The sequence below is a fragment of the Peromyscus eremicus genome, unplaced genomic scaffold, assembly GCF_949786415.1.
Source record: "Peromyscus eremicus unplaced genomic scaffold, PerEre_H2_v1 PerEre#2#unplaced_46, whole genome shotgun sequence".
In the NCBI taxonomy this organism is placed as follows: domain Eukaryota; kingdom Metazoa; phylum Chordata; class Mammalia; order Rodentia; family Cricetidae; genus Peromyscus; species Peromyscus eremicus.
Genome location: NW_026734297.1, coordinates 1,068,850 through 1,140,938, shown reverse-complemented (window position 1 = coordinate 1,140,938; position 72,089 = coordinate 1,068,850). Strand labels below are relative to the sequence as shown.

At 43.6% G+C, this 72,089-nt stretch overlaps 1 protein-coding gene and 2 long non-coding RNA genes across 3 annotated transcripts; 1 reads left to right on the top strand and 2 right to left on the bottom strand.

Annotated features, from left to right (window-relative positions):
* Nucleotides 1-14,739: 14,739 nt before the first annotated feature.
* On the bottom strand, nt 14,740-26,209 carry LOC131901189 (uncharacterized). Its single transcript, XR_009376427.1, has 3 exons — nt 26,106-26,209; nt 22,553-22,716; nt 14,740-14,989 (listed from the first exon to the last, which is right to left on the bottom strand). It is a non-coding gene; the product is annotated as an uncharacterized LOC131901189 (long non-coding RNA).
* A 22,840-nt stretch (nt 26,210-49,049) lies between these two features.
* On the top strand, nt 49,050-50,688 carry LOC131901181 (transmembrane anterior posterior transformation protein 1-like; the record flags this gene model as incomplete). The annotated part of the gene is given in 3 exon segments (XM_059252418.1): nt 49,050-49,844; nt 49,847-50,530; nt 50,662-50,688. Coding segments are annotated over 3 exon segments (1,506 nt in total), but the record flags the coding sequence as incomplete, so codon positions are not given.
* A 3,178-nt stretch (nt 50,689-53,866) lies between these two features.
* On the bottom strand, nt 53,867-59,353 carry LOC131901187 (uncharacterized). Its single transcript, XR_009376426.1, has 3 exons — nt 59,155-59,353; nt 54,361-54,465; nt 53,867-53,975 (listed from the first exon to the last, which is right to left on the bottom strand). It is a non-coding gene; the product is annotated as an uncharacterized LOC131901187 (long non-coding RNA).
* Nucleotides 59,354-72,089: the final 12,736 nt, after the last annotated feature.

Sequence of the window (72,089 nt, the reverse complement as noted above, 5' to 3'; positions counted from 1 at the left end):
GGCTTTTTAACAAATGTTTTTTGTAACCTTTAGAAATAGCACACCTCCCAGCACGTGGCTACATCTTTACATTCACGTTTTAATCATTTCTGCTCTTATCTGCCTGGTTGCTCGGGTTTCTGAGTTTGTCATGAATGTTCTCTTGGCATGATAAAATTTGATCTTACACTCGGCGCGCAGAAGGGACACACAATATATCTGCAATGACAAGTTCATCTTGGTTTCCAATTACTGGAAAATCGTTTGTTTTCTTTTTGGTTTTTTGTTTGTTTGTTTGTTTGTTTTTTTGTTTTTGGTTTTACGAGACAGGGTTTCTCTGTGTAGCTTTTTTGCGCCTTTCCTGGATCTCGCTCTGTAGCCCAGGCTGACCTTGAACTCACAGAGATCCGCCTGCCTCTGCCTCCCGAGTGCTGGGATTAAAGGCGTGCGCCACCACCGCCCGGCTGGAAAATTGGATTTTGGAACAGGTTTTCTTTCGCGTGTATTTAGCATAGAGCTATTTATGTGGACCAAGATATTCTACTCCTTAATATCTGCCTACCTCTGCCATCCTCCTGGAGCTCGCCGCCGGCTGATAGTGGGAACCACCACGGCAGGCAGTTTCTTCTTGGTGTCCTACAACCACAAACAATTGAGTTCCTATTAGCGCATTATAATATATACCATTTGTTTGTGGGGTTCAGGATAATGACTAGATTTCTACCACACCTGACACGGCTTCTAGAGTATGAACTTTTAGCTGGGTATTTGGAGAAGAGTGTCCCATTGGACTAGAGAGAAAACACTGGCCTAAATTATCCAATGACATTCAGTAACCTGGGTTCCCTAGCATTTTCATTGGTCTAAAAGACCTTTGGACTTTTGCCAGGTGGAGGGGTGATCATGAATCTCGCCAAAGAACAAGTGTACCTTTCCGTTATGACTAAGGTTGGGTTTCTTTTTGAGAGAGGAAACGTGCTTGCGGACCAAGAACTATGAGAGAAGACACTACTCAGGTGCACTAGATTCTCCCTTCCACAAGGTGGCACTCCAACACCTGGTATTCACATCTTCATTTATTAAGGACAAGCACATGACTATCTTTGGCCACAAGAGGGCGCAACAGCACCACCTTTCTGTTTTCTTATCTCTATTTTTGATCATATACTTCCCCTCTATCAACCAATAGCCTAGGAACCTATTGGAAAACAAGTAATACTGGTCTAAAAGATAAATAAGAAACATATTGAAAAAATGACTCCTCATGAAATTTAGATTTAATCATAAATCAATTCCTTGGACAATCATGATCAGAGAAGCTTTCTCCTGCAGCAGATAGAAACAAATACAAAGACCAAAAGACAGACATTGCACAGAGTGAGAGCCCTTGGAACTCTTAGCCGTAAAAATGAGATGTCTCCATGAAATCCTTGACCTCAGACCTCAGGGAATACCATGGAAGAGGAGTTGGAAAATAGTTTATGAGCCTGAGGGAATGGTGGACAATAAAAAAACAAGGCCCTCTAAATAAACACGAGTAAAGCTTTTATGGACTCATAGAGACCGAAGCAGCACAGACAGGGCCTGCGCGAGTCTGCACTAGGTCCTCCAAGTACATATTTTGGGTTCCAGATTAGTGTTTCTATGTGTAAATAAAATAGAGTTTAGGGATGATGATACTTCCTTTCCAGAGATAAAATTAATTAATCACCCAGATTTAATGAATAAATTGAGACATAAAATATTTAATAGCTTAATTTCTCTACCAGCCCCTTGAACATCTGACCATGGGAAGCAGGATAATCAGTGGGATGACTGTCTTCTGAGACTTCCACTCACATGTTCCATGAGAAGTCTCATTCTCTGGACTATGGGGGCAATGAAGGCAGCGTTCAGCCTTTCCCTCCCTCCTGAGGAGATTTCCTGAAACCAGGAATGCATGACACACTGAACACAGTTCAGAATCTGAAGAGAATAACATATGTATTTGCAAGAAGATTGTTAAACACTGTTTTCAGTAATATTCTATTTAGCATGTTAACCATAAATATTTCTAAAAGTAATGATAACACTTTGCTTGCTAAATAGAAAAATATTAGGAACACTTGGATATATTTAAAAAGTTTAAAAGCAACATATTTCACTTTACAAGGCCCAAAGAGAAACACACGGCACCACAAGATTTTGATTGTATATGTCTATGTAAATCATTCTTCTTGGGTACACCTGCCCTGGATGTTCCCTATGGGTCTCTCCAGCATGTCTTAAGATAAATGCAGCTGTGCAAAATGCTGAAAATATGGAGAAATCGTGCTATTTTCACTTTCAGCAAATGGTTTTGTGTAAAATTAAAAATATGGAAAATCTGATATTCTGCATCTATATTTTATTTATGATTTATATTCAGAGGATATCCAATGGGGTTAGTAAACTGTATGTCCTTCAGAATTTGCTGCACCTGAAAGAGAAACATCATGAGTAAGAATGCAAAATTAACATAAGAGAATTGATATGAGAAATGACCAATTTTTATTATCTCGCTAAAACTGAAAATTTCTTGATGGTAAAAAAAGAAAAGGAGCTACACTGACGGAAGCAGATGCCAAGATCCACAGCCAAGCACCAGGCAGAGTTCCAGGAGTACAGATGGAGAGAGGGAAGAGAAATTATATGAGTTAGGGGCATCAAGATCATGATTGGGAAACCTACAGAGACAACCAAACCAAGCTAGTGGGAACTCCAACAGCTGTGAAGCCTTCATGGGACTGGACTGAACAAATAAACACATATATAGAATGTCAGCTTTCAGAATGTAAACATGACTTTTGTCGATGTAGATATCAGACATAGTCCCTGGCAGTTGTGATTGCCCATCCAATGTAGATTAGTGAGACCGCTGCCATTAGCTACATGGACTTCATGACTAAAGTGAGAGGGAGCCACTCTTCTGGGGTACCAGGCCCTGATAATAGAGAAGAATCCTGTGGAAAAATAATTTTCTCTGGCAATGGTTCTACTGGAAACATGACAGAGGAATCATTCTTCTTGATGAACTCAGAAATGTTTTAAAATTTTGGTTTATATCCAGTAAACACCTGCCCATTTGGAGCCCAGTGTTTCTTCTTTGTGAGTGGGTAAGCAACAAAAAAGCAGCACAATGAATTTCTTGGTTTTCCTGAGGATGATTTTCTGCATTGTAGAATTAGTACAGAAACATTTCATACTGTGGAAACTTTATCTAAGAAAGGTTAAAAGAGGCTGGAAAGATGGCTCAGTGCCTAAGAGCATAGACTTCTCTTCCAGATGACCCAAATTTGGTTCCCAGCACCCACATCAATTGGCTCACAACTGCTTGGAACTCTAATTCCAGGAACTCTATGCCGCTTCTGGCTTCTAAGGGCAACTGTACTCGAAGCACATTCTCATACACATGCACAGATATATGCATATAATTAAGAGATGAAAAAAATCTTTGTTTTTATTTAAAAAAAGAATCCTAACACCAAGTTGTAGTTTATTTCCGGTGAGACTCTGATTTAGAATAGTCTTTCATTGCAGACTCTGTAGACTTAAATACATAGAAATATTTTATTTTATTATTATCCTATAGAAAGACTGTTTTCGAATGACCAACAGAGAGGGAGTATATTTGGAAGGGAGGAGAGGTGGGAAGAAGTTGAGAGTAGTAGAGGAAGGGAAAAACTTGAACAGAATATATTATGTGAAGAAAACCTATTTTGAATAAAAGGGAAAAAGAGAAATTAGAAAAAATTATTAGAATGACATAAAATACTAAGAATACTACAAAACAGGGGACACTAAAATCCTAAGACAATAACATGGGTCACAGTGTTACTTCTCTGTTTCAAAAGAAACAGAACTGTTAGTTGAGAAACAACTGTTCCATTTTTTAAAAGCAAATGATTCTAAAAGTATTTAGGTCCCTTTCCATAAGTAAAATAGCACCTTATTAGTGGCAGCATGAAAATGAGCAGCTTCTAGCGTACAGAGTATATGATCATACTGCTATTCAGTTACTTCAACATTAATGTCTATGTAACAGCTACTAGAGTGAAATAAGTTATAAAATGCAAAAAGAGGCTGAAACTAAGAAAATGCTTCAATCAAGTATACTGTTCAATATTTACAGCCATCATTAAAATCAAGGAATGAAAATGGAGTCCCACAGCTTGGAAAGGGATGAATTATTATTAGAAATCCCATTAATCTATTCAGTATAGCTACCTTTACAGTGTGTTTGTAGATACATATATGTATATATGTTCTGATTTAAATTGTCAGTTTTCATACACACATATTTAGCTAATTTACTATGCTACATTCCTCAAGAAAGACTCCTGTAAATATAATACAGTTCCTGAGTAATGACTAAATATCAACTGACATCCACTGAAGCAAAAGGGACAAGTAAAAAATAAAACAGTAGTTTTCCCTCAAAATGTGAAAAATTTGGGAAGTTATGTGGAAAAGTAGTTCCAATTCAATTACATAGTAGCATAAAAAACTGTATTAGGATTCTTGGAAAGTCATTCCTGGCATAATCATTGTTCAAATTTTGGGAAATGGGTGATGAGGAATGGCAAATAAGTTTGGAAACATCAAAACATCCCTAAAAACAAGAGACTATGTAGATGGATGAAATGTGACCACTCTTCTGCAGTTTAAACGAGATTGAGTGAACATAAAACCTCCTCATAACTCCAACAGCCATTTTGAGAGACTCACAGACGTTTTCTTACCATGTACTTCAGAACACCCCTCCCCTGACAGTATAAAGTCTCCTTTTTGTTTTGTTTTGTTTTGGAGACAGGGTTTCTCTGTGTAGCTTTGCGCCTTTCCTGGATCTCACTCTGTAGACCAGGCTAGCCTCGAACTCACAGAGATCCGCCTGTCTCTGCCTCCGGAGTGCTGGGATTAAAGGCGTGCACCACCACCACCCAGCAAGTCTCCTTTTTTTAGGCAACAGCATTTAGCATTATTAACATGAGCAGCTTTTGATAAAGCTAGAGTTGAAGTACAAGAATTAGTTTGCATGATCTGGAGTAATCAATATAGAACATCTCCTGAGCCTACCAGTCTGGCATAAGGATCAAAAATGGTTATTAGGGGCTGGAGAGATGGCTCAGAGGTTAAGAACACTGACTGCTCTTCCAGAGGTCCTGAGTTCAATTCCCAGCACCCACATGGTGGCTCACAACCATCTGTAATGCGATCTGGCACCCTCTCCTATTTACATAATAAATAAATAAATCTTTAAAAAAATGGTTATTAGAAGAATACCTTTTCAGCAAAGCCTGGAATGGAGAGCCTTTTAATGGACTTGAAACTCTCTTTTTCCTCCTTGGCACTGAACACCAAAGATAGCTACAGCAGTTGGCAGACCAACTACTGAAGTCTGAGGAGTCTGCAGTAGTCAAGGTGACTGACCACGGTGATGTCACAGTTCTGAGATTCACTACATAACTGACATGTGCCTTCTCTCATCTGTTTTTTTAAATATTTATTTATTATGTATAAAGTGTTCTGCTTTTTATATACATAAAGTGTATAAAGATTTTTGACAAAAAATATAGTCTTTTAATAGTCTTTGAAAAGGTTTTTTGATAAAATAAGAGGCAATGACAACTGTTCATGCTATCATATTACTGCTGTGATCCTTCCTTGGAGTCACCCAATTGGATGTTTTGGTCAGGTTTTTTTAAGTGACTGCATCTGGTGGGAACTATACAAAACACCCGGAGGTGATAAAAGGTGTATGCAGCTATCAAGCAGGTACAGGAACCATTGTCCCCTAAAATCAGCTGTCTCATTCACCATATGTAAAGTTGAAAATGACAGAGTAACATTAAGCCTATCCTACTGAGCAATCTCTGCATTTTTGGGCAGTTTTGAATTTAGAAGGAGGAATCACTTTACGAATGTGAAGTTTTCTAAGAACCATCACAGGCCAAGTTCTTATTGATTATAAACACCTTAGTGTGCACAGTAGGGAGACATTTGTGTCCTCTGGGGCCATGGGTCCTTAATGCAACACCAGTCATTGACTCAGTTTCACCCAGAGACAAGCTGTGAGATTTCCAATCATGTATCAGGAGAAGCCTTGTTTGACACCTCTGGGCTTGTTGTGTGGAAACATCAGCGTTGAGACTGCCCAGGGCTGCATTCCTGTCCATGTTTAGCTCCCAAAGGTTGATGACTATCAACCACAAGGAAGGAACGGACTATGGTAAAAGAAGGCGAGTGCCACATCTGTACCCCCATATCCATGCCATTTGTCTCTTCTCAGCACGACCACACAGAAATGGAACTTGTCCTTTCAGTCATTGACTTCACGTTGATATTCTATAACACAGGAGGGAAGATTCTGTCTTCTTGTTGTTGCTGTTATTTTTATTTTCTTTTTTTTGCTTTTTATTTATTAAAACTATGGAGAGAATATGTCATCAAGTTACTATACAAAGGTGGGGACACAAGACTAGAGAACTGACTTGGTTGTTAAACTAGACATTTATATAGAGTAAGATCCTTATGACCAAACAGAAATGCTGACATTCTAGTCCAGGGAAGGAGTAAGCATGAGCAGACAACATTCATTTTCCCACATTGGACAATAGATCCCTTCCATTTCTGGTGGGAAAATAAGGCTGATCTTTAAATACTTCAAGTGAGAGCAGCAAGTGAGGCCCCGTTAAATTCCTGGGCATCTGATTGACATGCTTCACACAGCTGAAACTGAGGCACATGGGGACCCATTCAGCTGTGAAAGTATGCATGTGTTATTTGGACCAATAATGTACAAGTTAGGGCCTCTGGGTCAGAATAAAATGCCCATGCTTTCCTGCCTCTGTAGCCACTGTGACAGTCTCCAAGCCTTTGGGAAATCATGTTTCTGTAGAGCCATTTCCCCCTCAGATCTCATGCTGTCTATGATTCGAGGTGTTCCTATTTTTCCACAAAAACAAAATACACTTGTGTCTTTTTGACTACTGCTTAAGCAATGACAGAAAGAAAGAAAGAAACAGAAGGTCTCTCTCTCTCTCTCTCTCTCTCTCTCTCTCTCTCTCTCTCTCTCTCTCTCTCTGTGTGTGTGTGTGTGTCTGTGTGTGTGTGTGCTTGCATGTAGCATGGGCATGTGTGCGCATGCAGCGGTGTATACTGGTACCTTCAGATGTCATTCCTCTGGAGCCATCTACACCCTCTCCTAGTATTTTTCTCTTTTAGATAGAATCTCTCATTGGCCAGGGCTCACTGATCCTGCTAGACTGGCTGGTCGGTGAGCACCAGGGATATGCTAGCCAACACCCACCTCCCCAGCTCTGGGTGACAAGTGGATGACAGCACGACAAGTCTTATGTTTTGTTTTTGTGGAGCTTTTGTTTCTTTAGACTCTAGATATCAGACACGTGTTTCTATGCAGCAAGGATCTCACTGGCTCAGCTGTCTTCCCAAACCCTCAACTACTTTTCTTTTCCTGAAATGTCACAGTTTGTGGTTTTTTGTCTCAACCTAGACATTTTTTCCATCCTTAAAACATTCATGACCCCTACTTGGGTCTTTTTTTTTTTTGGTTTTTCGAGACAAGGTTTCTCTGTGTAGCTTTGCGCCTTTCCTGGGACTCACTTGGTAGCCCAGGCTGGCCTCAAACTCACAGAGATCTGCCTGGCTCTGCCTCCCGAGTGCTGGGATTAAAGGCGTGCGCCACCACCGCCCGGCTCCTACTTGGGTCTTTTGATTCCTTCATGAGTGCATACTCCATGTTCAACCTAGCGACTCCCACTTTATCATGGTAGACGTTGGTGAAGTTCCATTGTTGGTTTAAAGTGGTTTATTCAGCTGGTGGTTACTTAGCATCTCATGGGGACAGTTTTTGTTGTAATCATTTAAAATTTTATAGGCCATTTTCTCTAGGATTCTCTTAATGTTTAATTGAAATACTCAACTTTAAAGATAGTCTTTTTTAATCCTTATTTTGTTTTTTGAGATAGGACCTCATGTCGCAAGGCTGGCCTCAAACGAGCTTCTTCAGAAGATTGTTAGCCTTATTTTGTTTTAACAGTGCTGCTATCTTCTTGTTACCTGTTCAAACTGTGGTGGGGACTGGGAGTAAGTACATTTTCACACTGATTTTTCTCACAGTTTATGAATGTAATGCTGTAAGATATTTGATTACACTGTGTAAAAACTTGTCCTCTGATTCGTTTAATAAAAGCTGACCAATCAATAGCTAGGCAGGACTTCCAGGCACAGAGGACACTGAGAAGAAGAAGGGAGGAGATGTCATGAGACACAGAGTGATAGGATGGGCAGTTCCTGATGAGGTATATGAGCCTTGGGGCAGCACATAGACTAATAAAAATGGGTTAGTTTATGTTATAAGAGCTATTTAGAAACAGGAGTATCAACCGAGCTTTCGTAATTAATAATAAGTCTCCATATGGTTATTTAGGAGGTGGGGAGTCGGGACAGAAAAATCTGCCTACAATGTAACCTTTTGCTTTTAAAGATTACATTATAGGATAAAATAATTTCATTAAGGTAATTAAAAGCTGTATATTTTTGTTTCACAATAAGACCTCATATTGCTTAAGTAGATAACATTTAATTATACAGTATTAATTGAAAACTGGAGAAGACCCATAGGAGAATACCAGGAGGTTTTTGCTTTTGTTTGTAACTAGTTCTTAATGCATTTCATTACTTTTAGAAGATATTTTGCATCTTCTGTTTTAGTTTGTTTCTTTGTTTTTGCCTCTTAGGGTAGAATCAGCTTCACTCATTGTGATCATGTGTTGAGAAACATTGGCCTCTACATAGTTAGTGGATAAATGGTCAGAAGATTGCTTTGGGATAGAGTGATTGAATGGGAAGAAGATGTGCTGAATATAGATTTCGCTTTGTGCTACTTATGCAGATTAACTACATGCTTGTTAGAGTAGCAGATAGATTATTCAAGTATTAGAAAATCTTGCTCTATGTGCAGGTCCTTCTCTGTCCTCTGACCTGGGTGCTGAATTCAGTACTTTAAATATTCATGTCTTCTCACATGTGACTTCAAAGCTGTGTCTTTTCTGAGTGTCCTGCCACCATATGGAAGATTTCCAGTATGGTTCAAATTTCTCCATAGTATGTCTTTTCAAAGTTGAAAACTGTTTTATCTCCAAACTTATTTACAATGTTTAAGTTTCCAGCTGAGAGCTAGAGAGAGCTTAGCTGTTAAGAGTGTATACTGTTCTTGCAGAAGACTCAAGTTCAGTTTCTAGCACCCAAGTTAGGAGGCTCACAACTGCTTGTAACTTCAGCTCCCGGGGATCTTGCACCCTTCTGCCTCTGTGGGTATTGCATTCATACATGTACACACACACACACACACACACACACACACACACACACACACACGCACATGCACACACACACACATGCACACACACACACACATGCACGCACACACACACACACTTAAAAATAAATGTGTATGTACACATGTATGTACTATGTATACAGTGTTCACCTGCACACCAGGAGAGGGCACGAGATCTCATGATAGATGGTTGTGAGCCACCATGTGGTTGCTGAAATTGAACTCAGGACCTCTGGAAGAACAACCAGTGCTCTTAACCTCTGAGCTATTTATCTAGCCCTAAAATAAATCTCAACATTAATCTGATAGTCATGTATGGTGGTTCATGCCTTTAACCCCAGCATTCAGGAGGCAGAGGCAATCAGATCTCTGAGTTCAAGGTCAGCCTGGTATACACAGTGAGCCAGAGGTAAATAGTGAAAGACTCTGTCTCAAAAACAAACAAAAACAAAATATTAAGCTGAGTTATAAGTATGAATGCATTGGTATGTGGCTATCATTTGATAATAATTTATTTTTTAACAAAACATATTTATTGTTTGTGTGTGAGGAGTTGACTTTCTCCCTCCACTTTGTGGGTTCTAGTCTTGGTGACAAGGACAAGCTTCATTAGCCCCTGAGCCATCTAACTTGCTTTCACATGTTTAACTTAATAGCATTGTGAACAGGTATACAGTTTCTATAACTTCTACTCTGGAAAATACATGGAAATTTTCTTTTGCTGTGTTTATAGTTGGTTACCATGCATATTCTTAAAGTGTCCAACAGGAATGTATCCCTTATTTGTTCAGTGTAGGGTTCTATAGTTTTGTTTTGAGAGAGGGTCTCACTGTGTAGCTATAGCTGTTCTGGAACTGCTATGTAGATCAGGCTGTTCTGGAACTCACAGAAATCTGAGTGACTCTGCCTGGTGGAATTAAAGGCTGGAGTTCCACATTTCTATGACTTAAACTTATGCCAGTTATCTTTATAGCAGTGGCCCACAGGGATTTTCCCTGCTTCTTCCTCAGAGTTTGGGTGGTGATGGGAACAATCTGGCTGGCTGTGGCACAGTGGAATCTGTTGCAGGACAACAGTTCACAGACAAGAGAGCTGAGGCCAGAATGAGGCCAGCACTGCCCCTCACTGTCACTGCTGTGTCCTCTTCTGAGTGACAGGAAGGAGAAGATGCCTGACCCAACCCTGGAACAGTGGGATATGGATGCAGGAAAAGAGGCTGGGCTTTGAGTTGACCTCCTGAATCAGACGGCTGGGCCATCACATAGAGTAGAAGGCTAGACTCTTTGCAAGGACCAGCACCTCATCCAAAGTGTCACAGTCTGTCAGGGTGTAGTGAAGTAGTATTTCCAGTGCTTGGCTCCAGAATAAGGTCCTGGCATGCCACCATTAGCCTGTTCTCATCCTTCCCTGCAGAATGGACAATGGGCCATACAGGAGCCAAGCTGAAGCTTAGTTGGACTGCTGTGCCTTCACTTGGATGCATTGCCGCACAGGGCCCACAGGACCACCACACTGGCCTTTTGGCCTCCTGCTAGCTGCAGCCATAGCAAAGGCAAGAGCAGCTTTCTTTCTTGTCCTTCGGTTTCAACCTCAGGGTTCTGTGTTTAATTGATAATGGATGGATTCTGGAGCAGGTATGCATGCTTGTGTGTGTGTGTGTGTGTGTGTGTGTGTGTGTGTGTGTGTGTGTGTTTAAGAACCCACTTTTGCCACACACTGTTATAGGTGCTAGAAGTATCACTGAGAACAAACAGGAACCTCTTCAGAGAAGGTAACGTTCTAGGCATGAGGTATGATACTTTTTTTTTAAATATTTATTTATTATGTATACACTGTTCTGCCTGCATGTATACCTGCACGCCAGAAGACGGCACCATATCTCATTATAGATGGTTGTGAGCCACCATGTGGTTGCTGGGAATTGAACTCAGGACCTCTGCAAGAGCAGCCAGTGCTCTTAACCTCTGAGTCATCTCTCCAGCCCCGAGGTATGATACTTCTTGAGTGGGGCAAACTTGTACTGCAGCCACAATGGCTCAGAGGTTAAGAGCACTTGCTAGCATTTGCAGAGAGCCGAGGTTCCATTCTCAACACCACAACATGGTTGCTCACAGCTGCTTCTACCTCCAGTTGCAGGATGCCTGATGCCATTTTCTATCCTCCTCTGGCACTACAGATATTTGAACATATATGTGTTTTAGGGGAATATCAAGAGTAGACACACAAAGGAAGGAAAGTAGACACTCAGGCATGTGTCTGCATACCTCATTCACAGTGGCATTTCACTACAGCTAAGACGTGGGTCAATCAAAGGGTGAGAGGATATGATGGGGCTGTCCAAGCAAGGGTGGTAACTAAGTTTTAAGAAGTAAGGCAAAACTGACACATGATAATGTATGTGCATCATGCTGAGAAAAATAAGCCAGTCCATGACAGTGTGGTGACCCACAAGTCTGAAGTCTCCAGAACCAGGAGTCCACATAGAGACAGAGCAACATGGTGGGCACCGACAGTTGTAGGGGAGGTTTAGTGCTGGATTGGGGCCAACTTTTGTTGGAGAAGATGGGAATGTTTTGAAAATTTGTATTATTTTAGATGGGAGCTCATGTAGCCCTGCATGGCCTTGGAATTCCTGATCCTCCTGTCTCTATGTTCTGAGTGCTAGGTGTGCATAGCACACCTGTCTGGGACGTTCTGGACCCAGCTGGTAGGGGCAGCTTTGGGGCACTGTAAATGAGCTTTACATCACTTTGCTGCACTCACAATGACTCCCATGGGAAGAATCTTCCCTGAATGTTAACAAAAAGTAACATCTATCGGATGGGAATTTGCCATCTATCTCTCTAATGTTCCATAATGTGGTTAAATAACTTCAACAGTAGAAAGATTAATGTTAGAAATTAATGCTTAAAATGTTTACAGAATGGGAGACAAGTTTGCAAGATATGTAAAGATCCAGAATACAAAAATAGAATGAGAATTATAGGGCCAGATGTGGCGGCACATGCCTTTAAACCCAGCACTCAGAAGGCAGAGACAGGCAGATCTCTGTGCATTTGACGCCAACCTGGTTTACACAGTGAGTTGCAGACTAACCAAGGCTACACAGTGTGACTGGTCTCTAAGAAAACAACTCAGCCACCTTCAAAACAAGAACAGGAAGGAGGGTGCTCAGATGTCAACCCACAGACAGACAAGTGCAGGCAGGAAGCAGTCTTTTTTTTTTTTAAATTTATTTATTTAAGCCATCTCCTCTTAAGAGCAAAGGGATGGAAGATTGGTGTAATGGTCACCATTTGATACAAGGAAAGATGTGCTTTCATGGTCCACACACAGAGTAATGGTCCACACCAGTTCTGTGGTCCCTTGCTGTCTGGGGGAAGGTCCAGGTTCTCTTTACTCATCTTCATAGCCAGTCAAAAGTGGGTTCACATGAGGGTTGTGGAACAGGGGGTATGGTTACCATCTCCCCAGGTTAAGGGCTTGGTCCTGATGCAGAGATGGGGGTAGGCGACGAACTCAGCTCTCTTGTGCTCTCCTTGCTGCAACTTCAGGAAGGCATTGAGCATGCTCACTGCAACCCTGGGCAGCGCCACGAAGTAGGTGAGGGCCTTCTACATGCGAGCTGAACCCTCCTTGCCATGGGCGCCACTTGACGTGGGCCGCCCCACCCGTGGGAGGGCCCAGCCCGCAGCCCAGACACCCAAGACACACACACAACCACCACCATCTTCGGAAGCAGTCTTATAGGTTTAAAAGCTCGGTGATGTCTGTGAGACCCTCGCCCCCGCAACCTTAGCGCTGGTGCCCGAGAGTTCACTGACGGGACATGTAGAAACTGAGACCCCTGCATGACTAACCATCCATCCCTGGAAATGACCAGAATCCGAATATTCCCTGGTCTTGCCAACATGTGTGGAAGTGCTACAACTCAGGAAACAATGTCTATTGCTCTGTATACAGCTGTGGCAATTGTTCTGTTCATTTCTGGAGGTAAGCTCAAACCATGGCATATTCTGGGGAAGGTACTCTATCCATTATCCCTGAACTACATATCCCAGATATTCTTATTTTACTTTTTGAAACAAGACTTACCCTCAGCCAGCTCTATAGAGCAAAATTTAAGCCAGCCTGAAACCAAATCTCAAAGAAGCCAAAAACCACCTGTGCATACACTGTTAATTACATGAGCCATTTCAATCTTTACATCTGAGCCAAAATGTAAAGTACAAAATAAAAATATTTGCACTGGACTCACCCTGGAGTGCTTACCTACCACTCCTGAGTCCAACCCTCTGTTGTACAACAGTTTCCTCTGAGACTGAAATATTCCATCCCGCAGGGAAGCTCCTAAAGCAGGAAGGTAAACACCTCAAATGTATCCAGAAAGGCCCCAAACTCACCAGATTCACTAGGTCTTTCCTGCCAGAGTAAACAATAAAAGCTGAGAGTGTCTCTGAGGGGCAGAACCAAGCTGGGAAGAAGAGGCTGAGACCAGACCAGCTAATGAAAGAAACAGAACCCTGAAGAGCTGCCTGGAAGAGACTTTGTTGAGGAAACGCTGAAGGAAGACCCCAGACTCAAATAGTGTGTATTACAATACCAGCATACACCTGGGCATTCACCTGGACAACATGGCCAAGATCTGATAGGAGCATGCAGGTTAAGCATAGCTAGGGGGATTTGAGGGATGGTTAGGTCATCTCAAACATTATTGGTTAGGCAAGCAGCAGTGACATTAGTATACTTTTAACTGGCTGAGGTTTTCTCTCTGACAACCTTGGGTGAGATTCAAGGGGGTTGCAGGAACTGTCCTTGAGACATTGTGGGGCTGACTCAGGCTTATTTGTGCTCTCTCCCTCATCCCTGAATGTCATTTGTTGATAAATGGAGCTTTGTTGGAAGAGACATCTGTTGGCTTCTTTCAGAGAACTGAAACCTAAATTCAGTTATTAAAGTGGGAACGTTTAAACCTTTCAGTTTAGGCCACCTGAGGCACCCAGAAAGGACAGTGTCCAACCTGCTGAGCTGCCTGCAGGCTGTGCAGTGTGCTCCAGGTTCCCAGCTCTGTGAGCTGTCACCCATGCTGGGGTGGGCTTGGGTGACGCAGCCATCTTTGAGTCACTTCTGCTCCTGTAAGTGACTCCTCATCCATATTCCTGTAATAACCCCAATAAAACTCACTGGTTTTCAAGGTTGGATTTCGGTGGTATCTGTACTTCAGTCTGTCATGGACTCCCTATCTGGGTTAAGTAGATGTGTGTGTGGAGTCTCCACATGAAAGTTTTGTCACATAACACTCTCAGCATCACACACACACACACACACACACACACACACACACACACACAAATAAAAGTAGAACAACATAGCCAAGCAGATTTGGTCTCTTGGTGATCTTTAGGGATTCCAGAATTTGGGCACAACAACAGGTATATGACAGGTCTATGAGAGAGCTGACAGCAGCCATGGCCCATCCCCTGGTTAAACGGGGCCTTCTCTTTGAGCTTCAGTAAGTTCCGGGCATTCATGAAGGCCTTCCTGTTCTCTGATATCCTGGGCCAGGGTGGGGCAACCTGCATCATTTTCTTTTCTCGCTCTTCTTGTGTGTCGATCCAGTCTTCATTAGACCTGCAAACAATAAAAATAGTGAATATTCAGTCTCAAACCCTAGACAAATGGCCAAGGTGCACACTTAACATATCAAAGGAGATGCTGCCACCAGGTTCTCCCTCAGTCCCTACCTGTTACAGCGTATGGCTGTCATACCCTCCAGCCCACCCTAAACTTTTCTAGTCCAGGGGCTGGGTTGCCACTCCCAAGGCTGCCCTTCCCTATGTAATCCAGTCATTTTTGGTTACTCCTCTTTTGGGCCTCCTGGCTCTGCATCTGGTTCCCTGCTCTCACTGTCTCTTCCCCTCCCCTCTCCTCACATGGCCAGGATCAGGGTCATGTCCACCCTGGACTCTCTCAGATGTCCCTGCCTCTGGCTATGCTCTCCCTTTTAGCTACAATAAACTTGCTCCTCTACCACACCTAGGAGCAGTCATTGAAATGATAAATGGCATGGTCACAACAGAACACAGTATTAGTTTCAGAGTTTTATTAGGAGGAAGGAGGTAGGGGAGCAGGTGCGGAGAGCAGAGGGAAAGATAATGGGGTGGGAGAAGAGACAGCAGAGGAGAGAGAGAGAGAGGGTGGGGTCTGAGTCACGGTTCTTTAAAGCACAGATGGATTTACAGAGACACGCCATATATATGCAGACTGTGTGACCACACTGCGTGTACATGATCACCAGCACACATGGATGACTTAAGATGCAAGACCCTTAGCTTAACTCCTGAACTGTGCATGTGCAGTCACGCAGCTGGAGTGAGGGCAGAATTCTAACATTCCAGACTTTTTGCTTTGTAGCAGGGTCCTGTGCTGTTGTTCTCTCTGGGGAAGGGGGCCAAGTAGGCACAGAGTCAATGACACAGACTCCAGGAGAATGTCAAAACAACAAGCTCAGTTTATTCATCTCAATCTCAGCATCAGTAAAAAAATATGAATAAGTCTTTAAATAAATGATAACTTATAATTTAAAAGAACAAGCACATATATTTTTGTGCTTTTGATGTTTCCACCAACATAAAAAATAAACTTTTATAATAAATTTCTTTTTATCATTTCAGACATTATCAAAACATAGACAATGTTAACTTCTAAACTATCTACCTTCAAAGTAACTCTGGTAAAGAACATAAAAAAGTCATTTTGAAATTTTTCAGCCATGGTGCAAATTGAAAATCATCTTTTCTACACTATCATAATTATTCTTCAATTAAAACAAATGATTTAAATTTAACCATCTTTTAAAGTTACTGCTTATGAACAGGTTTATAAAATAAGAGATTAAATTTTATCTTCCTAAATATCACAAGTAGCCAGGAGTGTTGGCATATGCCTTTAATCCCAGCACTCAGGAGGCAGAGACAGAGGCAGGTAGATTTCTGAGTTCCAGACCAGCCTGGAACCAGTCTACAGAGAAAGTTCCAAGAAAGTCAGGGATACACAGAGAAACCCTGTCTCAAAAACCAAAATAAATAAATAATAAAGTACTACAAGTGTTATGGCTATTTTTGGTTGTCAACTTGACTACATCTGGAGTCAACTAAAAGTCGACCAAAAATAGAGGGCACATCTGTGAGGGATTTTTGCTTGATTTGACATAGGAAGATCTATTTCTAATCTGAATCTTTCTTGAGTTGGAAAGACACACCTTTAATCCAGATTGTCTGAGCTGGAAAAGCCCACCAAAAACTCTAATTTGGACCATGCCTTCAACTGGAAGCCTATATAAGGACCTGGACAAAGGAGGCTTCTGCTTTTTGCTTGCCCATGCTTTGCTAACAAGACAATTCCTTCACTGGCATTAGAGCCTACTTCTTTGGGATTCCATTGTATAATGAAGATCAGCTGAGACATCCATCCTCACCTCAAAGACTGAACAACTACTGGATTCTTGGACTTTCTGCCTACAGCCAGCCATTGCTGAATTAGTTGGACAGCACCTTGTAAGTCATTCTAGTAAATCCCCTTTCAATATAGATAGATAGACTCGTTCTGTAAGTTCTGCTACTACAGAGAACCCTGACTAATACAACAATTAATCTCCAAACGATTTGACAGTGTTGATGGCATCTTGAGATGCTATTATACAACAGCTGTCTGCACACTGCCAGAATCTGACTAGCCCAAGAGATCTAAATACCGTTATCCCTGCTTTTATGGGGATAAAAGTACCTATCATGTTGAATATTATATATTACATCATCAATTTCAAAAGCTCTATTTTAACAATATAGCATCTAATTAATCCAATAATAAAAAGTAATATATTTGTGCATCATAGAAATGTGACTGACTCATCAGTGTATGAGAGAAACAAGTTGAATAAGATCCTAGTTGATTTGCATTGGCTTTTAAAATTGTGTGTGCATGGTGTGTGTATGTGTTTATGTGTATGTGCACTTCTGCGCGTGTACATACATCAATGCCAGATATCTTTCTCAATCACTTTTCACATTATTTTGGGAGGTTCAAGGCTCTTTCTGGACCTAGAGCTCACGGATTTGGCTAGACTGCCTGGCAAGTTATCTCCATGAATCCTCTCTTCTCTGCCTCCCTAGTACTGGTATTACAGATGTACAATATGGCACCCAACTTTTCACATGTGTTCTGGGGAACATACTCGACTCTGTACTCTCATGAGAAGCATTTTACTAATTAAATCATCTACTCAGTCCTGCAGTTTTTTATTTCATGCATGTTAAGAAAAAAAATGTCCATGTGGTCTAAGTTGTCTAGCATATATGAGACCCTTAGTTGATCCCAGGCAGTGAAAACTAACTAACTAACTAACTAAAGACCACAACTATTTATATTCTAGGAAAACAACCTCAGTTCAGGAAAACGATCATTTATATTCTTGTGGTATACTTTAAATTAATGTGAACTAACTTGGGTACAACTTAATCCCTTCTTAAAAGTTCCTACATTTTCAGCATTCACACAAAATAAATGTTATAAACATATGTACATTGTTTCTTGAAGTATTAATAGAAACAGAACCATGGAAATAGCCATAAATCTCTTATTGCTATTCTTATTTTGGAAGAACAGAATAGTAATTTAATTACTAGAAATATTGTAGCTAAAAATTTGGACAGTTATTTCCAACAATATTTTTAATTAGTTTTACTACTTTAAAACTTTACTTTTATGTGTACGGGTGTTGTGCCTGCATGTATATCTGTGCATCACATGCATTTCTGGTTCATATGGAATTAGAAGAGAGCATCAGATGCCCAGGAATTGGATCTACAGATGGGAGCCTTCATTTAGATCCTGGGAATCAAACTTTGAAGAGTACCCAGCACTCTGAACTGCTGAACCATCTCTCCAGGCCCTTATTCCAATAAATTTTTTTAGTCAGGGTCTCACTGTGTAGCTCAGGCTATTCTAGAACTTGCTGTGCAGACTAGGCTACTCTGGCTCTCTTTCTCAAGATCTGGGATTTAAGGTGTACACCACCAATGCCAAGCTTTTTCCAAGAATTTTATAATCTACAAGATCCCAGAAGTCAAGTCAATGACTAAAAATGTCCCCAACAATTCAGTAGCATCACATTAAATTTTAAATTTTTTTCAACTTAGCTTCTGTACCTCAAACTGTAGTATTCTTTTAATTCTGTTTTTCTTTGCTCTACTTGTGATAACACTTCTGTAATTTTGGAGAGTTCTTTGTGTACTCCATCATCCTTAGTTTCTGTTACAATTTCTTTTGTAAGTACATCACCACAACTATCTTTAACTTGTAGAAGTCCTATGTATATAATTCATCCCATATGACATCCCATATGATAACATGGAGCATATTTTTCAGATACAATGTGAGATCCTGCTCATGTTCACAAGCAAAATGACTTTATAAAATCAGATGAATGCTGTAAGAAAACAGGGACAAAGTAAGGGAGTTGGATCTGCAGTGGGCCCAAGGAAGACTGTCCTAAGGAACAAATGGCTACACTAAGAAATCAAGTCAGGCGGTTGTGGCACATGCCCTTAAGGCAGTGGCAGGCGGATCTCTGTGAGTTTGAGGCCATCTGGAATACAGAGCGAGTTCCAGGACTGGCTCTAAAGTTACACAGAGAGATCCTGTCTCAAAACAAAACAAAACAAAAAACAAATCAATAAGGAGTCAAGCAGAAGGTGAAGAGTTGTAGGCAGCAGTAAGTTTGCTGCCTTAATTTTAAATGCCCATTTTTTGTCCTGTCTCAGTTAAGTTGTTTGTGTAAAAAATGAGCAGTTGGATTCCAGAGGGTGCTGGGGATCAGTTCCCCTGTGGTTTTCCTGTTTGGAAAACAGTGTCCAGCTTGCCTCTGGATACAGAGTAACCATTCCTCGACCCCTGCTGTTAGAGGGGTGTATAAGCCCATGTTGGTACTAATAAAGAGAGCTGCTTCCCTGACAAACTGAAACTAGGTGTCTAGAGTGCTGTTTAACCTCTGCGTTCCTCACCAGTTTTTGTGCTCCAGCTACACGGGCCGTGGCAAAGAGTAGTCTAGAAAATCTACGCCATTTGGTTAGACTCCATTGCAGTTTGCTTTCATCCAAGATGGAGTAAGAGGAATGGACTTAAATTTTCATTTCACACCACCACGGCCAAAACAGATGAGATTATTATGTCAACAATATATAAGATAAAGAACCATCAGCAATGATGGTCATGATCCCAAACCTTGCAAAGCGAAGGAACTGGATTGGAACTAGGGAGACTGTCTGGGCAACCTACGACACTCTCTCAAAAACTAAAAGGTAGAGGTGTAAGTCAGGGGTAGAGTATTTGCTTAGCAGTATAAGGACAAAGGTTTAATCCCTATAACTTAAAGAAATAGAAAAGTAATAAAGCATTTTCAGGATATCAACAAAAGTGATAAACATCCAAGTAGCCTCTGTGAAAATTTTAATTTTGCAGAGGTAGACCAAGTAATAGTGTTTATGAGATCTCAGAGGAAAATAAAAAGGAATCATTGGAATATGTGCAACTGGATAGGAGGAATCACTCCTAATACCCTATATCACATAAAACAATTAAGATCACCATGAATGACAACAGGTGACTGATGAGTTCAAAACATGGAGTGGATTGATGATGCTGTGACAACAAAATGGCACATATATGAAGTGAGAGATGTGACAACCATTTGCATTTGATCATTCCATTTTGATCATCCATGTTGGACGCATGCATGGAGATGTCCTATTGGACCACATGATACATACAACCATATATCATTTGAACATAAAAAAAATAAACAGAATTTAAAAATATACTTAATCAGATATCCTTAATACAGATAAATGTGTTAAGCAGATAAAGATATATATCTATATCTCTCTCTATATATATAAAACTACAGATATTACTGAGAAATCCATGAATGATATGTAAGTAAATAGTCATATGCATTGTTCTAGGGTCAAATGATTAATTATTTAAATGTTAATTTTCAACATTCTAATTCCCTAAAGGACATAAGACATTTTTATATTTCTGGTTTAAATTTATTTATTGAATGTATGTGTTTATATGTGTATAGGTACATGGATGTCATGGGGCATGTGTAGAGGTCTGAGAACAACAGGTGGAATTTGATTCTCTCCTTCCACCTCTGAGTTTTAGGAATCAGACTCAGGACATCAAGCTTGGTGGTAAGTGCTTTACCTGCTGCCTTAGTTTCTTTTCTATTCCTATGATAAGACACTGGCACCAACACTCCTTATAAAATAAACCATTTCATTCTGGGCTCATGGTTCCATGACAATCATGGTGGTGAGCATGGCTGCAGGTAGGCATGTGCTGGAGCAGCAACTGAAAGCTTGTATCAACTTGGTTCACAGCAGGAGGCACAGAGAACCCACTGAGAATGACAAGGGCTTTTGAAACCTCCAAGCCTGCTCCCAATGACACACCTTCTCCCAAAGGACACACCTTCCCAACCAGTTGCACAACTAGGGACCAAGCATTGAGTTAGATGAGCCTATGGGGACCATTCTCACACCACCACACCTGCAGAGACAAAGACTCCAGATGGTTTTAGTTGAGAATATGTTTATAGAATTCCTGTGGAGGCCTGGGAACAGCTTAGGGGGAGAGCATTTCTCTAACAATCACAAAGCCTAGGTTTAACCCCCAGCATGCAAAACCAACAAGTCAGGGAAATGCAAAGACTAGCCAAAACTACTCCACTGGCTTAGCTGCAGAGTTTAAAAAGCCCTGGTTTGTCACCCATCTAAGGACATACAGGGTAACATCCTCCACACATTGACTGTCTGACTCCCCTACATCTCAGAAGTCAGATCTATTCCAGGGACAGCTGATAAGAACAAACCAGTCACTGGGGAGAAACACGTCCACAATATGCTCTGAAATCTGCATGGCAAAAGAGAGCTTTCTCCTCCTCTTGTGTCCCCTCGACTTTCCCGGACCTGCAAAGGCACACTCTCCAACACGGCACAGGTCCTCTGCTGCGGAATAAATGCACAGCAGTTGCTATGCCCCTGCCTCAACCCCATGAGAGGAAATTCATTTTCCTCTCATCAAAAAGAGTCCCTTACCTCCCCTAAGAGGATTTTCTCAATTCTGCCTTTCCCAACACTGGCTTAATCTGTATCATCAACCTGGTCTAGCTGAGCTGGGAAACCTGGGGGGCTGCAAGAAGGAGAAAAGGTCAGTATACAAGGAAGGGTGCAGGACTGTATACAGACCAATGCTTCCTTAAATGTAAGTGCTACTTGCAGGCATGAGTATTTTATTTGAACTCATTGCAATGAAGAAATTCACAGACCTCTCACTGAGGCTTACTAACTTCAAGAGAACCCATTCTGGCCAAGAAAAGACTTAAAAGAAATTTTCCCGACAGAGGGAGTCCTACCTCTTCCTCTCTGGACCCGAGAAGCAGTTCTTGACATTTTCTCTCCAGGGAACTGACTCCTTGTGCATTTCTCCTCCTCCTGCTTCTCTCCAGCAATACCCTTGCTCCTCTGACCAACACTAGCATCTTTAATCTTCACAGGGGACAGCATACCCTTAACAAAGTCACTTGGGACTGATCTAACCTCCCAGGAGGAGGTAGGCACACCTCCAAACCCCTGGTTGTCCACAATTGCTCATCTACAATCAGGAGTAGCTGTTTTTCATTTGATGTTATTTGCTTCACAAGATTTAGACAACAGGCAACATGATTTTTTAATCTCTAAAACAATGTGATGTATCTCTAGTTCTTCTACTCTCAAGTCTTTGAAAACCTGACTGAATCAAGAGGTTTACAGAGAATAGCCACAAATCCAGCAGGAAAAATATCAACCATCAGGACTATTTAGGCATGGAAAATCATATCCAAGGGATGAAATGTCTACTGAGTTGATGTTCAATATTGCTAGCTCATTTAATATTTTCTCTTTCATGAAACTGGTTTAAAAAAGAAAGACCACAGATTCCATTTCAAATACATCCAGTTTTGAATTTAGAGACTTTCTAAAAATCCAAACACTAATTAAGACAGCACACTTCCCCCTGGTCACCAGACACTGCTCTGTTAACAAATCACAAGCATTCATGAGCACAAGAAACAAACAAGGGAGCAATTACCAGGTAGCCTTGGAAGCATTAATAATCTCTTTGATCAGAGGCTCCCCCAGGGTGATGTCCATGGAGGCTTGCTTGGAAAAGTCTTTGGTGTCATCTGGGTGCCTGGCCAGCCCATGGTTTGTGTCCAGAGTTCACCCGCTTCAGAGCCTGTCTCCATGTGTGCCCTACAGGAAAAGGCACAGAAGAGGAAATGATGCACCAAAGACAAGGCCAGCAAAGGTGCTGGGGAACAGACTTCCGGTTACCGCCTCTTAAAAGAAAATTAATATAGACTGTGTTCAGTTAGGATGGAAAGAGCAGGGGGCCAGGCAGTGTTTGCCTGAGGAAGAGGTGAACACAGGCTGGGAACAAGTGCCAACAGAAGAGTGAGATGGCCAAGGAGCTTCTGGCTCACACGGAGAGTTCTGGCTGGAAGTTACAGATGCCCTTTAGTGTGACTGATTTAGTGTGACTAAATTCTGTGTGGTCACTCTGTGGGGAGACAGGGAGACCAAGCATTCCTGTGGCCCAGATCAGAATTGTGTCTTCCCACTTCAAATAAATTAAGAAAAATATCTCTCACAGTCATTTTTGTTGTAGTTAATTCCTGATGTAGTCAAGTTAACAACCAAAGATAGCCATCAGAGGGTGCATTAGTAATAAAAATGAGAAGTGTCTGTTTGTACTACTTATGATCTTCAAAGCCTTGATTTCCCTGGTATCCTAACCAGGTCTTTGGAAAATTCTTTTATCCACACCTTGCTGTCCATGGGGAGATCAACAATCTCCAGTGTGGCTTCAACTTCTGATCTCTACAAGGTCCTACTCCAAATCAGACTCTACTTTATTGAATTTGGACTTCACCATCTGAAAGACACAGTCCATCCAGTCCTCATGGAGTCTAGGTTCAGGGAGGGCACAGGAGCACACTTAGAGGAGCCAAGTTCTTAGTTCTGGATATTTGCACTCCATGCTGGTCATAGACAACCTTCTGATCTGTAGGCACTGTCAGGAGAAATTGAAGGACCACACAGGCAGAAGAGAAGAGCCTGTCTTGTTCTATGAAGAGGCCATGCCTGGGGCATGGCTGCATGGTGGCCCCGGCAGCAACAGCCTGGCACAGGTGGTTTGGGGACCTCAAAGAGACAAAGGCCTAGCAGGTGGGACACAGGGGAGCTCATCTGAGAGAAGACCATCAGTTGGATGAGATCCAGAGATGACAACCTTCCCCAACTAAGGGAAGCAGCAATATCATGGTCACTGGTGTGGGAGGGGTCAAAAGGAACAGGCAGAGGAGGGACTGCCATGGAGATGAAAGTGTTGGGTAAGTGTGTGGCATGTACACATGCGCACCCACACACGTGCACACCACACACACACACACACACACACACACACACACACACACACACATAACTCCAACAGTATGCATGTGGGAAAGGATAGGTACCTTTGGGGACTGGGAATGTGGAGGAAATAAGAAATTTATCAGAGGCATGGCAAGTAGGCAACCTCTGAAGACAGAGTCTGGTACAGCTAACCCTGAAAGAAAAGTGACAGTTTATTCCCAGATGGGGACAGAGTCTCCAGAAACCCACGTTAGTGGTGATACAAGAGCTAGAAGGACAATCGTCCTGTTCTGTCCCTCAGGCTTCCTCAGCTGGCCCACATGCCCTGGTTCCTCATGGGTGATCCCTTCTACCACCCAGCAGCCAGCAGTATCTAGCAACCAGTGTCTCCCCACCTCTTCCCTGGCTCCTGCAGATGCCCCAACACTGAGGTCAGCAGGGACTGCAGTCAGATTTTCCCACACACCATCTACTCTCACCTTGGGTCCATTCCATGTGGCCCACTGCAAATGATACCACCTGTCATCATCTTTGGTCACCACACTCATGATGATGCAAGCCAGGGACACTACAGCATCACATAGTGCACATGGTGGCCCTGGGGGCAAAGAAAGACCCAACACGAGACATCAGGACAGTTTGACAGCCAAATTAGGATTAAGAGCTATTGTAGAGGGTGGGGTTCTAGACAGGGACTTGTTGTCTTTTTGATCCTTTGGGGCTGTGGAAGCCTGAGCATTGCATGTGTTAAGATCCAGAGCATGAACCTAGCATGCTAGCCACATTTCCTGGTTCTAGAAAGCCTCGGTCCATCTCCAAAGTCAGCACCTGCCTGAGTCCATTTTGGGAAAATAGGAACAAGGACTCTCTCTGGTGGTTGACTGGAAAAGTCAGCTGAGATAAACAAAAGCAGGGGTCACAGCAGGTGCCCCAAAGAGCATAGCGATGTGGTCTCTTCTGTCACCATGTGTCCATCACTGACATGGCTTTCCATGTTTAGCTGGTGTCAGCCACCTCTTCAGAGGAAACATAATGGACTCCTCACACCCCAAGACTTCCTCCCTGTGTCACCAATTCTGCCCCAGCTATAACCCATGCTATCTGTCACTGCTTCCTTTCCATGTAACAGGACAGTAGTTGTCCCTCTGAGGCACAAGGAGATCTGGACTCTGCTCTCGGGAGGCAGCCAAGCACTTGGCACAATGGGCTCTTGCTGGATTAGAGTTTGAACCCAACCTGCACGGGCCACTTCAGAGATGAGGGAAGGGGAGCCACAGTTCATGGTCTCCTGTCATGAAGGGAGTCAAGCCAGGAGTCCTGAGTCCCCACCTGACCCACACAGTCAACAGCTGGACTAGAGAGAGGGTTTTGCCCAACAAGGAGGTCAAAGTCAGAGCTTTGCACTTCTTGAGGAAGCATGCTGGATACCTGTCTGGGGATGTAGCTCCATAGTGGAACACTTACCAAGCATGCATGCACAAGGATCTAAGTTCCATCCCCAGAATTTCAGGACAGTAGAAAGGGAAAAGTCAAAGTAGAGGCTGCATAAAACCAAAGGAGGAGCCTGGCAGTGGTTGTGTGAGCCTTTAATTCCAGCCCTTGGGAGTCAGAGCCAGGCGGATCTCTGTGAGTTCGAGGCCAGCTTGGTCAGCTGAGTGAGATCCCAGAAAGGCACCAAAACTACACAGAGAAACCCCGTCTCAAAAAACAAAACAAACAAACAAACAAACAAACAAAAAAGGAGTAAAGAGGTGGAGAGTCTCCAGAGTCTCCCCATTATCTCCGAGGCCGCTAGAGCTCTTTCCTCCTCCTCTACCCTCCTCTGGACCCCTTATGAGCTGTTTGTGGCTCTCCAGGTCCAGCTTTTCCAGTTTCAATCCCAAGTGAGAGTTGCCACAGAACTCCTCCTGTTCTCTGAGTGCCCAGCAGTCATCTCCTATCTGGGCTCGGAAGTGTGCAGGTCCCTCTTTCCCTGGTTTTGGCTCGGGGCTCTGCCTCCCTGGCCTTCCTGGTTTCCTGAGACCCGATTACTCCAGTTGCCACCACAGCCAAGTACTCTCCGCAGCTGCCTTCCAGCTCTGCAAGCTCACCAGCTTCCCCCTTTACACACACTCCTCTTTCCGCCCTAAACGGTGTCCCAGCATTTCCCAGGCCGCGTCTGGCACTCGCAATACCGCAATACCGGTCCCCAGCACCAACATCTTGTGCATCACTGGCTGGCTCACCTAGATGTCCGACCTTCTACTCTGCCATCTTGGCCATGCTCCACTTTCGGACACCCGCTCGGTGAGGCTCCTCCAGGACGAATCTCAACCTTGGCACCTACCTTACTTCAGGGTTTTGGACCCGCTGATGGGCAGGACGCTATGGGACGGAGAGGCGGGGCACTTTAAGGGCACGCCCCATCTGAGGGCCCCTTTCTGATGGCCCCTGAAAGGGAGTGCATTCCCTTCTGTGAAATCAATAGAGCTGGGAGAGGAGGGGCGCTGTGGTAACCATACCCCTCTTCCCAGCTAGCGACTCAAACATTTAGCTTGCTCTGAGAGGGATTAGAAGCCCGCTCAGGTTTGAGGGATTTATGAAGCCACGCCCTCTCACACCACCCCCTGCCCAGAGCTCTGAGCTTTCCTTTGTGAGCTGCAAACAAAGAACACCCTCCTCTGGTTTCTACTCTAAGTGGTACTTCCTTCTTGGCTAGCCAGGCCCTGATATACTCGCCTTTGAGTGGAGGTGGGACAGGCCCCTTGAAGGTGTAGGTCTGGAGGTCAGACCTGCATTCCTCTTAGGAAGCTGCAGTCCCCACTGTGGTTGGGCACCAGTAGGACAGGGCCACATATCCAAGTTCCCCTGGGAAACCTGGTGAGCCTTCCAGTGTGGGTGCTGGGAAAGAAACTCAGATCCCCTGGAAGTGCAGCTAGTGCTCTTCAGACACAATTTTTTGTTTTGTTTTGTTTTTGAGAGTTTATGTGCAGCGCTGGGTATGATGGAACTCACTCCGTAGACCAGGCTGGCCTCAAGTTCAGATCCATCTGCCTCTGCCTCCCACGTGCTGAGTTTGAAAGTGTTACGCTAGCAACTGTCCTCCCTGTTTCTTTAAATTACACCGTGTGTGTGTGTGTGTGTGTGTGTGTGTGTGTGTGTGTGTGTGTGTGATGTTAAGGACAACTTGGGCCAGTTGTTTCTCTCCATGCTCCATAGGGGTCCTCAGGACTGAACTCAGGCCCTCAGTGTTGACCATGATTACTCTACCTGGTGGGGTTTTGTGGGTGTTGGGGTTTAGTCCTGGGGATGGAGGCCAGGTCTACACATACGCTAGTCAATCACCCAACGAAGGAGCTACATCCCCAGCAGATATTTGTTACTCAATGGCAGGGATGGAACTTGGGTCCTCACTATGCCAAGTGAGCACCATACCTTTGAGTGGCCCCAGGCTGACACTCTCCTTTGTAACCTCAGACATGTTTGCATAGTGCCTGGTTTTGTGAACACAGCCATGTCCTCAGGGTTACAGTGTCTTCCTGGAGTGCCCCTCTGTTAGACATAGTCCAAGATGACTAGACACTCAGAATGTTGCTGTCCCTACTGTTGGAAGTACCAGGACCTCAGATCCCTGTCTTTGATCAAACCTACTTTCTAACCAGCATGGTGGCACACACCTGTCATTCAAGCACTTGGGAGGCAGGAGAATCTCCTGAGACCAACGGTGTCAGGCCATCCTGGGTGTGCAGTCAGGTGTTGACTCCATGTCCAGCTGCAGACACAAGCCAAGCATGCAGACATCCCCAGTCCTGGGGAGGAAAGCCACATGGCACACCACAAACCCAGTGATACCCAGGCTGCTCCAGTGGGGATGCCATGGCTGAAGAGGCAGGGCAAGGAAGGCAGCAGCTGCTCCTTTGCAGTGAGGGGCAAGACCCGGGGTACTCAGAGACATTGAGGGCCTAAGACCCAGCAGTAGGCCAGCCTGTGTCAGCCTGGAGTGACCATTTAAGGAGGAAGGAGTCCTGAGTCCTGGACCTGCTGTGGCCCGCGCACCTGGGGCATGAAATCTGGCGAGGGTCGCCCAGGTTAAACAGCACTCTAGACACCCAGTTTCATCAGGGAAGCAGCTCTCTTTATTAGTACCAACATGGGCTTATACACCCCTCTAACAGCAGGGGTCAAGGAATGGTTACTCTGTATCCAGAGGCAAGCCCACACTGTTTTCCAAACAGGAAAAACCACAGGGGAACTGATCCCCAGCACCCTCTGGAACCCAACTGCTCATTTTTCACACCAACAACTTAAGGGAGACAGGACAAAAACGGGCATTTAAAGGCAGCAAAGTTACTCCTGCCGACATGGACCCAAAGTTGCTGGTGACTGCTGGGTTCAGGAGCAGGGCCATGGTGGGGTCCTGCTGTGATCAGAGGGTGCAGCAGAGCATCTGAAGGGCAGACAAGGACCAAAGGAGGACTGGCCACAAATGCAGAGACCTTATAGTGCTTCTATGAAGCAGAGCTGGGAAGTGGGGTGCAGGTGAAGGGGAGCAGCAGGTCTCTCCACATCAGTTGATTGTAGTCATTGCCCTATACCTGTTGCTTGTCATATTTCATGTGTGTGTGTGTGTGTGTGTGTGTGTGTGTGTGTGTGTGTGTATTGTGTCTGTGACACAGGTGTGACCACGCCAGTTTGAACAACCGTAAGTGCAAATGTGGGTAACAGTGAAATATCACATATCTTTCTTTTGTAACAGGGTCTCATGAACTACCAGTTCTCAGGTTCCTTGGGTGCCCCTCACCCCTTCCTGGGGTTAGAGGCTCCCATGGCATTCCAGGACTTGTTCTTATGTAGTTTCTGAGGATTCAAACTCAGGTCCTCAGGCTTTCAGAGCAACTGCTCAGACCCTCCCAGTGTCTCCACAGCCCCACTTATTGGTCATAAAATTCTCATATCTTTGCTGACATTTCTGTTTAAGCATTTTCTAAGTTGGACATTTTCTCACTACTGAGTCTGAGGGTTTTTTAATAGCTAGTTGCCAGCAGCTGCAGCCAGCAGCTCTTGTGTCTTGATGAGCAGAATTTCTAGATTTGCTTTCAAAAGACCAATATTCCTTTATGGAGTTTTCTTTTTCTTTTTTTTTTTCCAGACAGGGTCTCTACATAGTCCTTACCGGCCTGGAACTCACAGACATCCACCTGTTTCTGCCTCCTGAAGGCTGGGATTAAAGGCTTGGGCTACCACATCCAACCCCACTTGTTCGTCATATGTGTGCACAGGCCTGTGGAGATGGAACCCAGGCATTCCATATTCCGGGTGAGAATGGAGAACCTGCCTAGGGTCTGACTTTGTGGAATCCTTAATCAGTGTCAAGGGTGTGCTGGTGTTGAGGGTCAAGACCCTGAACACCATGTCCTGCTTTACCATATGGCTCCTCTCAGGTTTCCCCTCACGGTTTCATATATGACATTTGGCAGTGCTATCTGGTTTCAAAACATGGCATTTTTACTCTGAAATTGTGAAGGATGCCTTTCTGAAACGTTCATTTTATTTTTGCTCTATTATTTTTTTTAGACAAGTCTTCTGTGTGTAGCTCTGAGTGTCCTGAACTTGCTCTGTAAACCAGGCTGGCCTCAAACTCAGAGATCTCCCTGCCTGCCTCTGCCTTCTGAGTGCAAAGATAAAAGACATGTGCCACCAATACATGGTTGGAACATTTTAGTTAGCATTGATTGTGCAAATAATAAGTTTTGTGGTCACTTTTAAAGACTTTTTATATTTTTATTTCATTAGGGGCAGGGTTCAGGCCACATGTCCATATAGCTGTCAGAGGACAACTTGTGGGAATTCGTTCTCACCCTCCACCACATGGGCCCTGCAGATAAAACTCAGGTTGTCAGGCTTGGTGGCAAGCACCTTTACCCACTGAACCATCTACTGGCCTAACTTTTGTTTTTTGCTTTTCATGCTAAAGTTGAATTATAGGGCTCACACACAAGGCAAGCTCTCTTCCAGCCAACCCTTCACTTTGTTGAGACAGCCTCATGGTGACATTTTTCCTCTTTCTTTCTTTGCTTCTTTTTATGATTTCTTTGTTTTCTGTACATGAATGTTTCACTTGCATGTATGTCTGTGCATCATGTGCAGTCTTGCTGCCTTTAGTGGTCAGAAGAGTGCATTGCATCCCCTGGAGCTGGGGTTACCATGTGGGTGCTGGGAGTTCAACCCAGGTCCTTCATAAGAGCAGTAAGTGCTCTTATCCACAAAGCCAGCTCTTCAATTCCTTGGTCACACAGTACAGTCACTTTTTGAAGGTTCCTGTAGTTGGACTGATCCTAAATCCTACAGCTCTGTTATTGGATTCCCACCAGAACAGGGAGCCAGATCTCCTTGAGGGCATTTGGGAAAAACTCATATGTATTTCCTAGGCAGAATAGCCATTAGCTGGGAGGTTAGGGCACAGGCACAATCAGTTTTGGAATAAGATGGCACCAAGTTCCAGAGCCAAGGCTGTGGCAGTGCAGCATGAGTCCCAGTGTGAGCATGGCCAGGGTAGACACAAGCCCAGCTGTCAGACAGGCATGATACAGAGCTTGCACTCTGTTCTTCACAGCTGATTCTCTTCATGCCATTGAGGGCCTGGCTGGCACCACCTATACAGACTGGGAGTCTGCAGTCTGCTGGCTCTGATGCTGACCTAGACAGCCAGGGTCATTGTATGTGGATGCACAGAGTGACCCGTATACTTGGCAAACTCCTTCACTCTATTCTGAATATACTTGGGTGTTTTCTGCAAGAAGAGTTCATGTTCCATCCTGCAGCCTCCTGATTTCCTACAGATTTCCTGCCCTAGTGGTGAATGACAAGGGTGTGAACCACTACACTACCCCCACTGTACTCCTTCTTGCTTTACCTGTGGTACTTGGCAGCCTAGCACCCTCTGTTGCCTGTGGTGATGCTGTTACTGTTTGTAAGCTTTGAAGACTTACACCAGTGTAGAAATTTCGTTGTAACTCGAAATCTAATTGGTCTTATAATAAAAAAAAAAACAGGGGCCAGATATCAGGGTGAATGCTGAAAGATCAGAGAGGCAAAGGAACAAACCACTGCCCTTGACAACTCCAGGAATCTTCTGACTGAAAGCTCCAAGTCTTCAGCCGAAAAGCCTCACCTGATAGGCCTCTAGCCGAATGAGCTTCCTCAACCAGAAAGAATTTAGTTCCTGTCTCCTTATGCTCTATATACCTTTCTATCATTGGCTGAATCCTTGCCTTCCTGACTACCCAAGCCCTGGTTCTCCTTCGGTCGTGATACCCCCGGTGTGCCAGTCCCTGACACCTTTCTCTGCTCTGCCATCACTTCCTGGGATTAAAAGTTTGTGTGATTCTCAGTACTGACATTAAAGGTGTATGCCACCACTGCCTGGCTCTGTTTTCTCTCCTAGACTGAGTCAATCTTATGTAGTCCAGAGTGGCTTTGAACTCACAGAGGTGCAGACGGATCTCTGCCTCCCGAGTGCTAGGATTAAAGGTGTGTGCCACCACTGTTTGACATCTATGTTTAATGTAGTGGTTTGTTTTGTCCTCTGATCTTCAGGCAAACTTTATTAGGGAACACAATATATCACCACATTTGGTGTCTCCTTAAGCGCAAAGTAATAGTTGCAGTAAACACGCATGACCTGGGTATGCCATAAGAAGCCAGTTGCTGGCACCTCCACAGCACACAGAAGGACAGGCCCATCAAGATGTCTTAGTATTGAAAGTGGTTCAGCAGACATACATTAGTTTCCTGTGTCTGTGCCCCATGGTGGTTTTCCTTTTTTTTTTTTTTTTCCTCTTTGGTTTTTGAAATAAAGTCTGGTTCTGGTTTAATAGACTTTGGTGATCTGTCCCCCATTGTGCAACCGCAGACCCAACATGGCCTTTAGTGGATGGAGCCACAGTTTCTGGTTGGGCTCTTGGTGTACAGAATGCCCTGGCCAGGACCTGGCTAGCACAGAGGTAGCAGTATTCAAGTTAAGGAACTATTTTTTTTTTATTTTGTCATTGTTGGTAGTTGTTCCTGGCATCTCAGCACATGTGGCATCAGAGGACAGCGCTGTGGAGTCCATTCATTCCTTCTGTCTTCCTGCAGGTTCCACGGATCCAGCAAATCATCGGTCTTGCCAGGCAAGCACCTTAAGGACTCAACCAGCTAGCCAGCCAAACCATCCCTCGTTTTTTAGACACAGGGTCTCATGTACCCCAGACTAGCCATGAAGTTGCTGTGTAGCTGAGGACAGCCTTGAACTCCTGAGTGCTGGGTTGGGCCTTGAGCACAGGAGCTACTAACTTCATAGCTCCAGGAGCCTGGAGGGGCTGCTCTCATCATTCCACCTGACTTTGTAGAAAATGAAGTTTCTTGGTGTCTCTGTGTAACAACCCAGCTGTCCCGGAACTTGCTTTGTGGACCAGGCAAGCTGGCCTCCAACTTATAGAGATCCCCCTGCCTCTGCCTCCTGAGTGCTGGACTAAAGGTGCATGCCACAATGCTTTGTAGTAATTTATCTTCTACAAGGAGATTTATTGGGGTGAGCCAGATGGCTCAACAGTGAAAAGCACAGGCTGCTCTTACCTAGGACCTGAGTTGTGCTCCAGTACAAACATCTGGCAGCACAACAGCTGCAATTCTGGCTCCAGAGGATCCCCCACTGTGCCTGGGTCCTGCTGAGCTCCTGGCCTGGTTCCAGAGAGTAGCACCTAGCCCTAATCCTTCCTGTGTTTAACCACACCATTGTCTCTCTTATCAGAGAGTCTCCAAAGGATCAAAGGATCAAAGGCCTAGGCAAAACTTGCTCAGGAAACAAGGAAAACCGTGGTACCTGAGAAATCAAGTACATTGCACTGGGCATTTTATGGCTGGGAGTTCCTTTCAGGTTGCTTTGAAGTTATGGAAATTAACTGGCTAAACTGTAATTAGAGAGAAATAACAATGCCCTAGGGAAGGGAAGATGCTTCAGTCCTTCAAGGCTGAACCCCCTGCAGCCGCCAAGGGCTAAATTTATTCTTAAGGTGCCTCTGAGTCTTCTTTCCACCAGGTACCCACATACCCCTGCATCAAAACACCACCTCTGTACTGGGCCAGCTCCTACAGTTTTGCCTTAGAGACACCATTAGGATCATGAGATCGCTCATCAAGTAAAGCCTTATGAACTGAGTTCAGTCCACAGGACTTACAAGTAAGGAGAGAACCGACCCCGGTAAGTTGTCCTTTGACCTCCACAGGTAAGGTGCATATATATATATATAGTCTACCACAGGCAATTTTTGCCCCTTTTCATCTGTCCACAGATGTCAGCTAGGTGCTGGAACTTTTCTCCCAGTCTAGTAAAGAAGCAGCTTTGAAAAACCATTAAGTCTGGGAAGAGGCCCCAGGCACCCCCACCTGCAGCCAGTGGTACTTCAGTCCAGATGCCCTCAGGGACCACAGCCCACTCCCAGGATAGGACTAATCACAATTCAGGCCTGACCCCTGAGTGTCTCCAGGCAGCCTGTCCTGCCACATTTCCCATCTGCCTTTCCAGTCCATTCATATTTCCTCCTACCCTTGTTCACGTAGACTGAAGGAAGTTCAGGTGAGGCAGTTTTATGAATAATTTTTGCTCTTTCTTTTTTCACACTTTCCACTTGGAACCTCTGAGCATTGAGACTGAAGTAGCCAGTGACCGCCAGTCCTTCTCCCTACAATCACTTCCCCTGTGGCCTCAGACCTAACAGTCTAACAGCCTCCTGACTGTTTACAAAAGGCAGAAGTTTGAGGAAACAGAAAAAAAAAAGGTCATTGGTTTCTGACCATCAGCTCCCAGATCTCCCAGAGGACAGCTTGCTTACTTCCTTAGTGTAGCCAATGTAGTAATAATCCCAAGTTTCCACCTTTATTGTCTTTACAAGATCACTCTCAAGACACAAAGCTCAACTGAAAGCCACATCAACATGGTCCTGTGGCTTCAAGCTCTCTGGGGAACCCTGCCTCTGGTTGGCAGGACAGCTGTGTGCAGCCCTGAAGTGTCAGTGAGGGGTGCAGAGGCCACAGGGACACAAACCAAAGGCATGGTCATGGTCCACACATATGGCAGGAGAGGCCCTTGTGTTTAGAGACCAGGAGGATGTGGACAGTGACTGAACATCCCTGGGATTCACACAGTGTGAAGTGTCAAAGTGTCATCAGAGAAATTCTGAAGACATTATGTTTTACAGGGCCAGTAAGCCTGTTCAGTGGGTAATGATGTTGGCTGCCATACCTGATGAGTTTCATCCTTGGAACCCACATGCACATGGTGGAAGGAGAGAAATGACTCCTGCAAGTTGTTCCCAAACCTTCATACTTGGGCTGGTGTGCTCTCTCTCTCTCTCTCTCTCTCTCTCTCTCTCTCTCTCTCCCTCTGTCTCTCTCTCTCACACCCACTGAATAAATGCGTATATAAAAAGAATAATGGTGCATAGCTCAGATATCAAGGCTCTGCCTAAAAGTGAGGGGCTGGGGTATAGCTCAGGTAGGCTTGCCTAGCATGTTGCAAGGCCTCATAATTAATCCCAAGGATTGAAAAATAAATTGTATTTGAATGAAACATGCAGTCTTTCTTGTTACAATTTCCTAACATATACAGCGTATTAGGCCAGGCTTGAGAGCCCACTCCTTTAATCCCAGTGCTCCAGAGGCAGAGGCTGGTGGATCTCTATGAATTTGCAGCCAGCCTGGTTGTCTACATAGTGAGTTCAAGTACAATGTAAGGAACACATGTAAGGCCTAGGGTGAACAACCCTGGTCAGGAGTGATAAGCAATAGAATGATGTAAGTAAACCACAAATGGAGTAGTGATAAGCTATAGACTATGTGTGGAAGTAGGGATAAGACTAGAAACCTAGCCAGGAAAGAATATAAAAGATGAAGCCTCAGACCCGACCAACAGAGCTCGTCAGGCCCTCGCGTGAGACGACTCTCCTCTGCCAGAGACGTGAGATCCTGTGCCCAGTGCAGACGTGGCTGACCTGAGGAAGGCTGACCCAAGATCCAGAGGAACAGACGTGGCGAGTCCGGACCTGTATATCCAGAGAGGTACTCCTGCTTCCATTTGGAAGACAGGATGAATATTGCTTATAATCTTACTGTGTGAATAAATGAGTGTTATACCAAGTCTGAATCAAGAGTGATTATTCCTCCCCCGTAACTGGGGTATGTGCTCGCTACAGTTGGCGTAGTCGGCAGGATTTTGGGCTTAAGGCCTCCTTGACCATTGAGCACTGAGGAATGTAAAATAAGTAATACAAAAAAATTGGCTATTACTCTGGTGGAGTAACAAATTACAGGAAACCAAATAAACTACCAAGCGACCTCAAAGTCGCTCTGAGAAATCAACTCCTCGAAGTCAACTCTGAGGACCTAAAGAAAATCTGAAGGTCCAAGGAGGAAGAACTGGTAGGAGAGAGAGTATCAGAAGCAGACGGGAAACACCACCCTCCCTAAGGGTGCGTAGTACCGAAAGAATACCAGACACCTTGATGCCAACCCAGACCCCTGGGGAAGAGCGGAAGGTGCTGGGAAAGAGCTAAATGAGGCGCTGGCTGGCCAAAAGGATAGAAAGGATTGCGGATTTAAAATTTGAAAAATTGATAACTGATTCCTTGAATCAGTCTAAACGAATTAGTGACTGGGAGTGGTACCGTAGGAAAAAATTAATTAAATTTTTGTACGGCTTGGTATACCACTTACAATGAACAGATTAATTAAGAAATTTAGGAAGACTAACATCTCCCTGGTGACAGGTAGAGAATATCAAGATGAGGTTGAAGAACAGTGGGGGAAAGTAGCCTCCAAGGTTAAAAATAAGGCCGGCATGAAATCAGTAAATGTGACTAACACATTAACAAATCCGGATGTGGTAGAACAAGAATTAGAGGGATGTAGCAAGGCACAAACTACCGCACTGCTTATGAAAACGGTGCAAGATATTGATAAGGACAGATTAATGGGCAAAAGGCTAGCCTTAAACATAGTGAGGATGGAACAGGAGCATAGCGCTACTCCTGGATGGAACGGACGTAACACCGTACCATCATTTCCTGTCTCTACCCAAAGTAAGAGAACTCCTATTAGAAGTACTATATCAGCTCTGAACCCCTTCAGCACTGGAGGAGGTAGTAATCATCCCAAATTTGAAATGGGAACGAAGTTTGAGGAAATCAGGCCATATACTCCTCAGGAGATCTCAGAATTACGGAAAGATTATGCCCAAAATGGAGAGAAAGATGCAGAATATATGTGCTGACTGTGGGAAAAGGGAGCTGACACAGTCATGTTAACTGATCTAGAAATGAGAAAGATCAGAAACATAGTAGAGAACCCCTCAGTATCGGAAGCTCTAGAGCATGTAATTGAGACATCAAAAGGCGATACACATCCACTATTAGATTGGATTACTGCAGCTTGGAGATTTGCGTTTCCAACACTAGACCTCACTCAATTTGAATCAGCAGCACAGTGGACAACATACGCACAAGCCATAAAACAATGTAGAAAATTAGGTATACTATATTTCATATACAACCAGGTACCCTCACCTCAAGCCGCACCTTTTACACCACAATTTCAAAAAATCATTATTAAAGGAGCTCCAGCACACCTTAAAATGAGCCTAGCTGGACCCCTGCAAGCATGTCAAACCATCTCAGATGCCATGGAATTCTTTAAATCTTACAGGGAAATGGACATAGACAAGGTAGTATCATTTAATGTTAATAAGAAACAGGACAAGAAGAAAGTTACACCACGGTTTTCAAACATAAGACCATTTGGAAAACCTAATCAAATGCCCATAAGACAGAATGCAAACAAACCATGGAATCCGATTAGAAGGTTGACAGGAAGGAAAAATATCCCATGGAGAGAGACACAGAGCAACCCATGGAGACAGACATACCAACCAAAACTTTTTTTAGGCAATCGAAATTTCAAACCAAATTTCAGACCAAAATTTTTCAATCAGAACAACCACAGGCCCCCACGAACAGGACCCCCCAGACGCTACATACCAAGACGGACCTGATCAACCCGTCTGGTAGACCATTCGTAGCTATACCTATAATAACTAACAAAGGGCCGAGAATAGTAAAATGGCTAATAGATACAGGTTCTGAAATTAGTATAATAATGGAATTTACAGAACATTTTAAAACTGACAAAAGGGTTATAATACAGGGAATAGCAGCAGAAACAGAAGTACCAGTAATAAAATTAAGACTCAAATTATATAATAAGGAATATGAGATTGAAGCAGCTAGTTTCAATGCACCCTGTAATATCCTAGGCATTAAAGAAATAAGAAAATTATTCCCAGACTTTCTAAATAATAAGAGAATAGCTAAGGTCAGATGTAATCTAGCAGAAGTAAAAATACGACCTATTAAATTACCACACATACCCCCGACCTTCACGGCACAATACCCTATCAAAGGAGGTATTAAGGAAATAACAGAGACTATACAAACTTTGCTAAAAGAAGGCATTATAGAGAAATCTCAATCATTTAATTATAACAGCCCGGTATGGCCGGTGTTGAAACCTAATGGCAAATGGAGATTTACAGTTGACTTCAGGAGAATAAATGAAAAAACACCCAAACTTCCAGGACAACTTCCCGATGTGGAAGACATCTTTCTTAGAATTAAAAATTCGGCTCCAAAGGCAATGGCAACTATAGACTTAAGTGATATGTTCTTTGGAATCCCATTACACCCAACATCTAGGGAACTTACTACATTTACATGGCAAGGACAGCAGTATCAATTCTTGAGACTCCCTCAAGGGTATTTGAACAGTCCTATTATTGCAGACAACACCTTAACAACTACATTAAAGAACTTCGAACCAGAATCAGAATGTAACATATATACCTATGTAGATGATATAATGATAGTAGGACAAGCCACTGAAAAAGTACAAAGTACATTAGAGAAACTAATTCAACATTTAAGAAATGAAGGATGGACTATAAACCTAGAAAAAGTAAATAAAGCAGGAACAGAAGTAAAATTCTTAGGGGTACATTGGACTACAGAAGGACCAACAATACCCGAAACAGTAATAGATAAATTAAAACAAATTAAGCGACCCCAGAAAAAAACTGAGGTACAACATCTAATTGGCCTATTTGCATATTGGAGGCAACATATTCCATACCTACAGATCATATTACAGCCTTTATATAAAATAACAAAGAAAGCACAGGATTTTGAATGGGACCAAAACTGCGAAAATGCCATTAAACTAGTACTGGAATATATAAACCAGTACAGCCACCTATATTATATACAGCCCGGTGACCATGTATTTGTGGACATCTTGTATATGCAGGGCTATGGTAATTGGAATATATTTTCAAAAAATAAAGACAGGGAAACACCAATAGGCTTCTACTGCAAGAAATTCCCATGGTCAGAGAACAAATATTCGCTGTTCGAAAGAACCATATGGACAGCCTACGAGGCATTCAGGACAATCCACTCACTGCTCAAAGAGAACCATGTGACTCTCCGGTCACATATACCCATTTTGGACTGGGTAAAGGCACCAGGAGAGGCATGGGCTGGACTACCCATGGAAGGAAAGGTACTTCAGTGGAAATGGTACCTTCAGGAGTTCCTTCGATCAACACCTCTGTCAGCAAAGGGGTCGGTACCAGCGGTATTGGAGTCGATACTTCAGTCCGACAGGCCCATGACTCCAGAGGGATACATTTTCCCAACCTCAACCCCTCCCCAGAAACAGGTACCAATGGGCCATTGGGGGACTAGAGAGTATGATCCCTCCCTGGTTAATGCCTGGTTCACTGATGGATCAGCAACTACGGTGAACAACAAAGTGAGATGGAAAGCAGCCGCCTATAGACCTGGGGATGGAATGGTCATTACAGACCAGGGCACTGATAAATCAGCCCAACATGCAGAAGTTATAGCCGCACTATTGGCGATAAGACAAACCATAAAGGACAATTATAAACAAATTTATTTATACACCGATTCATGGTGTGTGGCAAATGGCATAGCAGTATGGTCAGGTAAATGGAGAAATAATGGGTGGAAAATTAATGGTAAAGACATATGGTCAAAGGCAGCATGGCAGGAATTGGATGCAGCAAGCAGACTAATCAAAATCATAGTATACCATGTAGATGCACATACCAAGAAACAGGATGAGACAAGTAAAAACAATGAAGTAGTAGACAAACTAGCTTCAGCATTAAGTATAAAATTAAAAGGTACATGGAAGGCAAACATTGATCCAGAAACAGGAAAAGGTAAAATACAGAGAAAATGGATACAGGTAAGACCATCAACTAAGGACATACCTATAAGTACAGAAGAGATACTGAAAATCCATGAGCAGTTAGGACATATAGGTACACATGCACTAAAAAGTTGGTTCGATAAAAGAAATCTTAAGATAACATGGCAGACAATAAGGAAAGCAATCAATAGTTGCAACAATTGCCCAAAGGCTATGACAAGATTAACACACAATTACCAAGGGATAATAGGACACCGAATGGATTTTAATAGAATCCTACAAATAGACTTCATAGGACCGTTAAACAACTTTAAGGGAAAATATTGCTGTACCCTAGTAGACATAACGACAGGTCTCGGGATGGCCCAAGAAAGCACACACCCAGACCAAAACACAACGATACTTACAGTCTGGGGATGGTGTGCAGCATATGGAACACCTGATATAATACAATCAGATCAAGGAACTCATTTCACAGGAGCCAAAACACAAAGAATGGCTAGAAACTTAAACATTCAATGGGACTTCCATAGAGCCTATACACCAACAGCAGCCAGAGCAATAGAAAGATGGAACGGAATGATTAAAAAACAGCTAGAGATGCATAAGGGAATGCCACTGTCATTAGCAATAAAAATAGCAACTTATGAATTGAATACCAGACCCAGAATCAATAGGAAGTCACCAATAGAAGAAGCTATACAAAAACAACATACAATAGATTATCCTACAGTTATAGATAGAGAAGTAATAAGGAATCCTAATTGCCTTTACAGGAACCGGAAGAATAACAAATTATCCCCAGCAGAAATAATAGCACCAGGAACAGGAAACAACGTGTGGATAACTCAAGGTAAAAAGGACTAGAAATTAGCCAGGCTGGAGGATATAGCATAAATGTGTGTCAGGGAGGTGATATTCATAAGGGCAACCCTCCTGACGATTTGGCTAATAGCTATTGCAGTATACATAGTACTGCCAATCTTAGAATTTGTTTTTCCCTTCTGTAACATCATTTACCAAAGAAGCTACTCATACAACATAGTTAACAATACCAATCCTGAATACGCTTCTGCAGCATCCAGAGCAGACAACTTCACGGTATGCTGGATACACTATCTACACAGGAGGCAATAAGAATAGCAAAGGTGATGTACACACTAAAGGCAAGCAAGCTATACGCTATTGGGGCCTCTGTGTGCTCATTTTTCTGCCTCAGGTTAGCAGATGTGATGGCAATAACAGCATACCAATGCCAGCCCTATTGGACAGTACACCCACAACAAACAGACCCACCACCACACCACATGTTATACAAGTGGGCACTAGGAAACAGAATACCATTGCTACTCCAACAATTTATGATCTAGAAGGCAAATTACCACTATATTGGTCAGCAGAGAGAAGATTTACACATTACATAGGAAAAACACATAGTTTTTGGCAAAAATATGCAGCATGTTTAACATATGCCTGGTATAAGGGTTGTGATCAATATAGAATGGCACTTAGCATATACCATCCAAACAAAGAATATATGTTAGAATCAGGGGATGATGTTAACACCAACATACATGAGCAGAACCCATTAAAATGCCATTACAATGAATTATGGACCAACATTACCAATCACGCAGTCATATACAACATGTATTGGACAAAGAATTCACATATCAGAACAAACACATTAAGGGTAAACTCACACTATAGGACCAATACAATGGGAATAGAGACAGAACCAGAATTTGACTGTGAACTAGGCATGAATAGCTCCTTTGTGAGACAATATTTCGCACCAGTAATAGCACAACAAATGGAGGAGATAGGTATGCTGTATAATAAGATATCAGAAAGGTGGGAAGAACAAGTATATAATTACAATGATGATTAATATGATGGTGATTACCCTACTAGTACATATTCAACGACACCTAAAGTAACTACAACACCTATAAACCCATGCAACCCTATGAATTGGACAGTATGCAATGATGGTGAAATGGTAAAACCATGGCCAGTAGTATCTGCAATAATACCATTACCCAAACCCTGGGGAAATAGATGTCCCAATAACTTATGGAGATACATTAAAAAACATAAGCTAGATGTACCAGGACAAAATAGTACTAACTGGTTATGCGTAGCAGACTATCCCAATTTACCATTCTATGGTAACTTTTCTGTGTTATATAGCACAGATAACCCATCAGTAAAAGGAAAGGAATGGAAATGGGATGACTGGACAAAAATACTGCAATTAGGAGTAGAACATTGGAGATTCCCAATCATACTTACAGATATTATACAACAACCTTGGGCTTCAATGAGACACACAATGAAACCTAAACATGATTGCAACACAGACACCACAACACACATCTGCATACTTACAGTAAATTCCACATTACACAGGGAAAAACACTCTTTTGCATATGCATGTATCAACATGTCTGAAGCAAACACAAACATTAGACAAAACAACAATACGAAAACCATAGTGGACCTACATGTAGGACCTTTATTTACTGGAAGAACATCAAGGTCAGTACAAGATCTAAAAGCAATCACAGATACAATAGGCCAGGAAATACCATGGCTAGGAATTTTTGCGGACAGTACTGCAAATATAACAGCTACTAAACAGGTCCAGGCAATAATGAGATTTAATGATGACCAACAGTCATATCCAACATATTTTACGCAAGCAAGTAATTTGGGACTTTTTAACCTATCCTTAGCAAAACCACTAACACGAGGTGCCACAAGCCTGAGAAACAAATTATCATGCTTTACCGAAACAAATAATACAGCGGTATGGACTAACTGTACCACAAATAAAGCAACCACAATAATAAATTTGAATATATATGGTAAAATTACCATAATAAACAAACATATGTCATTAGCAAAATTTGACAGCACACCAATATTAACCATAGGTATGATACATGAACCAAAACATAAAATACATAACATGCTAGGTGGCAGTAAGATATCAATTTGCTGGTTTCACGAATCTAAAGACTTACTGGACATGCCCATACCCTGGGAAGTCAGTGCCAATGTTACTACAGATGAAGTAGCAGCAAAAAATATTTTTATATTTAATAGGGCAATTGAACAAAGGGCATACAACTTCACAGGTATAAGGGAGGTAGAATATATCCCACCATATGTACAAATGGCAAAGGCTATGAGAATCAATAAGGTTATGGATCCAGATGACCTAGTGGTACATTATAAAAATGGGATAACTAGATCAGGGAGTTTTTGGCAAATTTTGGATTATGAAATGGATAGAGTAATTGAATTACAGCACCATAATCTCCCATATTATTTCTACATGTTAATGCCAAATCCACAATATAAAGAATGGAATAAGGCTGAATGGGTAGCACACAAACCTAGAGGATCGATGAAATCACATACACAATATTGGGATAAAATATATTATCTCCCGATATCAAGAAATAAGGATTCTCTCAGCGAACATTCCAACACACCATTAATTATATTTAGAGGAAATATGACCAGACCAAATAAAGAAAATATTGGATTATATACAGCTCATTTTCCAAAAGGATACCTAATACCACCAGAAGGAACCCCAACAGTATTCAAGGCACCAGCTATTATACCAGACCTAAAAAGTCCAGCTAAATTAGTTTTATACCCTAGGATTAGAAAAATTGAAATTACAATAGACTTGACAGCACTGAAACCACCTATAGAATATTGTAGTGATGTGAATTTTAGATTCAATTTAGACTACTCATCACCGACAAGAGTAGGAAGAAAACCACTACAAGCAATGGCAGTAGCAGCCTTTATGGCAAGAGCAATTTTAGGTGGAATAATGGGTGGAGGAGTATCAGCAGCAATGATAGAACCAATAAAGGCAGAAATATACCACATACAAGAAGTAAATAAGAAAACAGCAGAAGCTTTAGCAGCTATATCAAATTCTATAGATGGCATGCATACACTAATACAAACTATGCAAGGCGAGATAAAAATGTCACAAGACCTTTATAAGGAGCAGTTCTCCTATCAAGCAAAACTTATTAATACTAACCATAACATGATGATGTGTCAAATGTATCGAACTCAAGTCAGTAATATGAATAATGAATTAAACAGTTTATTTAGCACAGGGTTAGGGAGAAGAACAAGAGAATATCAATGTATACTAAACCCTGAATATGAAAGCTCATGTACAGATGGATTATGCAATATACATTTAGTACAGATCTTCTTACAAAATTCATTTTCAGCATATCATTCCAAGGCGATACCACAGCTATATACTGAAAGAACAGGAGTATCAGAATGGAACCACCAATACTTAGTACCCATAGACCATTACTTATGGACCAATATGAATGACACACCAGTGTACATACCATTAGAAGACTCCATATCATTAGGAGCAAATACATACGTTTATCCACATCTACCAGAAAGCACGCTTGAAACTAGTCAATTAGCAGTAACTACTATCACACAGTCACTAGAAGATACAGGAGATTACACTTTCTTGATATGTGCTAAATATTTACCTACTTTAGTTAGCTGCATAAATCTTAATGAAACCACAATGAATGATGATATCACAACATTCAATATTACAGAATCAGGATGCTATACGGTACACAACTGTAGCATCCTACAAATGAATTTCACTAATTATGATGGTAAAAACATAACCAAACAAAGAGTAACCACATTAACACTAGAAGAAAAACATTATTTTGATGGCTCACACTTATTTAATGACCCAACAGAATTAGAACATCACCAAACATTTGTAAAACAAGCAATGGAGTTACAACACATTGCAGATTTCAATCAGAAACAACTAGAATCCATACATAACAAAATTAAAGAACAAGATGCAGCCATACATACATCACAAGCACAAACACACAATCTAGTGAATCTGTTAAGAACAAATACATACATACACAAGGACTGGGCGAAACAGATGCAGAAATGCAGCTTTTGGGATTATTTAGGCAGATTAGTCAGATTAGATCTAATATGTACACCAATTTACACATGGTGGCATTGGATAAAGTTAGCAACCTTTTGGCTTTTAGTAATTTTAGGGATAAGTATTGCTTTATGTTTGTCTGAAAAAATCAAGTGCTTGATAATAACTCCATGCTTAAGATGTCTTACAGGAATCAAGTAACAGGAAACCCACTTTGGAATCCATCAGGCAGACGCTTCGATTTACTTAGTAAAAATGGAATGAGTAATTTACTATATACCACATACCAAAAATATATGGAACCATTGTCTGATATTTTCTATAGAATAGGTATATTATCTATGGCAGGAACGATACAGGGATGCAAATACTGCAACCATAAATATGCAATGTCTACCTATCAGAACCAGGTGAGGTAGACAACCTCCCAATGCTCTTGATGCACTTAACGTTCCACTTGACAATAGAAAGAGGTATACATGATATGAGATTAATTGGAGATGGATACATGAGATATTATGGAACCATGCAATCTAGTATATATAGGGTGAATGGAATGTATAAAATACACAGAAATAACATGGATGCAGCCCTACATATAAGCGCCGCTTTAGCTGCAGCATATGTGGGCCGCGGTAATCACAGACTATATGAAACATATAGAACATGGCTAAAACATAATGAAGCAATAATAAGCATTGATAAAGATTTCCTGAATGACCCACAGTGGGAAACAGGAGAACCAATGTATTTACAAAGCATATGTACTAGAATATTGTGTAGAGATTTTGTTATAGATGTGTTAAAAGAATTTGCAGCTTATAGCACTTGGTTGAAGTTATATAATGCATATATAGAGAAAAAACATAAAAATAAACCACCCAGAATGAGAAGGATAAGAATGCTAGGATTAACAAATTAGGATAATATATTGTAAATTCCCAGGCTGCAACCTCATGTGATGCCTTTTATGTTGAAGACATTTCAGGCATCAGGGGATGGAATGTAAGGAACACATGTAAAGCCTAGGGTGAACAACCCTGGTCAGGAGTGATAAGCAATAGAATGATGTAAGTAAACCACAAATGGAGTAGTGATAATCTATAGACTATGTGTGGAAGTAGGGATAAGACTAGAAACCTAGCCAGGAAAGAATATAAAAGATGAAGCCTCAGACCCGACCAACAGAGCTCGTCAGGCCCTCGTGTGAGACGACTCTCCTCTGCCAGAGACGTGAGATCCTGTGCCCAGTGCAGACGTGGCTGACCTGAGGAAGGCTGACCCAAGATCCAGAGGAACAGAAGTGGCGAGTCCGGACCTGTATATCCAGAGAGGTACTCCTGCTTCCATTTGGAAGACAGGATGAATATTGCTTGTAATCTTACTGTGTGAATAAATGAGTGTTATACCATGTCTGAATCAAGAGTGATTATTCCTCCCCCGTAACTGGGGTATGTGCTCGCTACAAAATATCACCGAGAATGCAGCTGAGGGGTGGCAATTATGAAGGCCTCTCCTATAATAGCATCCAGATCTATGCAGTGTGGGTCAGTTGCTCCACTTGGCACAGTGGGAGCTAGGTGTGTTGTGGCATTCCTGTAAATCTCTTGTTTGAAGGCTGGGGCAGGGGGAGGTACAAGGCCATCCTGGGCTCTACAGTATATCTCAAAAAAAGGCTGGAAAAATGGCTTCACAGTTAGGGCTTGCTGCTCTAGCAGAGGTCCTGAGTTTGTTTCTGACACTCACGCAGAATGGCGAACAACCACCTGCCTCCAGGTTCCTGCCTTGACTTGCCCTTTGATGGACTGTCACCCAAATAGACCCTTTCCTCCCTAAGTGTACTTTTGATCATTGTGCTTATCACAGTAAGAGTAACTAAACCAGGACAGTGCCTAAGGTGAGGACCAATGCCCAGCTGACCTTGACCAGCATCACCAGAAATACAAGGTGGCCCTGAGTATCCACCAGACAAGACCCTGTGCTCTCCCACAAGGACTCTTAATGGTTGGTGCCAGCACACAGGGGATTCTGGTGGGAATGAAAAGAAAAAGTGCTTCTCAGTGAACACAGCAGACACCAGTGACGTGTAGGTGTTTGTGTGTTTGTGTTTGTGTGTGCGCGTGCACGCGTGCGTGTGTGTGTGTGTGTGTGTGTGTGTGTGTGTATGTGTGTGTGTGTGTGTGTGTGTGTGTGTTCAGCACTCTGTCCTAGACATATTTACCGACCCCAGGCTCTCTACCTGGCTCCTCACTGTTCACCCTATCAGTTGTCACCCTTGGTCCCTTAATGCCTGCACTTCTATGTCATGAATGCACAGCACTTTCACCCCAGGTCTGTGCTGAGGGTCTATGTGTAGGTAAGGGGCCCACAAGTCCTCCTGACTTGTAGTGTAATACCCATGCCTGAGACTCCCAGCAAGACCGCCATGGAGTCAACTTCCTGTGTAAGAACAAAAGGTTTTGTTGATTCTAGCCTAGGCAGGGACCTCCCTGACACCACTTTACAGTAGGTGAAAAGAGGGAAGATCCCAGGCACTCACTTTAAGGGGTTTGTATAGGAAAGGCTTACATGCAGAATGTTATGTATCTTGGGATTGGACAAGGGGGCACCGGACAGAGTTGACACTCATGTGAGACACCCTATAGTGGCTATATCTTTTCTGTCTATGACCTTGAAGTCCCGCCCCTAGAGATGTAGCAGGTAACTGTCCTACCTACATATGTCCTTGTAGTATCTGCCCTGGGAAGTGGCCCCCTGGGCTACTCTTAAGAGCCGAGGGGCACGTACACCACTCCTCCTCTCTCTCTTGTGGGCTTGGATGCTGGGACAGACTCGGGTGGAAGAACAGCGTGGGACTGTACCTCGGTGTTCCGGGACACTATAATAAATCTCCCTTACTGTAGTGAGTCTTTCTCCCTAATAAATTTCTTTACCCTTTAAGTAGACTCTTAGATTTCTCATAACAACCCCCACTTCTTCTACAAGGTCTGAACATCCTTTGCTCTTGTTCCCTTTGGGGGTGGGGGCCATGTAGGTAGAGTTTTTCTGCCTGGCCCACAGTCAGGACAAATCTCTCTCACCTGTCAGTCCCACAGCCGCTCAGACCCGACCAAGTAAACACAGAGACTTATATTGGTTGCAAACTGTATGGCCATGGCAGGCTTCTTGCTAACTGTTCTTACAGCTTAAATTAATCCATTTCCATTAATCTATACCTTGCCACATGGCTCATGGCTTACCGGTATCTTCCCATGCTGTTTGTCATCGTGGCAGCTGGCAGTGTCTCTCTGACTCAGCCTTCCACTTCCCAGCTTTATTCTCCTCCTTGTCCCGCCTACACTTCCTGCCTAGCCAATGGCCAATCAGTGTTTTATTTATTGACCTATTAGCAACACATTTGCCATACAGAACATCCCACAGCACTTCCCCCCCTTTTTTTTTTCCAAAAGGAAGGTTTTAACTTTAACAAAGTAAAATTACATATAATTTGGGAATTTGGGTGTAGCGTCTCTTACTACTTCCTGCTGGAGGGGGGCGCTGTATCTTATGGGGATACAAAGAAAATTTTAGAATTATGGAATAGTCCATGAGGCTGTATTGTCTGAGCCAGTTGCCTTCAAACCATTCTGGATGTTGGATCATCTGGGCCATGGTGTCATCGGAGACCTTTCAGGTGGTCTTGGCTGGTCAAACCTGATGTATCTTAATCTGGAACAAATCCATAGCCTTTGGCTTTCTGTTGAAACAAAAGCAGAGACTCTTTTCCAAAGCAACATATGCTTATATCCAAATTTTGAAGTCAAGGTATCTTTAAAATATACATTTTGGCATAACTCAACAGCTTTTACAATCAAATGTTTTTCTGCAGTTAAAAATCCCAAAGACAACACAATCCAGATTCTCTGTGTAATACTCATCTTTACGTGGCTTATTTTTTATATTAATTTTACTGTCTCTTTAAAGACTTTATTTTTTAAAACTATGTATTTGTTTATATAACTTTATATATCACCTTTTTTGTCTCTTTCAAGCCTACGTATATTTTACACACATTGTAAACTATTACATCTGAATCTGTCTTATTGTGAATCTATTGCTTTAAACTGCAGCAGCTGTGGCTGCTGGCTCTGCCCACCACAGCTTCCCAGCATGGCGGTGGTTTACCACGAGCTCTGGGAGCTATCGTGGGTCTATGCTTTTATCCAAGCAGCATGTAGTCCGGAAACCTTTTTTTTGTTTTGTACTAGTAAAGGCTAAATCCACCGTGCAGCTTAATGTGCCACTTGCAGAGGCCTCATTCCCGCCATTCTGCAGGTCGAGCTAGGAACCCACAAGTAGCTCAAACCGGCAGCTGCCGCTCATTTGAGAGAGACAATTAGGAAGCTGTTTTTAGCTCTGTTTTAGAATCTTTTTTCTCAGTTTTTAGGTGGAAACTCTTGCCACCACGTTGGACGCCATTTGTAGCTAGAGTTTTTCTGCCTGGCCCACAGTCAGGACAAATCTCTCTCACCTGTCAGTCCCACAGCCGCTCAGACCCGACCAAGTAAACACAGAGACTTACATTGGTTGCAAACTGTGTGGCCATGGCAGGCTTCTTGCTAACTGTTCTTACAGCTTAAATTAATCCATTTCCATTAATCTATACCTTGCCACATGGCTCATGGCTTACCGGTATCTTCCCATGCTGTTTTTCATCATGGCGGCTGGCAGTGTCTCTCTTTCTCAGCCTTCCACTTCCCAGCTTTATTCTCCTCCTTGTCCCGCCTACACTTCCTGCCTAGCCAATGGCCAATCAGTGTTTTATTTATTGACCTATTAGCAACACATTTGCCATACAGAACATCCCACAGCACTCCCCCCCCCCCCCCCCCCCCCGCTGGGCTTCTATGAGAGCGACCGCCGGCGGGAAAAGCGCCGTGGCCGAGCAGAACTTTCATTATTGAGGTTCCTCAGTGCTGAACTAACAAGAGGGTACTTCCTCGAACATAACGAGGCCAAGTATACAGAGCGAAGAGAAAGAGTGTACACTTGTATGCAAATACCAAGAGAATTGGAAAAGCTCATATTTTTTGGAATCTTCCAGTGCCTCGATGCCTTTCTGTATGTGTTCACCCTGCTTCCTTTAAGAGTCTTCCTGGCGCTGTTCAGGCTCTTCACTCTGCCTTGCTATGGCCTACGGGACAAACATTTGCTTCAGCCTGCACAGGTGTGTGACATTTTGAAGGGTGTCATTTTGATAATCTGCTATTTTATGATGCACTATGTTGACTACTCCATGATGTACCACCTGATAAGAGGGCAGTCTGTCATCAAGCTCTATATCATCTACAACATGCTAGAGGTAGCCGATCGTCTGTTCTCTTCATTTGGACAAGATATCTTAGATGCTCTCTACTGGACAGCCACCGAGCCTAAAGAAAGAAAAAGAGCACACATCGGAGTCATTCCTCACTTTTTCATGGCTGTTCTCTATGTCTTTCTACATGCAATTCTCATAATGGTTCAAGCAACGACTCTCAATGTGGCTTTTAACTCTCACAACAAGTCACTGCTTACCATCATGATGTCCAACAATTTTGTTGAAATTAAAGGAAGTGTTTTCAAGAAGTTTGAAAAGAACAATCTCTTTCAGATGTCAAATAGTGATATTAAGGAACGATTCACAAATATTATGTGCTTTTGCTAATAGTGTGCTTAAGAAACATGGAACAGTTTTCTTGGAATCCAGATCATCTCTGGGTGTTGTTTCCTGATGTCTGTATGGTGATTACATCAGAAATTGCTGTGGATATTGTAAAGCACGCCTTTATCACCAAATTCAATGACATCACTGCAGATGTCTACAGTGAGTATAGAGCCAGCCTTGCATTTGACCTTGTCAGCAGCCGACAGAAAAATGCGTATACAGACTACAGTGACTCGGTAGCATGAAGAATGGGATTTATTCCTCTCCCGCTAGCTGTCTTACTCATCAGAGTTGTAACAAGCTCAATTAAAGTGCAAGGAATCCTGTCCTATGCCTGTGTCATACTCTTCTATTTTGGGTTGATCTCCCTGAAAATACTTAATAGCATTGTGCTGTTGGGGAAGTCATGTCAATATGTGAAGGAAGCCAAAATGGAAGAGAAGCTATTTAATCCTCCCCTGGCTAGCACTCCCGGGATATCCTCCAGTAAATCCCAGAGCAAGTGCAAGTCCTCTCAAGGCCTTTCCACGGAAGAAAACCTGTCCACTTCCATCACCAGCCAGCCTGTTCATCAGAAAGAAAACGTCATACCCTTACTTGTGACCAGCAATTCTGATCAGTTTCTGACAACCCCAGATGGCGATGAGAAAGACATTAACACAGGGGTAGTGAGTTTGGAGAGGTAGGACCACTGCAGGAGGAAGGGTAAGGTTTTAGCTCTTAGCTCTGACCTCTTGGCTTTCTTCTTTGCATTGGTTCTGTGTTTCTTATTTAATAAGAAGGTTGGTTACATCTACAGGGCCAAGTAGGCAAAGTGGCCAAGTAGGCACAGACTCAAACCACAGAGACTCTGGGAGAATGTTGAAACAACAAGTTCAGTTTACTCAGGAAGAGGCAAGCCTTATATACCCTCTAACCCACCCTGAGGGAAGGTCTGATGACTATGCATCAGCTGGTGTGACATGGCTGCCTCTCATTGGTCTAGGTCATCTCCAGATCATGTTTCAGCTGCTGTTGCTAAGACCATCAGGCAGACCCAGGCTGGCTATCAGAAAGTATCTTTTTTACTTGTTTGGGCCCTCTGGCCCTCAAGCCTGTTAGGGATGAGTCATCCCACACCTATTGTCCAAAGCTCCAGGGGTGAGGACAGGAGCTGTCCAGGTCTTATAGCATAGCATGGGTCTGAGGGCCCCACAGAACCTCCACCATGGGCCAGGGGTGTTCTGCTGTTACTGTGTCATGAATTCCCAACACTGAAGATGGACAAGTCCTTATAGTCCTTACAGCATGGTTCTGTGGGTCAGGGTCAGGCTCTGGCAGCCTGTGGCTGTGGTGTGAGGTTTTGGTGTCAGCAGCTGCAGGTCACCAGAAGTTCGCTGTCACACACTCCATGGAGAATCCTCAGACCACTTCAGGGCACCTGCTCTCTTGGGAAGCCTGGGAGATGCTCAGCCTCACATCCAGGAAGTAAACAAAGTAGCACCAGCCTTGACCATTAGCCTCTCCTGGGTATATTAAGGATAGCCATAGCCAGGGCAGTCCAGGAGGTGAGGACACATAGAGGGAGCCCTGGAAAGCAGCTCCTGAGTGGATGAGGAGTGTCTCCTGGGGCAGGGGGCAGGGTGGGTAGGGCTGTCTTGGAGACATGCCAGGGTGGTACAGTGAAAGGAAGGACCAGGAAGCAAGGAGGGTGGTCTGATGGGGGCACAGCTGGACAGCCTGAGAGGCAGAGAGCTGGTGTAGTGGTCATGGAATTGGTGGGTTTTGTTTGTTTAAAATTTCAAAAGTTCAGAAATTTAACATTAATAGAAATCTGAGAAGCTAATAGAGCAATGATTGCTTATTGTTCGAATCATAAGCGTAAGATTTTAGATATCTTTTGGTTATCTTATGAATATAGACTTACAGATGCTTTTTTATCAGGCCAAAGACATTTAAATCTAATTTATAGCTGGCTCTCTGGACAGAAGGAAAACATATATTTATTTTTAACCCAAAACTATAGTTTTTTTTGGTCTCAAAGATTCATATCTACTGCTGCTGTTTACAATACCATTTGCCTGCTTTTTCTACAATATGGATTTCCCTACTGATTGATAATACTAATATATTTCAAACTTTTGTGTCCTTTTACAAAATAAGAATTCACATAAGGCACTGAGGATCACAAGAAGCCATTGGATCCACTTCACAGAGGTCAGAAGGACTCCAGATAAGTACAACAGTACACCTTGAGTTTTCAAACTCCTCCCCTTCCTAATTACTAAGGCTGTGAGCTTCAAAATTCCAACTAAGTTCATAAATTTTTGACCCGTCCCATGGGCCAGGTTATTTGATGAGACCCGAGGAGGCACCTCCTGAAAGATCAATGGGGGCGAGAGAGAAAGGAGACCAGGCGCATAAAGGAAGACAAAGTCAGTCTGAGTTGCATCAAGGTCTCGTTTATTGACTGGGTGTTGAGGCTTATAAGCAGGGCTTCAGGCAGGGAGGAGGAGCAAGGGAAGCATGGAGAGAAGAATGGAAAATTCCTAAGGGAGGGTGAGGTCGCTTTGGTCCCAGGTCCCCTGCAGCTGGCCGACAGGCTCCAGAAAGTTTATCTAATTGTATATCCTGCAGTTAGGCCAGGAACCTCCTGTCAAGGCTTGACAAAGTTCAGGACACAGCTGTCCGGAGTCGGTCCCCAACAGTTCCCCCTCTTTTCTCAAAAATGGACCAAGTCCATTGTGATCGGGGTGGCTAGGGTCCGAGAGAGTCCCTGTCTTAGGCTACACAGGGAGCTTCTCACGCTCGGACGACCTCTGTATGCTGTTGTCTCCGGCGTAGGCCCTGTACTATTCCCATCATTGAGTACCCTCTAGTAGGTCCGTGGGGACGCTAGGGCCTTGGGACACTGAATCTGAGTCCTTGATGGGGCTCCTGGCCGGCCTCCTCGGAATCTACTCTGTGATAATGAATCGAGACGTGTCGTGGTAAGGCCGAATCAATCTGATTTTTGATAAACCGAGTCAACCGCTGAAAGACCCAGGGACCAAAGGTAATGAGAAGGAGAAAAACAATTAAGGGGGCTAGAATGGTAGGTAGCAAGGTGGAGAGCCAGGGGGACCCTTGCAGCCAATTTTCAAACCACCCATGCTGATCTTCAAACTCCCTTTTTCTTTGAGCCAGCCTTTCCCTTAATTTTTCCATCGATTCCCTGACAATACCAGTATGGTCGGCATAAAAGCAGCATTCTTCCTTCAAGGCTGCACTTAATCCCCCCTCCTTTAAAAATAGTAAATCCAGACCACTTATGTTTTGTAATACAACCTCAGAGAGTGAGGTTAAAGATTTCTCCAGAGCAGAAATGGATCTTTCTATGGCCTCTAGGTCAGTAGTCATAGCTATTTGTAACTGCATAAGATGGTTGCTCTGCACGAGGGCAGTAATTTCTATACCAATTCCTGCAGCGATGCCCCCAATACCTAACAAGAGGACAATAGTCATAGACACAGGTTCTCGAGTGTATCTGCCTCTCTGCTCAAAGAATTTCATATCGGAGACTAATTGGACCAGAACATAAGAGTTTTTCCATTATCAATGGCAAAGCAAGCTTCCCCTATTCAGTTTTTGCCATCTGCAAGTGTGTCATGGGTTCAGAGGTGGATATTGGAATTCTAGCATCCTCAGTTTAGTGGTACCCAGACATGAATCATCATTTAGTTAAGACATCAGTGATATAAGAGCCAACAGTAATTAGCAGAGGCACAGGGCCAAAAGCCTTATGATGGCTGAGAGAGTTCCTTATCCTCAAGGAACTTGGAACTTTATCTCAGGTTCCCTATGACAAGAAATTCCCTTTTGATCTAACATTCCAGGGTGGGGGGAAAAAGGGCGATGGTTTCTCTTCTGTAATTACTTCCTGCTGACATTGGGACGTTGTTGTCAAGACCCTGGAAAGCCAGAATGTTAGACAAAGACAAGAGGGAATGTTTTAATTGACCAGCTGAAGAGATGGTATGCATATCGGCTGAATTGGTCCACATCAGCTTTCAGCAAGTTCAGGGCTCATAGTCATTTGCAGTAGGTTGTCACCAGCAAATGATGCTTGGATGTATCTGTCAGCCAAGTGGAAACCTATGAGATAGATATAAACTAGGAACAGGAGTTAAAACTTACGAACTTATTTGGAACTTTTAGACCCATAGTCTTAGTAATTGTAGTATTATCAATTTGCCCTGAAATCCATAGTGTCTTTTCTATCTAGAGAACCAAGTATAGATTAGACTGAAATTTCCTTGGCCCAATGAAAAGCATCTGTAAGTCTATATTTAGAACCTGTTTATCTTTTTTAAAGAGACTTATTAGATTTAATTAATTAATCCATTGATCAATCAATTACTAAGCTGAGAAAGCTATAGCTAGTCCAGTCATCAATGTCATCAAAGATCTGAGAAGGATAAACTTTACCTGAGTGCAGACTTTTAAGTCTATTTAAAAAACAACAGAGACTATTCATTACCCAGACTGCCATCATCCCAGGCTCCTATAGTCTTCATAGTGTTGGCAGGACAGGTGTCAGGACAGCATCAGTCTTGGCTGCTGGGCCCATAATGTGAAATTCTCCCTGTGGAGGATAAAGACTGACCTTATCTTGTCAGTGTCTCATATGCCAGATCCCTGGCAGCAGGTGTTGAGTCAGAGCGTCTTGCCCAGTGGTTGGTGTTGTCCACAATTCAGGTGGCATCTTCTTGTCATTGTTCCATATCTTCTTTGGAGACCTTGGGAGTCATTGCTAGGAGCTGGGGAGCTCGGAGTCTCTGTTTGCTATAGTAAGCTTTTTATCAAATAATGTAAATGCCATATTTATCAGATCTTTGATAGGTTTGAGGACCATTATCTATTAAATGTATCTAAGCCAAACAAATCTAGGCCTAATCTTGAAAATATCTCTAAGTTTGGTAACAATAACCAGGCCAATTTGTTCTCCTATAGATATATTAGTCAAATATACCTCTTAGTTTTTTTTTTAATTAAAATAGAACAGTTTATGCTTTAAACTAGTATCTGAATAGCCAGATGACTAGTATTAACTTGTATTCCTTAACACAAAGGACATGCAAACTCAGACATTCAAAACCAAACATACATGTGGCCACATTTTTCATTCATACCTGTAGAGTAGACAGACATTTTTACAACTATGACCCTTTGGAGTCTCAATGTAACAGCAGAATAGCAAGACAAAGAAATCTGAAACATGTTTCTTTTTTTTTTATATATCTCAAGTCATTTGTTTTAAATCATTATTTAAGCCTTTTTTATCCTCAGACCCTTATATCTTGCTTTTACGTATTCTAATAACTGTGAGGCGTTTACCCAACCACCCCCACAGTTCCCCAGAGTTTTTATAGAGAAGCCAAGGGGTGGAGCAAAAGACCTCCTCCTCCAGCACAGCCAAGTGCAGACCATCCCAGACACCTGCACTTAGGCCCGTGGTCTAATCATCCTCTATGTGGACCTGCTGGGTAAAGCCACGAGGAACCCGAGAACGGGCTCCCACAGGTCCCCCTTTCTTAATATATAAAAAAAACCTATTAATGGCTTACAGCAATCTCCATAGCTGTTACACCTCCCAGTATGGGAGTAGATGATGATAAAGATGGCATTTCTCTTTTGAATTAGGTCTAAGGTGACTACAGCAGTCTTAGCTGCCTCAAGCCCTTTCTAAACCAAAAACTCTTAAGGTGACTATAAACTTAAAGAATACCTTAGCTTCATCATTACCATTAACAGGTTAACATAAATATTGCTATACATAGTCACAATTCTCTCAATCTTACAACTCAAAGCAAACTCTTAACAGAACCATTTGAATTAGCATATATGGTGCTAAATATAGTTAATAATTTTCTCCGTCTTACAACTTTAACTCAATCATTTGAATTTTCTTGCTAACAGAACATAGGAAAAACTTCAATGTATTCACATCAAACTTAAATATTTCCTTAACTCCACAAAACCAGGGTGCATTAATATCAATAGGTTTCTGCAAACATAATTCAATCTCATAACTCCTCCTTTTCTTTATAATTTTTTAAACAAAATCTCAAACCTAGTTAGAGGAACCCAAACTTTTCCATTTAAACAGTTCCATTTGTAACAAAACCAGTCCCAGAAAACAGTTTCTGGGTCATTACTGTAAGTAAACTCAAAATTGTCCCATTGCAATGAAATCTATTGTTCAGTTCATTAAGTCCTAAATTCAAATGATAAATTCTGGTACTAGCCTTCCAAATATGAAGAAATCCAGAACCAAAATCTTTCTGTAGTTTTATCTCATTTTAAGTTCAAAAAGTTCAAACAAGAAATAAATTCTGGTATTAGGCTCTCACTTCAAAATATGAAGAGATGTTTTTCAACCAAAACTTTTTGCAGTTAACAATTTTTGTTCAAACAAGCGTCTCTGAATTTATTCTTAAGCCAGAGACCTTTTTAGGTACAGTAGTATTCTAAACCGCACCATTTTTGATGTTAGCTCAGGTTTTTCTGTGTTGTGTCAATTTTCCACGGATCTCAGCTGCGGATGCCTTGTGCTGGTTCTGGCGTCCGCCATTCTTAGCTTCTTAGCGGCTTCTGGAACTTTTGAAAATTACTCTGACTGACTACTTTGCAGTCTACTAGGACACTTCCTTCCGTGTCTCAGGTTCTTTCAACCATATACATTAAGAATAGATTCACATTTAACATTTACATTTTACAAACTCACATATAACTTTTTTTTGCCTTGCAAAGCATTTAGACTCATATTCAACATTTTACAAACTCATATATAACATATTAACATTTATTTATTTATATTCCTTAAGGAAACTATAGAACTACTTTAGCAAATATATTTCTTATTATTTCTTATATATTTATCATATTTCTTATGTTCATTCCATCTTATTTCTTATTTAAACTTACATTTACAACTAGCATCTTTACTTCTTACAAGCTTATTACTACATGTCTTAGGACTACCTTAGATTCTTCTTGCAAGCTTATATTCTTAAAGGAACTCTATAGATCTATTTTACAAACTTATACAGGGCTACCATTAGCATATATTTAACTTAGCAAACACCTAGATATTTCTTAACACAGATCTAACAAGAGAATTTTTACAAACTTACATATCTTATATCCTGTATAAACTTTATTTAAATCTTATAATTTATTTAAACTTTAAAGTTAAACTTTAAAGTTCTATATTTTTATATCTCAAACTATTTATTTAGACCCAAAATATCATATATTTAAATCCTCATGACACGCTTAAGCCTTTAAACTTTTATATCTTAAACTGCTTTCTCAAACCAAAAAAATCATTTATTTAAACTTTTATCTTCATATCTCAAACCTTTGTATTTTTATAAAAATATTATATTTTATCTTAACCAACAATAATTTGAAACCAATTCTCTTAAATGATGGCAAGTATTTGTAACCCACTGAACTTAAATGACCAAAACCCATTGTTATGCCCAGTTCGCCCCCAAAGAAGCCATTGGGAGACTTAGGTACAGAATGCAAAAAGCAAGGTTTATGATGAAGGTTGACTTCAGATGAAGTCAAAGTTTACAAGCCGCGGCAGGGGGCTTGTTCCAAATCTCTCACGCACAGCAGGGAGATTGGAAGGAGCGCACCCTTTCTTTGTGAGGCTAGTTAAACAACCCTGTCTAGGAGTTTTACGAGCTGTCTCCGGGGTTCGAGAAGTTTGGGATGTTTTATGACCACTTAGCCTCTGCCAGATGGCCATATATTCTGACTCTGTGTTTTTCTAAGTTTCTGTAGCTGATAAAGCCACCTGGGAAAAAGGGGTCTAACTTCTTATCTACACTTAGGAATCCTGGTTTAGGCTCCTCTTTGTCTGTAGGGGATAGAAGAAGGGGAGTTATTGAGGTTTCACACCATGTAAATTTTTATTTTTCCTGTGGAAACAAAAGCATAATTTTCCCAGTATCTTGAACTAGTAATTTAACATTTCTTTTTAAGCAATACCAGGACAGAGAAGGGTTAACAAGAGAAGCTGCTGGCCAGCAGAAGAGACCTTGAAGTTATCACAGTAAAGGGAGGGAGGGGGAGCAGTGGGCATAGAGCATGTCCTTGACTGCCAGTGTTCCTAAAAAAAAGGTTTTGTTAACTCCTCTGACTAAAGTCAGATTCTCTGCTCAGTGTTCACACAGTTTTTGTCAATTGCAGGCAGACCCCATTGCCCTGTCCAAAGCTCCCATCTTTGCTCGCCTGTACTGAGAGCATGCACCCCCACCCTCCTAAGAGCAGCCAGCTGGCTGCAGTCCTGATAGCAAGAGAGCTACGGAGGGAGGGAGGTGGCCTTTGTTATGCCTCTCTCTCCTCCTCTTCCTCTAGGAAAGTAAGGGAGGTTAGTAGACAGAAACAAATAACATTTACACAGACAATCCAAGTACTGGCACATCAGCACTGAGACGATGGCCTCATTCACAGCCAGCAAGCTCTTGCAGAATGCAAGCCCCACCTGGCAGGAGCTACCTGTTTATCTCAGTTCAGTCGGGGAGTGGGGGTGGGGGACCCAGTTCCCTCTATTGTGGCTCCCACATCCTTTCAGTGGGCTAGGCAAAGGTATAGTGGAGAAGAAAGGAACTGTCCCATAGCGTCCTTCACAATCAAGTCAACGATGAGAACAATTAACACATTACACACAAGACCAAGGGCACACGAAAAACTTTGCCCCAACAAGACAACCAACAAAGCTCCAAGAACAATGACAACCTGATGTGCTCTGGGGGAAGTGACCCTCCAGGCTCAATCACACCAAAAACAATCCAGACTCGAGGATCTCTGTCCTTGATCAAACAGACATCAGAGGCTTCCACATCCCTGTCAGTCAGACATGCACCTTTTTTTTTTTCTTGGAAGAGAAGGAGAGAGTAAAGTAACAATGATCACAACAAAACATACAAAAAAAAAACCCACAAAATGGCTCTGACAAATTCCCAGGACAAAATACAAAGTGGCACTTCCTCCCACCACCTTGGGGGAAGATACCCAAAGATGCTCCTAAACCAAATGGTCACCTCTGAGGTGGCCTCAAATGGCTCGAGACCAAGAGGTCTCTTGCCCAAATCAGGGAATGAGACGTCTCTCTTTCCCTCCCAGGATCACTGTCCGGACACGTCTGTCCCAGTGAGAGCCTGCAAAGTACAAATCGAGCCTGCAAAGTACAAATCGATCGACCGGTACAAAACAACAGTAACATGACAGACACAGACAAGACAGAGAGCGCTCTTACCGGTAGATGTCAATAAACCTCTGGACACTTGAGGGTCCTGGTGGGGTCTCTGGGGTTCCCGGCCAACGCACCAAATGTTATGCCCAGATAGGGACCCCAAAGACTTCACCACAAACCTTAGGTTCAGAATGCAACAGCATGGTTTATTTCTGTTTGTTTACAAGCCGCAGACAGGGAAGCTCGATCCAAAGCACTCACTCGTAGTCGTGAGGCCAGGAGGAACTTGCTTTTTCTTTGTGTGGCTAGCTTTTTAAAGGCAAAATCCACAAGCCCTTCAGGGGGGTTGGGGGAGTTTTGCACAGGTGTAACTTGGATTGGTTTATTTCTATCTCTGTTCTCTTTTACTGGTTGGTGGTTACAATTTATTGCTTTGGGGGCAGTCCAGCACAAGTCCCAGGCTTTGTCCTTGAGCCACCATGGGGGCTGGCTGGCCAAGCATGTACTGCACATAACTCTAAGTTGGTGAGGGGCCCCAGAAAGTAAACATCTGGCTGAACTTTGAGCAGTCAGAGTATGTGCAGAAAGGGAGCTACTGCAAGGACTATGTCTTTTGTTCATGGCCCTCCCAGAAACTGCTTGCTCAAGTCTCAGGAAACTGAAATTGAGGCCTGATCTCTGAGAGAAGACTGAACAGCCAGTTATGGCATCTGCTTGGTCCTTTCATTGGAAGTACCAGGACCTCAGATCCCTGTCTTTGATCAAACCTACTTTCTAACCAGCATGGTGGCACACACCTGTCATTTAAGCACTTGGGAGGCAGGAGAATCTCCTGAGACCAAGGGTGTAAGGCCATCCTGGCCAGTGCAGTCAGGTGTTGCCTCCATGTCCAGCTGCAGACACAAGCCAAGCATGCAGACATCCCCAGTCCTGGGGAGGTAAGCCACATGGCACACCACAAACCCAGTGATACCCAGGCTGCTCCAGTGGGGATGCCATGGCTGAAGAGGCAGGGCAAGGAAGGCAGCAGCTGCTCCTTTGCAGTGAGGGGCAAGACCCGGGGTACTCAGAGACACTGAGGGCCTAAGGACCCAGCAGCAGGCCAGCCTGTGTCAGCCTGGAGTGACCATTTAAGGGGGAAGGAGTCCTGAGTCCTGGACCTGCTGCGGCCTAGGCAGCTGGAGCACGAAATCTGGCGAGGGACACCGAGGTTAAACAGCACTATAGACACCCAGTTTTGTCAGGGAAGCAGCTCACTTTATTAGTACCAACATGGGCTTATACACCCCTCTAACAGCAGGGGTCAAGGAATGGTTACTCTGTATCTGGAGGCAAGCCAGACACTTGTTTTCCAAACAGGAAAAACCACAGGGGAACTGATCCCCAGCACCCTCTGGAACCCAACTGCTCATTTTTCACACCAACAACTTAACTGAGACAGGATAAAAAAGGGCATTTAAGATTAAGGCAGCAAATTTACTGCTGCACACATGGACCTGAAGTTGCTGGTGGCTGCTGGGTTCTGGAGTAGGGCCATGGTGGGGCCCTGTTGTGATCAGAAGGTTCAGCAGAGCATCTGAAGGGCAGACAAGGACCAAAGGAGAACAGGCCACAAATGCAGAGACCTTATAGTGCTTCTATGAAGCAGAGCTGGGAAGTGGGGTGCAGGTGAAGGGGAGCAGCAGGTCTCTCCACATCAGTTCATTGTAGTCATTGCCCTATACCTGTTGCTTGTCTTATTTCGTGTGTGTGTGTGTGTGTGTGTGTGTGTGTGTGTGTGTGTATTGTGTGTATTGTGTCTGTGACACAGGTGTGACCAGGCCAGTTTGAACAACCATAAGTGCAAATGTGGGTAACAGTGAAATATCACGTATCTTTCTTTTGTAACAGGCTCTCAAGAACTACCAGTTCTCAGGTTCCTTGGGTGTCCCTCACCCCTTCCTGGGGTTAGAGGCTCCCATTGCATTCCAGGACTTGTTTTTATGTAGTTCCTGAGGATTCAAACTCAGGTCCTCAGGCTTTCAGAGCAACTGCTAAGACCCTCCCAGTGTCTCCACAGCCCACTTGTTGGTCATAAAATTCTCATATCATTGCTGACATTTCTGTTCAAACATTTTCTAAGTTAAACATTTTCTCACTACTGAGTCTGAGGGTTTTTTAATAGCTAGTTGCCAGCAGCTGCAGCAAGAAGTTCTTGTGTCTTGATTAGTAGAATTTCTAGATTTGCTTTCAAAAGATCAATATTCCATTAGGATTTTTTTTCTTCCATACAGGGTCTCTACATAGCCCTTACAGGCCTGGAACTCACAGAGATCCACCTGCTTCTGCCAACTGAAGGCTGGGATTAAAGGCTTGGGCTACCACATCCAACACCACATGTTGGTCATGTGTGTGCACAGGCCTGTGTCATGGTGAAGATGGAATCCAGGCCTTTCATATTCCAGGTGAGAACACAGAACCTGCCTGGTGTTTGACTTTGTGGAATCCTGAATCAGTGTCAAGGGTGTGCTGGTGCTGAGGGTCATCAAGTCCCTGAACACCATGTCCCGATTTACCAGATGGCTCCTCAAGGGTTTCCCCACACAGTTTCATGTATGACATTTAGGGGTGATATCTGGTTTCAAAACATTGCCTTTTCACTCTGAAATTGTTAAGGATGTGCTTTTGAAACACTTATTTTTAATTTTGGTTTGGTTGGGTTTTTTTGAAGACAGGGTATCTCTGTGTAGCTCTGACTGTCCTGAACTTGCTCTGTAAACCAGGCTGGCCTCAAACTCAGAAATCTCCCTGCCTGCCTCTGCCTCCTGAGGGCTAAGATTAAAGACATGTGCCACCAATACATGGCTGGAACATTTTAATTAGCATCGATTGTGCAAATGAGTTTTGAGGTCACTTTTTAAAAATGACTTTTTACATTTTTTTTGCATTAGGGGCAGGGTTCATGCCACATGTCCATATAGCTGTCAGAGGACAACTTGTGGGTATTCGTTCTCACCCTCCACCACATGGGCCCTGCAGATAAAACTCAGGGTGTTAGGTTTGGTGGCAAGCACCTTTACCCACTGAATCATCTTACTGGCCTAACTTTTGTTTTTAGCTTTTCGTGCTAAAGTGAATGAAAGGGCTCACACATGCAAGGCAAGCTCTCTTCCAGCCAACCCTTCATTTTGTTGAGATAGCCTCATGGTGACATTTTTCCTCTTTCTTTCTTTGCTTCTTTTTATGATTTCTTTGTTTTCTGTACATGAATGTTTCACCTGCATGTATGTCTGTGCATCATGTGCAGTCTTGCTGCCTTTGGTGGTCAGAAGAGTGCATTGCATCCCCTGGAGCTGGAGTTACCATGTGGATGCTGGGAGTTGAAACCAGATCTTCCATAAGAGCAGCAAGTGCTCTTAACTACCAAGCCCAGCTGTCAGACAGGCAAGAAGTAGAGCTTGCACTCTGTTCTTCACAGCTGATTCTCTGCACGCCCTTGAGGGCCTGGCTGGTACCACCTATACAGGCTTGGAGTCTGCAGCTCACTGGCTCGGATATCTGCCTAGAAATCCATTTTAGTTGGATACACAGGCTGACCCGCATACTTGGCAATCTTCTTCACTCTAGTCTGAATAGGCTTGGGTGTTTTCTGCAAGGAGAGTGTTTTAGTTTTCCTTTTCCATCCTGCTGCCTCCTGATTTCCTACAGAGGATCCCCTGGCCCAGTGGTGAATGAGAAGGGTATGAACCACAACACCACACCCTCTGTGCTCCTTCTTGCTTTATCTGTGGTACCTGGCAGCCTGGCACCCACCTTTGCTTGTGCTGTTGCTGTTGCTCTTTGTAAGCTTTGAAGACTTACACCAGTGTAGAAATTTGGACTCCTTAGGTCGACAGTATTTTGTGTAGAAAGCAAGCATGCCCTGAGAATGCCGTAAGAAGTCAGTTGCTGGCACCTCCATAGCACACAGAAGCACAGTCCCTTCAAGATGATTCAGTGTTGAAGGTGGTCCAGCAGACATGCATTAGTTTCCTATGTCTGATGCATGTGGCTGTCCCATTTAACAAAATCTGCTAATGCTGTACACCCAGTGTTAAAACTCCTGCATCCCCCTCTGACCTCTAAGAAAGCACATCAAAGGGAAGGTGGTCTGACCCCTGACTGTTCCCATAACAGGTTTCTGTATAAGCCAAGGGAGGGAAGCCTCCTGAGGGAAGGAAGGCCAGCACCTAGGGGCAAATGTAGGGATCACATGGGGTGGTGATCCATGGGGCAGGGACTCTGAGATCAAGGAAGGGGCTGCCAGGCCTCCCACAGGACAATCAAGACAACCCTCCCAGACACACCCACAGACCAGCCTGACCCAGACAATCTTTCACTTCCCAAGTGATTCTAGATTGTGTCAGGTTGACAGTAAAGACTGACCATCTAGGGGTCTATGTCAGTAAGGACCTGGTTCAAGTGTTATGATGGGAGCTCGGGGCAGAGTGCCCGAGGGCAAAGCCAGATACCCAAAGAACTATTTGCAGAATCAGGGTGCAGGCCAGGACTGGCCAGGAGCTGCAGTTTGCTGATGGCTTAGGGATTCTGCAGAAATTATAGCCCAGTGGGATGCCTGACATCTGGGCACTTGGGAGGTAGAGGCAGGAAGGACAGGAGCTCAAGGTCATTCTTGGCCACATGGGGATACTGAGGCCAGCCTGGGTTACATGAGACCCTGTCTCAAACAACAACAATACAAAACCAACAATTCTCTCTTCCCAGGTGGGGATGAGAGGAACCCATGAGCCTGGCTAGGATTTTCTCATAGGACTAAATGAGGGCTGTTTCAGCTGGTTAGTCAGGGGCATGGACTTGCCTGGGTTTAAACACGGTTCACACCTAAGTGTGACTCTGACCCTAAGGGATATGCACACATTTTATTTGGATTTTACCCCTTAGTGGATGGAGCCACAGGCAAGCACCTTCATGGACTCAGCCAGTTAGCCAGCCAAACCATCCCTCGTTTTTTAGACACAGGGTCTCATGTACCCCAGACTAGCCATGAAGTTGCTGTGTAGCTGAGGACAGCCCTGAACTCCTGAGTGCTGGGTTGGGCCTTGAGCACAGGAGCTACTAACTTCATAGCTCCAGGAGCCTGGAGGGGCTGCTCTCATCATTCCACCTGACTTTGTAGAAAATGAAGTTTCTTGGTGTCTCTGTGTAACAACCCAGCTGTCCCGGAACTTGCTTTGTGGACCAGGCAAGCTGGCCTCCAGCTCATAGAGATACTCCTGCCTCTACTTCCTGAGTGCTGGACTAAAGGTGCATGCCACAATGCTTGGCACTAATTTATCTTCTACAAGGAGATTTATGGGGCGAGCCAGATGGCTCAACAGTGAAAAGCACAGGCTGCTCTTACCTAGAACCTGAGTTGTGCTCCCAGTACTAACATCTGGCAGCACAACAGCTGCAATTCTGGCTCCAGAGGATCCACCACTGTGCCTGGGTCCTGCTGAGCTCCTGGCCTGGTTCCAGAGGGTAGCACCTAGCCCTAATCCTTCCTGTGTTTAACCACACCTTTGTCTCTCTTATCAGAGAGTCTCCAAAGGATCAAAGGCCTAGGCAAAACTTGCTCAGGAAACAAGGAAAACCGTGGTACCTTAGAAATCAAGTACATTGCACTGGGCATTTTATGGCTGGGAGCTCCTTTCAGGTTGCTTTGAAGGTATGGAAATTAACTGGCTAAACTGCAATTAGAGAGAAATAACAACGCCCTAGGCGAAGGGAAGATGCTTCAGTCCTTCAAAGCTGAACCCCCTGCAGCCGCCAAGGGCTACATTTATTCTTAAGGTGCCTCTGGGTCTTCTTTCCACCAGGTACCCACATACCCCTGCATCAACACCACCTCTGTACTGTGCCAGCACCTACAGTTTTGCCTTAGAGACACCATTAGGATCATGAGATCGCTCAGCAAGTAAAGCCTTATGACCTGAGTTCAGTCCACAGGACCTACATGTAAGGAGAGAACCAACCCCGGTAAGTTGTCCTTTGACCTTCACAGGTAAGATGCATATATATATATATATATATATATATATATATATATATATATATATATATATATGCATAAATATTCTTTTTTAAGTCTCCCTCAGGCAGAATTTTTGCCCCTTTTCATCTGTCCACAGATGTCAGCTAGGTGCTGGAACTTTCCTCCCAGTCTAGTAAAGAAGCAGCTTTGAAAAACCATTAAGTCTGGGAAGAGGTCCCGACATCCCCACCTGCAGCCACTGGTACTTCAGTCCAGATGCCCTCAGGGACCACAGCCCCCTCCCAGGATAGGGCTAATCACAATTCAGGCCTGACCCCTGAGTGTCTCCAGGCACCCTGTCCTGCCACATTTCCCATCTGCCTTTCCAGTCCATTCATATTTCCTCCTACCCTTGTTCACGTAGACTGAAGGAGGTTCAGGTGAGGCAGTTTTATGAATAATTTTTGCTCTTTCTTTTTCCACACTTTCCACTTGGAACCTCTGAGCATTGAGACTGAAGTAGCCAGTGACCACCAGTCCTTCTCCCTACAATCACTTCCCCTGTGGCCTCAGACATAACAGCCTAACAGCCTCCTGGTTGTTTACAAAAGGCAGAAGTTTGAGGAAACAGAAAACAAAAAGGTCATTGGTTCCTGTCCATCAGCTCCCAGATCTCCCAGAGGACAGCTTGCTTACTTCCTTAGTGTATTTCAATGTAGTAGTAATCCCAAGTTTCCACCTTTATTGTCTTTACAAGATCACTCTCAAGACACAAAGCTCAACTGAAAGCCACATCAACATGGTCCTGTGGCTTCAAGCTCTCTGGGGAACCCTGCCTCTGGTTGGCAGGACAGCTGTGTGCAGCCCTGAAGTGTCAGTGAGGGGTGCAGAGGCCACAGGGACACAAACCAAAGGCATGGTCATGGTCCACACATGTGGTAGGAGAGGCCCTTGTGTTTAGAGACCAGGAGGATGTGGACAGTGACTGAACATCCCTGGGATTCACACAGTGTGAAGTGTCAAAGTATCATCGGAGAAATTCTGAAGACATTATGTTGTACACGGCCAGTAAGCCTGCTCAGTGGGTAATGGTGTTGGCTGCCATACCTGATGAGTTTCATCCTTGGAACCCACATGCACATGGTGGAAGGAGAGAAATGACTCCTGCAAGTTGTTCCCAAACCTTCATACTTGGGCTGGTGCGCTCTCTCTCTCTCTCTCTCTCTCTCTGTCTCATACACCCACTGAATAAATGCGTATATAAAAAGAGTAATGGTGCATGGCTCAGAGGTTAAGGCTCTGCCTAAAAGTGAGGGGCTGGGGTATAGCTCAGGTAGGCTTGCCTAGCATGTTGCAAGGCCTCATAATTAATCCCAAGATTGAAAAATAAATTGTATTTGAATGAAACATGCAGTCTTTCTTGTTACAATTTCCTAACATATACAGCGTATTAGGCCAGGCTTGAGAGCCCACTCCTTTAATCCCAGTGCTCCAGAGGCAGAGGCTGGTGGATCTCTATGAATTTGCAGCCAGCCTGGTTGTCTACATAGTGAGTTCTAGTACAGCCAGCGATACATGGGGAGACCTTGTCTAAAAAAAGAAAAAGCACAGTGTAGGAAAGAAAAAGTATCTACCCAGGATCCCCAAGACCAAGTTGTCAGCACAAAGGAGAATTCTTTGCCCCAGAGGGACAGAGGGCAGGGAATAAGAAAAAACAAAAAACAAAACAAAACAAAAAACCCACAGTAGATAGAAGACAAGAGAGAAGGGGACAGGTGTAGAGAGCCGTGCATGGCCGTGCCTCAAAGATGGCGCAGCGTCTGGCTTCTGCCTTCCCGATGGCAGGTGCTCCTTATTTGGCTAAGGCTAGAATCTGGCTTGCTTCTGCACACCTGGACCTAATCTGGCTTGCTTGCATATGTCTGACCCTAGCGGCATTGTTCACGTGGCACCACAGGGTTGAATTGCCCAGTGGCTATAAAAGGGCGTGGGCTGGCTTTAGAGGGGGTGACTGTGAGAGTGAGAGAGGAGAGTGAGAGAGAGAGAGTGAGAGTGAGAGAGCAGAAGAAAATGACTTTCCCCGGGGTCAGAAGATTGTTCAAGGTTCCTGAATAAACTGCTTAGAGAAGAGTCTGGCATCGCGTCATCCTTGCTGGTCGAGGCGGACGCGACAGACAGGGATATTTGTCACAGAGGGGAAAAGGAATGCCTCTGGATAGAGGGAGATAGCCGTGGCCCATAGGGAAATGGTGGTTTATAAAGGGAAAATGGGAAATCTTGCCTTGGGATGAGGTATTTAATTTCAATTGGGAATGTTAATTAGGTGAGCTAAAGGGGACTTTTGATTGCTGGATTTCAATACTTTGATAACTGGATCTTGATAGTCAGCCTTGGGCAGAGGAAATGGACAAATATGGGAATGGACATTGGGGGCTAGCTTCAGGAATACAATCTAATGATTTTTAGTAAGACAGAGGGTATCTGAGAAGGACAAGGGCTACCAAGAGTGGGAATCAGGAGAAAGACAAGGCCTGCCAGATGGGCACGTGCTCAAATGGGCTGGTGTCCTTTCAGTGTGTAGCTGTGCACATAACACTTTTGCTGGGTCAGACATCCTGGGTGTAGAGATGGGTCAAGGTCACTGGGAAGGTGTGGGCAGGTTGCCTCCAGATCCTGGGCCGAGGTCTAGAGGGAACTTTAGCACCCAAGACTTTGGTGTCTTTGTGAATTTCTCTCATAGATGCCAAAGAATGTCACTCTCAGTGGGGAGGACAATGGTGAGTTTCAAGGGCCTGGAGGCCACTCCTTCCTCCTCTGGATGCCATTAGCTGACTGTACACTTCCCAGCTGATACTAGGGGAAAGTGAGTGAGACTAGGTGAAATGGAGGTGAGATTTTGGAGGTCCTGAGAGGCTCAGTCACACCATGTTAGTTAAGGAGGATAACAGCTCAAGATGGCAGTGATGGAATATCCCAAGTGTTCCTCAGGGTGGGTGCCTGTGATGCTGTGTGATGGTGGTTGGTGGGTGCTCAAGGAACCATGGAATCCAGTGTGGGCGGTGGTCAAGGGGTAAGTGGTAGAAAGTAGAGACGTGGTGTGGAAGCTGAGGAATAGAGGTGGGTTTTAAGAACAGTGGGGGGACCTGCAGGGGCTGGTGCCTATGATGTTCATACAGTCAGTCAACAGCAAAGTTTTTAAGCTGTTTCCACAGGGAACGCTGGTCACCTCTGGGCCTGAGCTCTCAAAGCTTGACTTGGAGAACTACAACAAATGGCTTAGGCCACACAGCTAGTGTACAGAGTGGGGATTGAAATACCACCCAGAATACAGCTGAGGGGTGGCAATTTATGAAGGCTTCTCCTAGACATTGCATCCAGATCTATGCAGTGTGGGTCAGTTGCTCCACTTGGCACAGTGGGAGCTAGGTGTGTTGTGGCATTCCTGTAAATCTCTTGTTTGAAGGCTGGGGCAGGGGGAGGTACAAGGCCATCCTGGGCTCTACAGTATATCTCAAAAAAAGGCTGGAAAAATGGCTTCACAGTTAGGGCTTGCTGCTCTAGCAGAGGACCTGAGTTTGGTTTCTAACACTCACACAGAATGGCCAACAACCACCTGCCTCCAGGTTCCTGCCTTGACTTGCCCTGATGATGGACTGTCACCCAAATAGACCCTTTCCTCCCTAAGTGTACTTCTGATCATTGTGCTTATCACAGAAATAGTAACTAAACCAGGACAGTGCCTAAGGTGAGGACCAATGCCCAGCTGACCTTGACCAGCATCACCAGAAATACAAGGTGGCCCTGAGTATCCACCAGATAAGACCCTCTGCTTTCCCACAAGGACTCTTAATGGTTGGTGCCAACACACAGGGGGTTTCTGGTGTGAATGAAGAGAAAAAACTGCTTCTCATTGAACACAGCAGACACTGGTGATGTGTAGGTGTGTGTGTGTTTGTGTGTGTGTGTGTGTGTGTGTGTGTGTGTGTGTGTGTGTGTGTTCAGCACTCTGTCCTGGACTTATTTACCAACACCAGGCTCTCTACCTGGCTCCTCACTGTTCACCCTATCAGTTGTCACCCTTGGTCCCTTAATGCCTGCACTTCTATGTCATGAATGCACATCCTTTCACCCCAGATATGTGCTGAGAGTCCATGTGCAGGTAAGGGGCCCACAAGTCCTCCTGACTTGTAGTGTAATACCCATGCCTGAGACTCCCAGCAAGACTGCCAAGGAGCCAACTTCCTGTGTAAGAACAAAAGGTTTTGTTTATTCTAGCCTAGGCAGGGACCTCCCTGACACCACTTTACAGTAGGTGAAAAGAGGGAAGATCCCAGGCACTCACTTTAAGGGGTTTATAAAGGAAAGGCTTACATGCAGAATGTTATGTATCTCGGGATTGGACAAGGGTGTACCGGACAACCAGTACTTCATTTCATTTTATGGGGATGCTCTTCCACTGTGTGGATGAACTCCATTTTATAATTTTACATCATTTGATGAACATTTGGGTTTTTCTTACTGTTTAGTTATGATGAATAAGGATATAGACATTTGTAAACTAGGTTCTATTGGGAATATATCTCTGAGTAGAATTGCTGGGTCACGCTATAGTTCTGTGTTCTACTGTTTTGGAAATTGGTTAGCTACTTCTCAAAGCAGCTACATCTTTTTATCTAGATAACATCATATTAATGGTGCTTATTATTATTTAAAATATTTTTAGATTTATTTGTTTTATTATTTTACACACATGAGTGTTTTGCCTGCATACGTGTTTATGCCCATTTTTCCTGAGGCTACAGGATGCCACAAGAAATATCACAAGAATATTTCTGCTGAGGCTAATGGTTTGGGGGCCTGGGACTGGTACTCATTCCTCTTTCTCATGTTTAACTCTTTCACAACAACTACTTAAAGACCTGGCTCTGGTTTTTCTTCCTGTGGGAAATGGTTGGTGCTGGGCTTGGAGGCCACAAGCTCCTTAGTATGTCTGTGGATTGTGCCAGCCACACAGTGGGCCTACAGTAACACATCCCACCCTTAAGCATAGGAGAGGTATCTAAATGAACTCAATTGCTACTTTTATCACCCTTAATCATAAGTTAACTATGGCCCCTAGTGATGGTGGCTGGCCAGGGCTGGGCTGGGTGGTTCTCACTTGTTTACTTCACTTCAGGTGCTCCTTGCCACGGACAGTCTTGCCATTGATGGTAAACTTACCAGAGCTCTGTGTCCTTTTCCATATGCTCTCCTGGCCAGTCTCCACAATGTGTTTTTGTGACCTTGCAGCAGAATGAAAAAGATTCATAAAAAAGGAAGGACTTGACTGTTCCTAGGTATGGTGGAGGAGAGAGTTTATTGGAGCTAAAATGAGGAGCATAGCCAGAGGCAGGGACATATGAGAGAGTCCAGGGTGGACATGACCCTGATCCTGGCCATGTGAGGAGGGAGAGGTGGGGAGAGAGAGGAAGAGCAGGGAACCAGATGCAGAGCCAGAAGGCCTAAAACAAGAGTAAGCAAAATGAGGGGACTATATAGGGAAGGTCATCTGGGGGAATGTCAGCCCATCCCCTGGGCTAGAGAAGTTTAGGGTGTGCAGGAGGGTATGACAACCATACCCTGTAACAGGTAGGGACTAAAGGAGGCAGGGCGAATCTGATTGGTAGCGTCTGCTTTGATATGTCAAATGGGCACCTCAGCCATTTGTCCAGTGTTTGAGACTGAACATTCACTATTTTTATTGTTTGTAGGTCTAATTGAAGACAGATTCAACACACAAGAGGAAGTAGAAAAGAAGATGATACAGCTAGCCCCCATCACAGCCCAGGATATCAGAGAACAGGAAAGCCATCATGAATGCCTGAAACTTACTGAAGCCCAAAGAGAAGGCTCCATGTAAACCAGGGAATGGGCCATGGCTGCGTTAGGTGCTCTCATAGACTTCACTGTCATACATCTATTGTTGTACCCAAACTCCGGACCCCCCAAAAGCCAGTCTATCAAGAGACCAAATCTGAAGCAAAAACAAAAGAGCCTTTATTGTGAGTTAACTGGGGCCTCTCCCTCCATTTGAAGCTGAAACAAAGCAGGAGAAATCCTGAGCAGCATGGGGTGAGGGCTTTAACAGTGGCTAGACAAAAGGGGCTTGGGGTACTCCAAAACTGCATAGTCACAGACTTGGGATTGGCTCAAGCCCTAGTTTGGGTATCTGGACTGAGGTAGCTGGCTATTTTGGTACTAGGTGTTACAACATTTTAGTCTCAGCAGAACAACATCTGGAGTTGTTTGTTCCTTCCTGATTAGCCTTTCCTTGTTGGTGGTAGTTGTTCATGGTTCTCTCTGTAACTAGGGTTAATGTCAGGGGCAGTGGGGGGGTGGGGATCAGGCATCCTGCTCAGGTCTTTTTGCTATGGCTGTAATTCTACTGAGGCTATCACTTTTAGCATCTGACTCAGACACCTCTCTGAACTTCTCTGCCTCTTCTCTGTTTACAGGATTCTCTTTGTGGTGCCAGCTCAAAGGCAGTTTGCAATAGGTTTCATTAATTTCCTGGGAAACGTTTGACTGCACACCCAGCAATTGGTCATAGCTGTTTTTTGTGGTTGATGGGACTGGGTGGATTGACCCAGTAGGCCTGCAATAACACACCCCACCCCTAAGGATGGGAGAGGTGTCTACAAGAACTCAATTGTCACACTTATTATCCTTCTGATTTATGTGTTAACTGTTCCTCTTGTGATGAGGGCTGGCTCAGGGCCAGGCTGGTGGCTCTCACTTATTCACTTCAGGTGCTCCTTGCCATTGGTGGTCACTGACCAGAGCTCTGTGTCCTCTGTGTCCTTAAGCTCTCCTGGTCAGTCTCTACAATGTATGTAACCTTGTGTTGATGTCACAAAGTGCCCTTTCAGAGTCAGAGGCTGAAAGGAGATGGGGGAGAGGAGTGCAGCATTTTTCCAGAGTCCTCTGGGGTGTCCCCGTGTGCACTGCACTGGTAGGACAGATGGGC